At 46.1% G+C, this 71,193-nt stretch overlaps 3 protein-coding genes and 1 long non-coding RNA gene across 11 annotated transcripts in view; 1 reads left to right on the top strand and 3 right to left on the bottom strand.

The window, feature by feature from the left end:
• Positions 1–1,259: 1,259 nt before the first annotated feature.
• uchl5 (ubiquitin carboxyl-terminal hydrolase L5) lies at positions 1,260–5,090 on the bottom strand. The gene is made up of 11 exons (XM_049718031.2): positions 4,835–5,090; positions 4,402–4,465; positions 4,237–4,342; positions 3,574–3,699; positions 3,411–3,472; positions 3,162–3,292; positions 2,961–3,024; positions 2,685–2,787; positions 2,027–2,140; positions 1,754–1,852; positions 1,260–1,607 (listed from the first exon to the last, which is right to left on the bottom strand). The coding sequence occupies exons 1-11, from the start codon at positions 4,908–4,910 to the stop codon at positions 1,563–1,565; spliced, it is 990 nt and encodes a 329-aa protein (XP_049573988.1). The 5' UTR covers positions 4,911–5,090; the 3' UTR covers positions 1,260–1,562.
• A 155-nt stretch (positions 5,091–5,245) lies between these two features.
• On the bottom strand, positions 5,246–6,984 carry glrx2 (glutaredoxin 2). 3 transcript variants are annotated; one of them, XM_049718065.1, is made up of 4 exons: positions 6,894–6,984; positions 6,157–6,223; positions 5,691–5,867; positions 5,246–5,580 (listed from the first exon to the last, which is right to left on the bottom strand). In XM_049718065.1, exons 2-4 carry the CDS (start codon positions 6,220–6,222, stop codon positions 5,419–5,421), a joined length of 405 nt encoding a protein of 134 aa, XP_049574022.1. In that variant the 5' UTR covers position 6,223; positions 6,894–6,984; the 3' UTR covers positions 5,246–5,418. The 3 variants fall into 3 exon arrangements, with proteins under 3 accessions (XP_049574022.1, XP_049574015.1, XP_049574005.1); XM_049718058.1 differs by lacking the exon at positions 6,894–6,984 and adding an exon at positions 6,712–6,887; XM_049718048.2 differs by lacking the exon at positions 6,894–6,984 and adding an exon at positions 6,298–6,533.
• Positions 6,985–14,466: 7,482 nt separating this feature from the next.
• On the bottom strand, positions 14,467–30,690 carry b3galt2 (UDP-Gal:betaGlcNAc beta 1,3-galactosyltransferase, polypeptide 2). 6 transcript variants are annotated; one of them, XM_049717970.2, is made up of 3 exons: positions 30,014–30,690; positions 29,852–29,939; positions 14,467–16,467 (listed from the first exon to the last, which is right to left on the bottom strand). In XM_049717970.2, the coding sequence occupies exon 3, from the start codon at positions 16,213–16,215 to the stop codon at positions 14,884–14,886; it is 1,332 nt and encodes a 443-aa protein (XP_049573927.1). In that variant the 5' UTR covers positions 16,216–16,467; positions 29,852–29,939; positions 30,014–30,690; the 3' UTR covers positions 14,467–14,883. The 6 variants fall into 6 exon arrangements, with proteins under 6 accessions (XP_049573927.1, XP_049573937.1, XP_068508240.1 ...); XM_049717980.2 differs by having other exon boundaries at positions 30,035–30,690; XM_068652139.1 differs by having other exon boundaries at positions 29,852–30,690.
• Positions 30,691–71,145: 40,455 nt separating this feature from the next.
• LOC137840673 (uncharacterized) overlaps positions 71,146–71,193 on the top strand; it is a 15,337-nt gene continuing 15,289 nt past the window's right edge. Inside the window, exon 1 of the long non-coding RNA XR_011087555.1 lies at positions 71,146–71,193. This exon is cut by the window's right edge and continues 3,023 nt beyond it. This is a non-coding gene — a long non-coding RNA (uncharacterized lncRNA).

Below are 71,193 nucleotides of genomic sequence, written 5' to 3'. Positions count from 1 at the left end.
CGGATGACCGAGCTTCTCACCCTATCTCTAAGGGAGAGCCCGGACATCCTGCGGAAAAACTCATTTCGGCCGCTTGTGTCCGGGATCTCGTTCTTTCGGTCACGACCCATAGCTCGTGACCATAGGTGAGGGTAGGAGCGTAGATTGACCGGTAAATTGAGAGCTTTGCCTTTTGGCTCAGCTCTCTCTTCGCCACGACGGACCGGTACAGGGTCCACATCACTGCCAACGCTGCACCGATCCGCCTGTCGATCTCGCGCTCCATCCTCCCCTCACTCGTGAACAAGACTCCAAGATATTTGAACTCCTCCACTTGGGGCAGGATCTCATCCCCATCCGAAAAAACAGAATAAATGACTCTTAATTCTTGATAGTCAAACCTACTTTTTAAATGTTATCAGGCTTCTATAAATTCTAGGTACCGCGAAATAGAGACAATAACAGAACTCTATACTTCACTTGTAGATATTTGTATTCCACATCGCAGATATTTACAACTGAATTGAAGTTATCTGTAAAGGACAAACATTTGACATGAAAATTATGGATAAGAAGGCAAAATACACTAAAGTGAAGTGAATTAGGTATCTAAAACACGTATCCAGTCTCGATTTAAATCAATAAAGGCTTTCCATATGGATGCATTTAATATAAGTAAGATGACCAGAGGCGGCTCAGTGGGGCACTGGTTAGCACGTCCGCCTCACAGTTAGGAGGGTGCGGGCTCGATTCCACCTCAGGCTCTCCCTGTGTGGAGTATGCATGTTCTCCCGCGCCCACGTGCTTTTTCTCCGGGCACGCCGGTTTCCTCCCACATTCCAAAAACACGCTTGGTAGGCTGATTAAGCACTCCAAATTGCCCCTAGGTGTGAGTGTGGATGGTTGTTTGTCACTGTGTCACTCTGCAATTGGTTGGCAACCAGTTCAGAGTGTCCCCCGCCTACTGCCCGATGACTGCTGGGATGGGCTCCAGCACGCCCGCGACCCTCGTGGGGATAAAGCGGTACAGAAAATGGATGGATGGATGAGGACCAGCTGATAACACAAAGGAGAGTCAGAGCAAGAAAATTGATTGTTGTAATTCCTCTTCTTTGCCAGTAGGAGGTAGTCAGGGACCAGTTGCGTGACTTTCGAAAAAATTACACCGTACTAATCATCTTTATCTATCTATCTACATCCATCCATCCATCCATCCATCCATCCATCCATCCATCCATCCATCCATCCATCCATCCATCCATCCATCCACACACACACAGTTTACAAACGTGACACTTTTATTATGAAAATAAGACAATTTGAGCATGTTTTCCTTCAATCATGCACATCATCTGAAGAACACACAAAGAGTGTCGTCTGCTACAACTGCAATGCATTTCACAAGTCTGGATGCACACAAAGAGCAGGAAGGACGTGCTTGCATGACATCCGACGGCCATGGACGTGAATCTGGCAGATGTGCACAATCTGGATGTGGCTCACAGGTAAAATCAGGACTGTGTGTGTGTGTGCGTGTGCGTGCGTGAGTGTGTGTGGCTTCTCAAGTGTGACGATGACTACAATTACTTGGCTTCCTGGGCTTTTTTGGCACTCTGTTTCTCCTTTGCCTGGCGAAAGAGATAAAACAGAGAAGTCAAAAGGAAGTCTCATCAAGAAAACACAAGACTATCAGTACTTGTTTATTTGGATCTACCCCATCTGATTTGAGAAGCACATTTGGAAGCCTAAAAATAAAAAATGCAAGTCATCTCACCTTCTCCACCAAAGTGATTAACTGCTGGTGCTCAGCCAACGTCTTCAATAACTCCATAATGAAGGGAAGATAGTTGTGCTTCCGTCGAATGTTTTCAACCTGTGTCAATTAACACAATCCAAAAGAGAGGAAGTGAGTGACTAAAAAAAAAAAAAAAGACTGCAACAATGATTTAAAAAAAATGAAACAAAAATAAACAGTAAACACACACTTGCATGGCAACATAAAAAAAGCCAGCGTCAAGTGCAAAAGGACAGCTGAAGAGACACCGACCTTATATCTTTTAAGTTTCTGATTTTCTTCCTCGATAAGTAGGTGGTACTTTGCAATCTCCGACTGAATGGAGCTCAGAAATGTGCCGCTCTGGTCCGTATCCATCGGCTCATCCTAGAAACGAGCACCGGCAAAGACTGAGATGAAGGCCTTTCCGTCACTTGTCTTCTTATCAAAATGAAATGGAATCGCTCATCTGCATATTTGCTAAAATCAGCCACTCTTTCATTGAACGCACGGTAAAGAAACATCAACAGTATTTTGGCTGACCTTCTGTCACCCTGCGCATTTTGTCAGAATGACTTTGCAAGATGACACTCGTAATGGAAGAATGGAGGTATTTCGGGAAAATTCTCATTGTGCTACTGGCATTTCGTAACCTGAGTAAGCAAAGGTTACAGGGCAACAGAAAGTGAGCAACAATCTTGTTCAAGATGTATTGGTGGAGTTGTTTCTTAGTGTGTCACCTTATTTTGTAACGCAGCGTGCCTGACTCTTTTTCAACGCATTTTTTTTTTTTTTTTAGGTTGCAATTGGTTGTATTTGTTGCTATGTGACGCAAAAGGATTGAAAGCGAACCAACGTCCACTGAAGCGGGAAAAGAGGATCTCAAATAGGGTGAAATGTTCCCATCCGGAGATGTTCTGTTCTTTCTCACCTCAGTCAGCTGAGTCTGAAGCTCGGCGATCTTCCGCTCGTATATCATTTTTCGGTCGGACACGATGGCCATTAGATTGAAACGAATTTCTCCCTCGCTGTACCTGGGGGGAATGCGATTATGTCACGTAGAGGCAAAACAATACACTCAATGGAGCAAACTACAATGCCAATTATGTAGAATTAAAATTATGAGAGTATGTTTTTGTCTGTGTGAGCATACGTGACAGAATTTTTTTTTTTTTTTTGTGTGTGTGCTTTTGGTGGAGATACTCACTTTTGTATTCTTTTCTCAATGACCGGACGGACCGCGCTGATCCAGTCATCCTGGTTGCAGGCACCTGGTGAAAAGCAAATGTAAACCAAAAGAATTTTATTGCTTGGCTCCTTGGATTTTTTTGGTTCTGGATGCGTGTGATTTTTTTTTTTTTTCTTTATATAATGCCGCGATCAAGATGTGGCTTTGTTGCGTGCATACCGAGGTCAATTGGTCCTTCTCGAAGTCCATCCAGCTCGTAAAGTCGACCGTTTACGGGAACATAACTCACAAAGTGAAAGGCGTCTTCATCTTTTGCGGACGACTTTGCATCAAACTCAAACATTTGCTGCCTGCAAATTGCAATCAAGACTCACGATTAAGATGGACACCAACCATTTAAATTGAGCTGGTACATTACACAAATTAAAAATCACGACAATCAAAAAGAATCTTCCAGACTGAGGTTACCTGGCAAAGCCGTTGTGAACTTGTCGGATAACTTCCGAGTTGCTCAGAGCCAAACCTTTCATCTGTGGACCAAAACAGGACATCCACTTTTCATTTGCAAAGTACTGTTCCAAGAGTAGTTGTAAAAATACAATTGTGAAACGGCAAATATGAAGAAACATACTGCAGCATCAAAGCTGTGTGAAAACTCTCTGAACTCGGTTAGCGTGTCTCCAAGCAGCATGTCGGAATGGGAGCAGTTGAGCAGAACGCTGACGATGGCCTGGGTGGCGCAAGCGTTGTTGATGACCTGAAATCAGCAAGCTTACATGTGGACTACGGAAATGCTCTTCCCATTTGCGATAGGGCATAAAGACAGGCCGAGTAGTATGAATGCAGTTTTCTAAATGATAATGAAGAGGGGGCCAGGGAGTCAAACCTATTGCGCACATGTTTTTGCTTGTGGCTCTAATAACTGGTTTGGCCACCTTTAGTTGATGATCCAACTTTGGCGTAGCTGTCAAGGAACTCGGCCCACTCTTCTTTTCAGAATTGCCTTAACTCAGTCACACTGGAAGATTAACAAGTGTGAGCTTCCTGTAATATGGCAATGTTCAACCACTACAATAAATGTGCACTGCAGGTTTGGGTAATCCAGTTTTTTGCCAATAATTTTTTCTGATCCTCAACAGTCATTGCAGATCATGAAAAATTAAGTGAGGTGGTCGATTATCTTTGTTGCGTTTTGCCCTTTAATAGACTAACATAAAATGAGATCACTGGCAACAGGAAGGTAGAGGTTAGGACTACTCCATACAGATGCCATGTTGACAAAAAAAACCCACACCTGTTTGGCAAAGAAGATATGGTCGAGTCTTGAATCCTGTACAATGGATCCTGCTGGCTCTTCACCCGCTTGCCACTTGAAGAGGAAGATCAATCCATGGACAGGCCTGCAAGAGAGCTTGTAAATGACAATGCATGTCCTTGTAAGCGCCACGATTTTACATACTTCAAGTTGTCAAAGTTCTCTGGATCCATACTCCATATCTCTTCGACCTGTGCACCTTTGCAACCTGAAATGACACAAAGGCGCGGGATGTCATTATTAGAATGTTGAAAATTCCAACAGATTTGAAAAGTGGAGTCGTTCAAAACCAAGGGATGGTTTTCACGCGCCGTAGTTTTTGAACGCTGAGTAATGCTAACCAATTAGCTCATTTGATTATTGTTGCGCAAAAACGTGAACGATTCATGCAAAATGTGCTACATGCCAGCATGACTGCTTCGCTATTGAGTGGGGCATCTTTCATTTAGCCTACGCAGTCGTTTTGCAAACGCACAGCTCATTGTGCACTTGCCTTGAGCTGTGCAGCAAGCTACAAGAGTTAGCCTCATAAATCAGCAGCAGTGCATTCGCATTCTAGTCAGTTCAAATCACTCACCGAACCCCTTGATCAGCTCCGTGAACACCCCGGGGTCACTCTCCATGAGACACCACTCACCCGCACTTCCAGCCATGACGAACAATGTTGTCAATGCGGTCGAGATACAGGGCACATTTACCGCATGCAAAGCCCGAGCTAGCTTGTTCCAAGGGTGCTTCTTTCAGTAGTCGAGCTAACGTCAGTGCTGCCTGCACTCAGGATGGAGACCGTGGCCGGGCAATGTGTGCTAAAACTGGGTGGGCTCGTTTTGCCGCACAGCGTACATACGGTGGCGGGCGGTGGCAGCAATTGAAGATAAATAAATTAAAAAAAACAAATACAGTTCCCCTAAATGCGTCTCCATTGGCATCCACACAGTCATTGCATTTTTTCAAGAATGTTTGAGGCCCATAAAATATACTTAGCGGATGGGAGAGGCATTGTTTTGTTTTTATTGTTCAGAGATCGTCTCTTGAAAAAAAATGTATGGAAATAAAACTTTGATAAATAAGACAACAGTCTTCAGCAATATACAGGTGGGAGCGCACAATTTAGTAAACATTTATAAATACATAATTGAAAGACATCCAAAGAACGGTTAGTCATTGTGCAGCTTCAAAGCGTCCGCTCCCCGAGCCTTCCGAGTTGCGATCATGGCAGGGAGCACACTGATTGATCAGGGGCACCAACTTGCCCTGCTGATGGAGCTGCTTGGTATCCGAGCCGCCGCCGATGCAGTTACCGTTAATGAAGACTCTCGGCACCTGAATGCAAACATTTCGTGTTTGTCATATTGCATGACTAAGTTGAGCAGATTGATTTTTTAATACAAACATTCAAAACACAAATCCCAGAAGCATTGTAAGATTCTCACTGTTCTGGCACCGGTCATCTGAGCTAAGGCCTCTTGTAGTCTTCTCCCGTCATCATGTTCATCAAGTTCGATGACTTTGTAAGAGGCACCTATTTCGTTGAACACATTTTTGGCCATTTTGCAGTATGGACATGTGGTCTTGGAAAATATCACAACGCAGTTCTGGGACACCAATTCCTGAAAGGTTTCAAAATATCAGATTTTTTTTTTGTCATAGACAAATAAAAAATAATCTTTTATGTCAGGCGTATCACTGGCCTGCTATCCCAGGCATGTTCACAACATAAAAATTGACACCCAAGACTCACTGTTCATGTCAATTTGCAGTTGTAATTGTGAGCCTGACATGATCAAACATGTAATAATTTCATTGTATTTACATTTTCATTGCTTTTGTTTGGATTGGAACAAGACATGATCAACTATACCTTTCTAATTATTAATATTAATTCAGGGCTCTACTTACATGAACAAATTTCACACATGCTGCACTGGTTGATCCTCCCGTTGTGGAGGATGCAAAATTCCCCATTCTGAAACGAGATGAAATGCACTTACTTAAGAATCCACAACATTGATGACTATCATAGAAAGCGCTTCTCATGACCTTGAAAATGGCACTACATCGCAAGAACTGGTCAAAGTAAGGATGAAGTAAAAGTACAGAGTTGCCGGTGTTAACTTCTGCAGATCCATGACTGGTGGTTCTGCAGCTCACGGGTTTGGAAGCTGCGTTGTTACACTCTTTTTCATGTCGTAACCAATTGATTTGCACAGGCGTGGTGCGTGTGGTTAATCCTGGATTAGAAACCAAATTGGCTGACGTAGTGAACACCTTCAAAACTGGCCACTTGGCCACTGTCTCACGATGGGGCACAGTCCCACTCTTCAGAGGAGCTAATCTTTGCAAAATGGATTGATCGCCACTGTTTTGCTCAGACCCTAGTATCCATAGAGGTAAAATGCTGTGTGTGTATTGATTTGTTGAGATAGCAAATGACTGCATTGTGCACATAATGACCTTCGACAACGGTTCCACACCACTCGAGAAAAAAATCCAGCTCGGGAAAACATCGACAAAAAAAATGTAATAACCACCAGATGAAATATGCAGTCAATCTAAAAGGATACTCGTAACACTATTGCAACTAATGATTGTCATCTCATGTTTGTTTACTACGTCCTTGTTGGCTTGACGCTTACCTTACATCGACACCGGAAGTACTACACAACCCTCGTCGCAGCTAACTGACGTCACACATGTGATGGTGATGGTGATGGGAGGCGTGTCGAATGCAGTTGCAAAGCTTTTATAATGGACAGTTTGTTCTTTTTCTTGTTTAAAAAAATCATGCATACAGCATATAGCAAAGCTTTTGTGATGGAGAGGGACACACATTTTTTTTGTTCCTTTATACATATATGCATGATTTTTTTAAAACAAGAATAAAACAAAAAAATGTCTATCTATCTATCTATCTATCTATCTATCTATCTATCTATCTATCTATCTATCTATCTATCTATCTATCTATCTATCTATCTATCTATCTATCTATCTATCTATCTATCTATCTATCTATCTATCTATCCATCTATCTATCTATCTATCTATCTATCTATACACATAATTATTGAATGAATAATTATTGAATGGATAATTTGGGTTCACCGCAATGTTGAAAAAGAAGCATAAAGAAAAGTCAACATAAAGGAGCACTGTGTTTTGATTGGGATACACATTTTTTGTCCCTTTTCTTGTTTAAAAAATCATGCATATATATATATATATATATATATATATATATATATATATATATATATATATATATATATATATATATATATATATATATATATATATATATATGATTTATATATATATATATATATATATATGATTTATATATATATATATATATATATATATATATATATATATATATATATGATTTATATATATATATATATATATAGAGAGAGAGAGAGAGAGAGAGAGAGAGAGAGAGAGAGAGAGAGAGAGAGAGAGAGAGAGAGAGAGGTAGGTAGGTAGGTAGGTAGGTAGGTAGGTAGGTAGATAGATAGATAGATAGATAGATAGATAGATAGATAGATAGATAGATAGATAGATAGATAGATAGATAGATAGATAGATAGATAGATAGATAGATAGATAGATAGATAGATATAGATTATATATGCAATTATTGAATGAATAATTATTGAATGAATAATTTGGGGTCACCGCAATGTTGATAAAGAAGCTTAAAGAAAAGTCAATATATAGGAGCACTGTGTTTTGATTGGTAATAGTCCTGTGGTTGACTGAGCAGAAGTATTGTTTTGTGCTGTGACTCACTTTATTGACTCAATTCTTCACCGCAGCCAACGTTTTGCTGCTAATAAACTGATTTGGATCTTGTGTGACTGCAGCCCTGCTGGGGCTGTCCTGCTTGACAACAAAGACCACTGAGTGAAGATGCTTCAATCAAGCAAACGCGGGCAGCAGCGCAGACATTTCAAATGGGCACTTTTGTTTGTTTTTTGTTTTGAAATGAATCGCCAACTCCCACATGCTTCTCTTTGCCATGAGTCAGCTTTAGTTTCTGCGCATCTCATTTGATAGATTGGACGCAGTGGCTTGGGTCGGCCGAGCAAGCCATTGCTGTTGGCGCTGACATTTGTTTCAGGGAAGGTTAGTATAATGTGTCAAGTTAGTTTCTCCTTCCTGTTGTCACCACCAATTGCTGCTTTGGCTGGAGGGACTTGTGGGGGGGTTGCAGGTGCCACAAACTGGATTGGTGGCACGTCAGGTTAACTTTGAGACATGCACATGCACGTGCGCGCTTGTCGCCGTGACGGTTTGGGGTCGGCCTTCTTTGAATTCAGGGTGCACGCTATCCAGCATGTGTTTTCTTTGATAGGAGAAGTGGATGGCACTTGTTTCAGAGGCTCAAGGTGTCAAAGGACATTTCACGGCTTCTTGAGCACAGTAATCCTTGAGATCTTGATACAGGCCGGCAAATAAAACGGCCTCGAGGAAGAGGCTGAAACGCTTTGTGGACTCCACTTCCACGGATATGTGTTAATTGTCTGGTGGCCAATGAATAAGGTCAACCGCACTGTGATAGATGGAGGTGTCTTGATTGGCCAAATATATATATTTTTTAATCACACGTGGGTCCTGGCACCTCATTAATTAAAAAGGGAAGTCATACAATGGACATGGTGAAAGGCTCACTTGGGCGTCATTTCAGTTTTTAAATTTTCACATTAATGAATCATTTTTATCATGTCTCTGAATTAGCTAATAGCATGAATTTGAGCATGAAATTTTATTCGTCGGTATGTGCTCGAGTCTAATAATGCACGAACCCTAATAATGAGAAGAGTAAAGCAAATTGAATTTAAAACAATTTAAAAATAAAACGAACTGCGGCTCGGTGGCGCACTGGGTAGCACGTCCGCCTCACAGTTAGGAGGGTGCGGGTTCGATTCCACCTCCGGCCCTCCCTGTGTGGAGTTTGCATGTTCTCCCCGGGCCCGCGTGGGTTTTCTCCGGGCGCTCCGGTTTCCTCCCACATTCCAAAAACATGCTTGGTAGGCCGATTGAAGACTCCAAATTGTCCCTAGGTGTGAGTGTGAGTGCGAATGGTTGTCTGTCTCTGTGTGCCCTGCGATTGGCTGGCAACCGGTTCAGGGTGTCCCCCGCCTACTGCCCGATGACGGCTGGGATAGGCTCCAGCACGCCCGCGACCCCCGTGGGGACTAAGCGGTTCAGAAAATGGATGGATGGATGGACGAACCAGACCCTCCAAAATTGTGTTTCGATTTGCCCTGTCTCGACCTTTGAGAGGGCCAACTGAATTTCTCCACTTGCAGGTTCCCTTCAACAGTAGTCAGTCAAATTGTTATGATATGTGCTATTTCTGTTTTATACACAAGAGGGCACAGTTGCTTCGTTGTGCTATTTCCTATTAAAGATGCAGCCATAGCATATCATATAATAACAATAATAACAATTATAACATTATTGTTAATAGTAATAATAATAATAATCGGCAGCACGGTGCCGCACTCACAGTTCAGAGGGTGCGGGTTCGATTCTACTCCAAATTACCCGCAGGTGTGAGTGCGAGTGCGGATGGTTGTTCGTCTCCGTTTGCCCTGCGAATGGCTGGCAACCGGTTCAGGGTGTCCCCCGCCTACTGCCAGATGACAGATGGGATAGGCTCCAGCACGCCCGCGACCCCCATGAGGACAAGCAATGTCAGAAAATGGATGGATGGATGGACGGACGGACGGATAATAATAATAATGTGTAAGTCAGTTATCTCCAGTGTATTAGTTGTACTTGGTTTTTTGCACACTGCTTTTATTAAATTCAGCGATCAAATGTGCCAATCAGTCTGAAATTGCATTTAGAAAAGAAAAAAAACATGGCTTGTGTCGTGAGCAGCTGTGCCCGATGCCGCCTTTATCGCTAATAATCCTCAGCCCCCAGCGCTGTGGGCGGCGGTAGATAAGTAAAGTGTTGCCCTGCTGGCTGTGCAAGTTGGCCATCCATCTTGCAACTCTTCTCTGCTTCCCTTGTATTTACTTTAAAATCTTTTCCCCCGGTGTCGTTTTTATCAGCTGCCTTTGGAGGCCCCAGAGCAAACTGCCAGTGTTCAATGGGATTTTTTTTTTTTAACTACAGCGAGAACCTGTGCTACAATAAACATTTTATCAGCGGGCCAATAATCTGTTTGAGATAGCACAGAGGCAGACAAGAAGCGGTTGGTTGAGGACGCAGTGAGTGTTACTTTGTTTTTGGACAAAAGTCAGATAGTGATCTCAGAATATTGATCCCGGAGAGATATATGCACTCTTAATTGTAACGATTGGTTGTGTACATAACTGCAACCTGGCTCCCAAGTTATTTTGCTACGTTTTAATGAGGATATACAATGTCCACCCCTATTTGGTGTTATTTTGTACAGTCATGAAGTAATATATTTAGCGTGTTGTTGCTTGGTTGTCATTTCCTTTCTCATGTGAGTTTGCAAAAGCAGCTGGGACAATATGAACTCTGGGTTCACGTAATAAGCACACACTCCCAAATAGATGAGGGGAGCAGCAATTCCAAACCAGCCATGAAACCTATAGTGTCACCGATAAGGCATCCAAATAAAAATAATTGTGCATGCTCTTTTCTTTCTTCCATCCTTCCATATTTGTCCGCCGGCGGGGTGTGTTTGCATTTGTGCATTTGCCGCGTGGCCCCAACTGTGTCATCACTTGCCATCCTCTAGTGTTGCCTCTCCGTCATTAATATTGTTTCTCTCGCCGCATAACTCAAGGGATCAATCACCGGTTGCCACGGAAACAAAATCAGCCATGCAGGTACTGTATTGTGCGTTGCTACGGCTTTTGCCTGTGCAAACGCTGCACACCGCTTCAAATACCGCAAAAGATATTTAGTGCGAGCGGTCCTCTTGAAATGCTGCAACCTGCCACACTTTGCACGGTTCAATTGGAACTGTGCATCAGGGGCGCGGCCAGCTTGTTCCTTTGCCTCCAAATAACCAGTACGCTCAGGTGCATTTTCATTCCACTGATGCTTCATATTTCTCTACAGTCTCATTGGAATCCACCGTGTGGTAAATTCATTTGACTGGACCTGATTTGGAAAGGTCACCTTTGACAGCACAAGACCAAGCAGGAAGTCAGTGTGTCAACTTCCAATACGGGATTGTTTTGTGGCATTGAAGCACAGGGTCACCAGGACTCTTAAGAATGAAACCAACGTGGAGAACGTGTTAGTGCCGGACACTATGCAAGAGCTCCGGCGTTCCTCTGTGGAAAGAGAAGAACACTGCGGGTATTTAGCGTATCATTTGGGGGAGAAAGAATCGTGTTCCATTTGGGACGTAACAATAAATTGTGAACCGCGACGAATGGTTTTCTATGGCTGCTCTTCCAGCTGACAGAGCCTTTCCCGCACGATTGGCTTTATTTGCACTGCAGGATGGCAATGGTGGACTGTAGCTAATGTTGTACATCACAGGCAAGAGCTCGGCAACCTTGCGAGGGAACCCTTTCTTTGCATAACAATGAGAGAACGAGGCGACTGCCAGAGACGGACTGCCTCAAATTTACAAGCTCCCGCATGCATTAAATAAACAGAGCACGCAAATCCGAGAAGATGAATCGGGGGAAAATAGTGGCATGCTGCAACAGATGAAAACAGCAACATTGACGAACCGAATAGTCATCTGACTTAATTGGAGGAAATAAAAGCGGCCAAGCATCTTGGCAAGGCTTCATTAAAGTATGATTAGGAAGATTAGCCAGCCTGTTAAAATATGAGCAGAACATCTGGCCTCTATGTGGGCCGCTTGTGTTCACCTCACTTTCTGTTTTGGTAACATTTCAGCATTTAGATTGGAGTGAAACTTTCCAAAGGTCCTGCAGCAATACAAGATAACAACAAGTGCAAAGTTGGAGCAGATAAACTCAAATTCAAGCCTTTGTGACATTACGGTTGTTAAAGCACAAGTGGCTGCCGGCTGTCTTGCTCAATCTTCTGCAAGCCTGGCAAACACTGCCGTCGTCCTGTGGAAATCAACTCTTCTTTGCTTGCCACCTCGGTAGACAAAAGATGGGGCAAAAAGTACTGAAGAAGAATTTGATGCAAAACCCTTTCTTTCAGAGACGCTCCAATGGCTGCGGTGAAACCTTTTCTATTTCACCTCAAACTTCCATGAAGGTTCATCATTCATCCTTGAGAAGAGCTATTTGTCAGGCCACAAGCCTGGCTTTTACGGAAAGGTCAGGAGATTTGTTTGATCCTGAAGTGAATGTTTCTCAGTGTGATTTCTGAAGAACAGTGAGCTGCATGCCTTGTTGGACTTTGATCAGCTCCTCCACTCCATCATGACGGACATCTCAATCCATTCCCCCTGTTGGCCCCTATTGCACATTTACAGCAGCACAATACAGATCAGTCACTGCCCCTTTGCCATTCATTCATCACCCCCCTCCCTCTTTTTCATCTGACCTCCTCATCCTGTGTTTTTCAGTCTATCTGCTGAACTTGTCTCTCAGCCGACTCAGTGCAATCTTGATTTCCCCCCTATGCGAACAAAGAGCCTACTTTGGGCGCTTGGGTTCTTCCTGCTCCCTCTCCTCTTTCTTATTCACTTTTTGGCCTCGCCCTTTTTGATTATTTGTCGACGGCAGCCGGATACGAGTAATCTAGCAGTCTTATTGCATCGGACATGCATGAATAATACCTCGCCTTGTTCCCAATATCTCCTCACGTTAATCATGACTAATGGCGGCGGGTGATGAAAACCGGGGTGCAGTACTCCATAATTGCACCGTGCAGAATCAAATAAGCTTCAAGAAAGGCATTTGGATTGTCCTTGACAATTGGTTTGTCATTTGGAAGGCTACTGAGTATTTTAGGAAACACTCAGAATCCGCACAGTGTAGGAGTTAAAGACTGAAGTTATGGTTCTACATCACCTTGCAAGCTGGACTCCAGGTCAGGTCATGTCAGATTTATTTATATAGCCTGCCATCACACATGGCGTTTGAAATTAGCTAGCTAGCTAGCTCGCTAGCTAGCAAGAACACTCGGAATCCACACGGTGTAGCCAGTTATGACTGTAAGCGGTTAAAGACTGAAGTTCTGGTTCTACATCACCTTGCAAGCTTGACTCCATATTACGTCAAGTCAGATTTATTTATATAGCCTGCCATCACACATGTTTGGAGTTAGCTAGCTAGCTAGCAAGATAGTCTCTGGAGGAGATGGGTCATTCTACTGGACTGTCACTGCTTGCATTATTTTCTGTCTATGAAAAGCTCTTCCAAAGCAAGATAAAAGCCAATTTGATCCATTGCCTTTCTTTTATTTTCTTGCTGAAGCAACGCTAACAGCCTTTCATACTTTAATTAAAATCCAAATGTATGGGGGGTTTTTTCAGCACAATATTGTATGCACCCTGGAGACGATGACCTTAATGTTTAATTCATTGCTCATTACTCAGCCTTGAGATTGTATCCTCACATTATGCATACTTGATCGGAACGGCAAATGTTTTGAATTGTTTTTATTACACATCCAATACAACTTTTTTTTATCATTTATTATCGAAGATTGTTCATCATCTAAAAAAAAAAAAAAAATTGAAACTAGGGGATAGAATCTAGAGGGGATCGATAGTATGCATATATGTATGTATACACGTATTTTATTCATAAATAACATTTGAGGTCATTTTCATGCAAGAGAGTGCTAGAAAAAAAAATTTGTCCTTGATACAGGTGACTATGATCCAAATTAGCTTGTGCTGCAAAGACAAAGAGATGGCTGGTATTTATATGGCTCAATTAAACTGCATTAAAGGAAAGCATCTGATGATGCAATTGAGTGATCAAAAAGAACCTTATTTATCTCACTTAGTTTTTGAACCATCAAAACGAAGCTGCTGAAATGCGATCATAGAAATGACGTTCAGACTAGCTGCAAAAGTCGATGCTGGTGAAAGGTGAATGCGACTCACACTGCGCCAGCGTCAATATGAAGGCTCGTCTGTCTGTCTGCGCCATGTGACCATCAAGAGTGTAGCCTGCCTTTCACCCAAAATCGTCCGGGATGGGCTCCTCCTCCCCGTGGCTCAGCACGAGTAAGCCAGACTACGAGTGGATGGATGGATGAATTCAGTTCATTTAATCACCAGCTGCTCAAGTGAACTTCTTAATGAAAAAAACAAGATCGGCCATCTTTTGTGTGCTTTCATGTTTATTTTTGTAGATAAAATACAGGATATGGCAGATAAACTTTTAGAATTTGTGGCATTTGATGCAACTGGAACGTAAACACTGACAGAAAGAGGTCAGAAGGAGTGGACAATGTCAAAGATATTTTCATTCATGTTTAGGTAGTATGACCTGCAACCAAAGACGTGTACATTTCCCTTTGTCTGTGTAAACACATTGGCGACATCTTTTGAAGCTTATCTGTGTGGAATACTTTTTCTCCGCCACACTGAGCCCGTGCGCCATAACACAGATGCGTCTGTCATTGCACCATATATACAATACTTGAAATTTCTCTCAAAATAATAAAAAAAAAATTAAAATCGACTGTACACGATAGCAAAACCAATGTGCTTTTCCTACGCCGAGGTCAACATTGTCATCAAGGAGGCCGCTCTCCGTGGAAGCGCCGTTGCCTGTACCTGCCGTTCTTTTCCTTGGCCGTGTTAACGCAGGCGTTGTGCTTGTTGCTCTGCAAGTGGTTCCAGTACTTGACCAGTTCGTTTGGGTGGAACTGATGCGAGGTGATGAGGTGGCTGTACTTACAACTGGAGTAAGACACCCTCCAGTGGTTGAAGAGAAATTCATTGGGAGGCGGAGTCGGGTCGATGCGCAACTTGGCGAGGCAGATCCCCACGTAGACATCCTCCAGGTGGAGCCTGCGGATGCCCAGCGAGGCCTGGTAGATGAGTTCCGCCATGTCCCCCGAGAAGACGTAGCCCGTGCCGGAGCAGAAGGTTGGGTAGCGCTCGCTTGGGTACAGCTCGGGCGGCATGTACCACTTGCTGTCCTTGTTTCTGTTGGGCGCGTACCCTCTCATCAGGTAGCCTGTGAAGTACCTGCGCCTGGGAGGCAGCTCGGGCTTCAGCAGCTTCTGAATGAGATACTCTGTGTTGACAAACATGTCGCTGTCTGTCTTCATCACGTACGAGGCGTGTGCGCAATACGTGGCCACCCAGTTCATGGCCATCAAGGTTTTGATGGTCAGGTTGTAGTAGGTATCTCGATATTCTTGCTGGATGATGTCTCGGTAAAGGCGACTCTCCTCCTCGATGCTACTCTGAAGCGAGGCGTCCGAGCTCTCGCCCACACCCAACAGGAAGAGTCGCACAAAGCCCAGGCCCATGGCCACGCTGTCGTTGCCCCAAGTCTGGCGGATGGCCTTGCGGGCATCGGCCTGGCCCGGCTCGGCGGCCACCAGCAGGACGAGGAAGGGGGTGCTGTCGCTGCACTTGAAAGGCTGGTTGAGGATGTAACGGTAGGGCTGAGCGCTCAGCTTCCCTCCCACGTCCATCTCCTTCTGTAAACTGTTGTTGGTGCTCATGGAGTCTCCCAGTCCCATGACGGCCACGCGAGCTGCCCCGCCTCCACCGAGTCCTCCTCCCGCCTCCCCGGCCAACCCTTCTGCGGGCTGAGAACTGAGATTGAGCGGAGGGGGCTTGGGCGCGACGACACCCGCCTCCCGCCAAAGGCTTTTGAGGGAGCTGCTCTGGTTGGCCTCCCCCCTGGCGTTGCGGAAACCCCTGACGGTGTAGGCCAACGGGTTTTCCCGTGGCCCGCTACGGCCGGGCAGCCAGTCCTGGCGACTGAAAAAGGAGAAGAGGGTGAAGAGCAGCGCCAGTGAGAGGAGGCCCGCCACATGAGTCCGGAATAGCGAGCGCTTGGCCGTCCACGTCATCTTGAGGGGACAGCAATGTCGCCGTCGCCACTGCATGGTGAAGGTCGGCCTTGCAGGAACGGGCAGAGGCGCTCACATTGAGTCGCCTCAAACATGTGGTTGGTTGCCCAAAAAGTCAAAGTTGCTTGAGCTGGCAGATGACGTGGTTGGAGTCTTTGGAAGGTCGCGTCGCTGAGGTCAAGTGTGGCACTAAGAAGGCAACTGGAGACTTGAGCAGTTTCTCTTTGGAGATAAGCGAGTTCTATGTCTTGCTCCCTTCAGGATATGAGAGGGCTCCCTTCCTCTAATCTGAAACAAAAACAACAATAAAAATCAAATGGGGAGCACTTCATTTTCACTCGTGCCGAATTGCATGTCACTTGTCCAATTTTGCTTGTGGAGCGAATTAGATTTTTTTTCCCTTCTTACTTTGACACTCCTCTTGCAATTCTCAGTCTAATTTCATTCCCATAAAACACCAAATTGCGGGCTATTATTGCAAACGGCTCTCTGGGATAATACAATTAAACATTTTAAAAGGGAGAAAAGGCAGTGTTGTAACAGCTTTGATTGGACCGGGGCGGAGATCACAACAAGACTCGTAGGAAGTGGCTCAGTGAGGAGAGAGAACAGGACAATTGCAAAATACTGTTGGGAGAATTGCCGTTGCGTTTGCCCCACATGACGATGATACGATTATCCGTGCACGTCATTAAATCTCGATGCCGTAATTTTCTGACTAAAAGTCGCTTCGGGATATAGGTCGCATTACCCATAAAATGCACAATAACGTGAAAAAAAACCATATAAGTCGCTCCAGAGTATAAGTCGCATTGGGGGGGGGATTTATTCGACAAAATCCAACACCAAGAACAGACATGAACGAGCAATAACAGGTCGGCAACCCATGGCTCAGGAGCCACATGTGGCTCTTTCATCCTTCTGTTGTGGCTCCCTGTGACTTTGGAATATGATGAGTATTTTATAAAAATTAAATTTTATTTTAGTTTGTTCATTTTAAAATATTATTCTGAATTTGAAGATTATGGTAAACTTGTAACATTAAAATTAAACGTTTTTAATATTTTTACCGCCCAAAATATGCGCCAAATCCGCCGATGTGCGACATTCGAATTCCTGCCGTCCCTCACGCGTGTGTGCGTGCATACGTGTGTGCATGCGTGTATGTGAAATATAAAAGTGACATCAATACATAACTATATATTGAGTGAAGTAGTCCTTTTTTTTTTTTTATTCAGGAGGACAACTGGCTGCACACTCCAGTACACGCGATGGGACAGAAGCAGATTGCGCATTTTTTTCGTTTGCATTGTTCGTTCAGTGCTGGTGGATAATATTTGGATAAGTTTGGATTTTTATCTCATAAATGGGAGGTGACTGCAGGCTGTTTGCATTTTTCTTTTAGTGGGTTGGGTAAGTTTGGATTTGTATTTCTTAAATACGAGGACTCAAATAGACACTGGGTATTTTATATGAAATTAAGCATCAACCAAGTGTAAAATGCTTTTTGTTACATGGAGAAATAAAATTCTGTGTTCTCTGCAGCAGTTCGTTGATTTCATTTTCATAAATGCAATAGTTTTTTGTACATAGCATAATATATGCAAGCATAATATATATAATGATGTCAAAATGGGTTGTGGCTCCGGGTGCTTTCTTTTCATTGGGGGTCGGTCCCAAATGGCTCTTTGAGTAAAAAAGGTTGCCGACCCCTGGGCTAAACGATAGGTATGCTAACGTGACATAAACACAAATGAAGAGCTGAGAACGGGCCTGACGTAACATTCAGAGTTATTAAAAAATATATATTACATAAATAACACGTTTATAAAACCATCTGCACGGATCTTCAATCGTTCCCTGGAGCTGTGTGAGGTGCCCTCATGCTTCAAGAGCTCCACCATCGTTCCAGTGGCCAAGAAGCCCGCCATCACAGGTTTGAATGACTATAGTGACTATATGACTATAATGAGTGACCTGTCGCACTGACATCTGTGGTCATGAAATCTTTCGAGAGGTTAGTGCTGAACCACCTGAAGGATGTCACGGGCCCCCTGCTTGACCCCCTCCAGTTTGCCTATCGGGCAAACAGGTCGGTGGATGATGCGGTCAACATGGGACTGCACTACATCATGCAACACCTGGACACCCCAGGAACGTACGCCAGGATCCTGTTTGTGGACTTCAGCTCGGCGTTCAACACCATCGCTCCTGACATCCTCCAACAGAAGCTCATCCAGCTCGCGGTGCCTGCCTCCACTTGTCAGTGGATCACCAGCTTCCTGACCAGCAGGAGACAGCGTGTGAGGCTGGGGAGCATCACATCTGACACCCGGACCACCAATACTGGAGCCCCTCAGGGGTGCGTACTCTCCCCACTGCACTTCTCTCTCTACATCAACAATTTCTCCGCAGGTGACTCTCCTGTGAAGCTCCTGAAGTATGCAGACGACATCACTCTCATTGGACTGATCCAGAACGGTGATGAGACTGCGTACAGACGGCTGGTCCACTGGTGCAGCCAAAACCACCTGGAGCTGAACCCGCTCAAGACCGTGGAGATGACAGTGGACTTCAGGCGAGGTCCTTCACCACTTTCACCCCTCACTATCCGCAGTAATACTATTCTCTCCACAAACACCTTCAAGTTCCTGGGAACCACAATCTCTCGGGACCTAAAATGGACCGGCCACATAGACTCTGTCCGGAAGAAGGCCCAGCAGAGGCTGTACTTCCTGAGACAGCTCAAGAAGTTCAACCTGCCGCGGGAGCTGCTGAAGACCTTCTAAACTGCCATCATCCAGTCTGTCCTCTGCACCGCCATCACTGTCTGGTCCAAACAAGACAAACACAGACTGCAACGGACAATAAGGACTGCAGAAAAGATCATTGGAATCAACCTCCCATCTATCCAAGACTTGTACCTGTCCAGGACCAGGAAACGTGCAAGTAACATCTCTACAGACCCTTCTCATCCAGGTTGCAGTCTGTTTGAACTACTCCCCTCCGGACGGCGTTATAGAGCTCTGTACACTAAAACCAGCAGACACAGAGACAGCTTCTTCCCCCAGGCTGTCGCTCTGATGAACTCACACCACTCTTAGAGTCTCAGAGTCATTACTGTGCAATAACATCCTGCTCTCCACACCTTTTTTGAACACTGTTTGTACTATGTGTCCTCTCTGCATCCATTGCAGCCAGTCTAGGATGCTAGAAGAGGGACCCTCCCATCTGTGGTCTCTTCTCAAGGTTTCTCATTTCCCCTAGCTGGAGTTTTGAGTTTTTCCTTGCCCTCTTGGGAGTTTAAGATCAGGGGATGTTTGAGAATATCCGCCATTTTTCACATGTCCTGAGTGTTGTTGTTAGTCACCTAAATGTTGAACAGAGGCTGTGATTTACCGAAGTCAAATTCCTTGTTTGGCACGCTCAAACATGGCGAATAAAAACTCTTGAATCTTGAATCGTGAATCTGTGTCACTCCAATTCATTAAATCCATCGATCCCGTCCTTTGTCAACAATGGGTGCGCGCCGCTGACGGCGCTTGCACTTCAAAATATTCCACAGGCCCATATAACGATATATAAATTAGATATCAAATAACGATTATATAAGCAATAATATTATCAAACCATCTGTGCACTCTAAATCATTAAATCTATCGATCAAATTCCTCGTCCTTTGTCAACAATGCAGCGCGTGCGCCCTGACATCAGCCTCGTCTTTATTCCACAGATCTAGTATATAACTATATTGTAGCGTTAACAAAGTACAAGGAAAGACGTGGGGTTGGTAAACGGCTCTTTATTTAACAAAACATACTTCCAGGCGTTTGGCGGCATGGACTTCCAGCCACGGAGGTGGAAGAGAGATCCATAGAATATGACCGGGCGTGGGTAAAAGCCATGACCGAGCTCCATCCACCATCCCCGGACAGCCACCCGGCCGAGCGCCGGCCCCCGATTTCTATCCACGGAGGTGAAAGAGAGCTCCGTAGAGTAGGAACGGGCGTGCGTAAAAGCCATAATAGTTTTTCAAACGTTCTGTGTCACTCTAAATCCTTAAATACTTCAAACTCTTCGTCCTCCGTGTCACTTAGAAACAAAGCCGCTAATGATGCCAGTCGTACGTGGGGCCCTTGTCATCTTCGTCATCCTGTGATCAATCTTTGTCCTTTTTGTAAACAACCGCTGCGCCACGCCGCACTGCTGACGTCACTTGAAATTCAAATTACAGTAATCCCTTGCTACATCGTGGTTCGTTTATCACGGTTTCACTTTTTTTTTTTTTTACTTTTGAAAAAATTCACATATAAGTCGCTCCTCATTATAAGTCGCCCACCCACCCAAACTATGAAAAAAAAAAATAACGCGACTTATAGTCCGAAAATTACGGTACGTATAAATCACAGCTTTGCTCAATATGACACAGACTAATGCTCCAGGGAGGAAGGCACTCGGGCCAACCAATGTCATTAGCTCCGTGTCGAGTCGCGACTTCCGCGGAGGAAATCCATCCGTCGAAACGAGTTTTCAGGGTCCGGCGGGCGGTGGAGCCAAAGCCTGCGGCAGCCTGCGGCAGTCTGTGTGGCGATTATGATCTTTTCCTGCCAGTCACCTTAAGCTTATCAACACTGCCTACCTGTCAAAATGAGGCCACCCGGGATGTGCAACTATGAGCAGAAATCTAAATTTCACCGTTCTTTTGGGGGATTTGATCAACTCAAGGACTACCGTATTTTCCAGACTATAAGCCGCTCCGGAGTATAAGTCGCACCAGCCATAAAATGCCCCAAAAAGTGAAAAAAACATATAAGTCGCTCCGGAGTATAAGTCGCATTTTGGGGGGCAATTTATTCGACAAAATCCCACACCAAAAACAGTCATGAACAAGCAACAACAGGCTAAACGATAGCAACAACAAGCTAAACGATAGGTATGCTAACGTGACAAACACAAACAAAGAGCTGAGAACGGGCCTGACGTAACATATAGAGTGATTAAGGACAACTATTACATGAATAACACGTTTATAAAACCATCGGTGTCACTCCAATTCATTAAATAGCAACAACAGGCTAATAGAGCGCGAGTGCGCCATTTCCGTACTACTGAGTACGTACACGCACTTGTAAGTGTGCACCGAGCTTTCTGACACGGCTTCCGGTAGTAAATGGACAGGCGAGTGGTTCCCCATCTACTGGGGAGACGCAGTCATTGCAGGCAAAATTACAGAGAAAAAAAAAGTTTAATAATACAATTTATTTAGGGTTGGCGGGCCGGATTAAACGGTCCCGTGGGCCGGATGTGGCCCGCGGGGTGTAGTTTGCCCATACCTGGACTAAACGATAGGTATGCTAACGTGACAAACACAACAAAGAGCTGAGAACGGGCCTGACGTAACATAAAGACTGATTAAGGACAACTATTACGTGAATAACATGTTTATAAAACCATCGGTGTCACTCCAATTCATTAAATAGCAACAACAGGCTAAACCAGGTATGGGCAAACTACGGCCCGCGGGTCACATCCGGCCCACGGGACCGTTTAATCCGGCCCGCCAACCCTAAATAAATTGTATTATTAAACTTTTTTTTTTTCTCTGTAATTTTGCCTGCAATGACTGCGTCTCCCCAGTAGATGGGGAACCACTCGCCTGCGCATTTACTACCGGAAGCCGTGTCAGAAAGCTCGGTGCACACTTACAAGTGCGTGTACGTACTCAGTAGTACGGAAATGGCGCACTCGCGCTCTATTTGTATCAGTACCGAATTTAGAGCGTGGGCTGTGACGACAGCATTCTTGTAATTTGCGCGCCGAGCTTTCGGATACAATTTTACGCTAAAGCCACCCACAAACCTTCCCCTGGAATCCTTCCATTAAAATGAGTCGCCCAAGGAAAAGCAAGGTGGACACTGAGTGCCGAGTGTTTAAAAAGTGGCCAATTTGGCTCGACGTACGCGACGTGACGTTCAGCCACATGAACATCAACATCAACCCGTCACAGATCTAGGTAAACGGACCAACACCTCGGATCTCTCCTAAGAATTGCCACAACAAATTTTACTCCAGACTATGACACACTAGCAAAAAAAGGGAGACCAACAACACTGTTCCCACTGAAAATGAAGGGGAGGCTTTCAAGTTTGTTGTAAAAAAATGCATTTTGAATATGATCTGTACAAATAGCAAGGATTGAAACTAGCGACCATTCTCATTTTCAAACAATGCAGGATTTTCAAGGACATTGATGCAGCACCTGTTTGTGACTAATCTTAACCTGTAAAGTTCTTAAGGCTTACTTTAAGGAAGTGTTTCCCGTTTCCTCACCTCTGTTACCAGGTGTTTGTGAGTTAAAACACTGATTTTCGGATACCCCTCACCGTGTTGCCGTTTTGATTACTTTATTTGGATGTATGCTTTCACCGATTCTTCAAGATGATATATTTGGTCAGAATGTTTGCCGTTTGATGTGATCTTATAAGATAAACATCTTTCATTAATCTGACCTGCAGGCACTGAAGTGATGGAGACTGTTATTCATAATAACAGTGTCGTATTTTATGAGAATCACTGATAGCAGTTTTTTAGGGATGTTTTTTTTTTTTTTAATGCTGTTAATAAATGCATTTGTTTTCAAAAAACCATTTTTGAATATCCATGCGTTACTACCTACTAAAGGCCAAAACCTTTTATGCAATGACCTTTACAGGTCGTTTATATTACTTCACACAAACACTACATCCATCTGCTCCTGGTTCGGCCCCCCGGTCAAAATTTAGAACCCAATTCGGCCCGCAAGTCAAAACGTTTGCCCACCCCTGGGCTAAACGATATATGCTAACGTGACAAACACAACAAAGAGCTGAGAACGGGCCTGATGTAACATATTCTGATGGCGCCGCGGATGGCTGCCACGGTGAGTCGCTCTCTGTTTCTTTGTCTTATTTTGTGTGTTTTCTGTGTCTTCTGCTGTCCATCCCGGATCACTTTTACTAGAGAAGCACTGTTAAACATCGGTCAGTCTTCTTCTGGTATTTTCTCTCCTGTTCTCTCTGACTCAGACTGTTTGTCGGAGATTTTAGCCGGAGCGGCGGTGCTATACAAGCTAGCGCGACGGCGGCGACGCGGAAAACGAGCGGGAGCCCTCGTAAATCTGAGGCAGAGAGGGTTCCGTTCTGCCCTACCGTCAATTCATCTGGCGAATGTCCGCTCCCTGGCGAACAAGATGGACGAACTGCTGCTCCTCACTTCAAGGAACACGGACTTGTGTTTTGTTGAGACGTGGCTTAGCGAACGAACCCCCCACCACGCCATGGAGTTAGCTGGGTTTCGGCTAACGCGTGCAGATCGCAGCGCGGAGCTCTCCGGAAAATCAAAGGGAGGTGGTCTCTGTTTCTACATTAATGAACGTTGGTGTACCGACGTCATGGTGTTGAAAGAGTTTTGCAGCCCTCTCCTAGAAACACTTTTCATAAACTGCCGGCCGTTCTATTCACCACGGGAGTTCTCCTCGATCGTCATGGCGGCTGTTTACATCCCACCACACGCACGTGCGAGTGAAGCCACGCAGATGCTGGCTGACCAGGTGACAGACATGGAGAAACTTCTACCAAATTCACTAATCATTGTTCTGGGTGATCTTAACAGGGCGAACCTCGCACACGAACTCCCCAGATACAGACAGCACATAACGTGTCCCACCAGAGGGGCACAGACACTGGACCACTGCTACACCGTAATTAAGGATGCATACCACTCTGTGGCTCGTGCAGCTTTAGGACTCTCGGACCACTGTCTAGTTCATCTGATCCCTGCCTACAGACAGAAACTAAAAACTTCTAAGCCTGTGGTGAGGACTGTCAGGAAGTGGACAGTGGAGTCAAGGCAGGACCTCCAAGCCTGCTTTGACTGCACCGATTGGAGTGTTTTTGAAGCTGCAAATTCAGACTTGCATGAACTCACTGACACTGTCACATCATACATTAGTTTTTGTGAGGATCTGTGTGTGCAGACTAAGACTTTCTGCACGTACAACAACGACAAACCTTGGTTTACACCGAACCTTAGGAGGCTGCGCAAAGTCAAGGAGGAGGCCTACAGGAGCGGCGACCGGGACCTGTTCAAGCAGACCAGAAACACACTGAACCGAGAGGTCAGGAAAGCCAGGAGGTGTTACGGGGAGAGCCTGGAGAGACACCTCTCTGCCAATCCTGATCCCTCAACAGTGTGGAAAGGCCTGCAGAGCATCACGGGCTTCAAGAAACGAACCCCCCGTCCTGTGGAGAGCCCAAGGCTCGCTGACCAGCTAAACAGGTTCTACTGCAGGTTTGATCGGTCCTCCCACACAACGGGACCTCCTGCAGCACAATCCACACAATCCACATACTCACCTCCCCCCACAACTGCTCTGTCCACACCTCCATCACCGTGGTCACCGACTCTCTCTCTTGCAGAGGCCGCGCCCGCACTCCAGATTCGCGAGGAGGAAGTGCGCCAGATGTTCCGGAGACAAAAGATCAGGAAGGCACCGGGCCCAGACGGCGTGTCACCTTCCTGCTTGAAAGTCTGCGCTGAGCAGCTGGCGCCCACCTTTGCACGGATCTTCAACCGTTCCCTGGAGCTGTGTGAGGTGCCCTCGTGCTTCAAGAGCTCCACCATCGTTCCAGTGGCCAAGAAGCCCGCCATCACAGGTATGAATGACTATAGACCTGTTGCACTAACATCTGTGGTCATGAAATCTTTCGAGAGGTTAGTACTGAACCACCTGAAGGATGTCACGGGCCCCCTGCTGGACCCCCTCCAGTTTGCCTCCCGGGCAAACAGGTCGGTGGATGATGCGGTCAACATGGGACTGCACTACATCCTGCAACACCTGGACACCCCAGGAAAGTACGCCAGGATCCTGTTTGTGGACTTCAGCTCGGCGTTCAACACCATCGCTCCTGACATCCTCCAACAGAAGCTCATCCAGCTTGCGGTGCCTGCCTCCACCTGTCAGTGGATCACCAGCTTCCTGACCAACAGGAGACAGCGTGTGAGGCTGGGGAGCATCACATCTGACACCCTGACCACCAACACTGGAGCCCCTCAGGGATGCGTCCTCTCCCCACTGCTCTTCTCCCTCTACACCAACGATTTCTCCGCAAGTGACTCTTCCGTGAAGCTCCTGAAGTATGCAGACGACACCACTCTCATCGGACTGATCCAGAACGGTGATGAGACTGCGTACAGACAGGAGGTGGAGCGGCTGGTCCACTGGTGCAGCCAAAACCACCTGGACCTGAACCCGCTCAAGACCGTGGCGATGACAGTGGACTTCAGGCGAGGCCCTTCACCACTTTCACCCCTCACTATCCGCAGTAATACTATTCTCTCATCAGACACCTTCAAGTTCCTTGGAACCACAATCTCTCGGGACCTGAAATTGACCGGCCACATAGACTCTGTCCGGAAGAAGGCCCAGCAGAGGCTGTACTTCCTGAGACAGCTCAAGAAGTTCAACCTGCCACGGGAGCTGCTGAAGACCTTCTACACTGCCATCATCCAGTCTGTCCTCTGCACCTCCATCACTGTCTGGTTTGGATCGGCCTCCAAACAAGACAAGCACAGACTGCAACGGACAATAAGGACTGCAGAAAAGGTAATTGGAATCAACCTCCCATCTATCCAAGACTTGTACCTGTCCAGGACCAGGAAACGTGCAAGTAACATCTCAACAGACCCTTCGCACCCAGGTTGCAGCCTGTTTGAACTACTCCCCTCCGGACGCCGTTATAGAGCTCTGTACACTAAAACCAGCAGACACAGAGACAGCTTCTTCCCCCAGGCTGTCGCTCTGATGAACTCACACCACTCTTAGAGTCTCAGAGTCATTACTGTGCAATAACATCCCGCTTGCCACACCTTTTTTGTCTACACTGTTTGTACTATGTGTCCTCTCTGCATCCATTGCAGCCTGGTCATCCTAGAAGAGGGACCCTCCCATCTGTGGTCTCTTCTCAAGGTTTCTCATTTCCCCTAGCTGGAGTTTTGAGTTTTTCCTTGCCCTCTTGGGAGTTTAAGATCAGGGGGTGTTTGAGAATATCTTTCGTTCTTCACATGTCCTGAGTGTTGTTGTTAGTCACCTAAATGTTGAACAGAGGCTGTGATTTACCGAAGTCAAATTCCTTGTTTGGCACGCTCAAACATGGCGAATAAAAAACTCTTGAATCTTGAATATAGAGTGATTAAGGACAACTATTACATGAATAATAACATGTTTATAAAACCATCGGTGTCACTCCAATTCATTAAATCGATCGATCGTTCTTTGTCAACAATGGGTGCGCGCGGCTGAGGGCGCTTGCACTTCAAAATATTCCACAGGCTCATTTATCGATAAACTATATTTCAAATAACTATAATATAAGCCAATAATATTATCAAACCATCCGTGCACTTTAAATCTATTAAATCCATCGATCAAATTCCTCGTCCTTTGTCAACATCGCCGTGCGTGCGCCCTGACGTCAGCCTCGTCTTTATTCCACAGATCTAGTATATAACTATATTGTAGCGTTAACAAAGTACAAGGATAGACGTGGGTTTGGTAAACGGCTCTTCATTAAACAAAACAAACTTACAAGCGTATGGCGGCGTGGACTTCCAGACACGAGAGCTCCATGGCATAGGACCGGGCGTGCGTAATGGCCATGTCCGAGCCCCATGCACCGTTCACGGACAGCCACTCGGCTGAGCGCCGGCCCCCGACTCAGTAGAGTAGGACCGGGCGTGCGTAAAAGCCATAATAGTTTTTCAAACCTTCTATGTCACTCCAAATCCTTAATTCCTTCCAACTCTTTGTCCTCCGTGTCACTTAAAAATGATCACCGCTAATGATGCCGGTAGTCCTTACGTGGGTACTTTTGTCCTTTATGTAACGCCACTGACGTCACTTGAAATAGTAATCCATTGGTACATCACGGTTCTCCAAACTTTATTTCTGCTGCTCGATTACTGTTTTCAGCTGCATATTTTACAACTTGAAGTTTGTGACCTGCAAAATATGAGTTTCTTTTTGGTGCCATTTTTCTTAAGCCCACCCAGTTGATGAGTCACGGCCAACAGTGAAATTTAGAGCGCCCTCATCCAGTTTCGTCTGAAAATATAATTTTTTTCAGATGTAGTTTTTTGTTTTGTTTATTTGGTTGTTTTATCAAAGTCAAAGTCTGCTTTATTGTTGATTTTTTTTTTTCATATACCAAGACACACAAGATTGAAATTACGTTCCCACTATCCCTTGGTGAGATAGTACACATATGCATACAAGCAACACAAAAAAACCCAAGAAGGCACAAACAATGAATAAATAAGAGTGTTGAATAAATGATAAATAAACAAATAATAATAAATAATAATAAATATAAGAGGAGCAAAAATGGAGCAAGTGTACATACAGCAGACAGTGGACTTGGATATGGTGCTTTAAAGTGTTAATTGCTTTATTTGATGTTTTCTCTATTTTTTATGTTTTGAATATGATCAAGATAAAGATATAAAAGCATGTGAAGTGATCAACTATACTAAAAATAACATGGGAAGTGGTCAACTATACTTGTAATTAAGTGATGTCTTAATGATCAAGTAAAAATTTGTGGAAAAAAAACATAAGTCGCTCCTGAGTATAAGTCGCCCCCCCACCCAAACTATGGAAAAAAACGCGACTTATAGTCCGCAAATTACGGTATAAACGAAAGCAATTCATCAATGCCTTAAAATGTTACTAGCAATGTTTGCTTTTAATTTGAAAACGTCTCTCTCACAGTGGAGTTGCCTTCACCTCACTCTGAGTGTTGGGGAGCCTGAGGACTAAAGGGGGTTGGCTCGTAGGGTTATGCTCTTTTCGCCCCCGGGTGTCGGTCAGAACACAGGAGGGAAGACGTGGTTCAGTTTTGGTTGCAAAGTGTAATCATTGTCAAAGACGCACACGGTCACAGCAACACGCCCACGGTCAATATCAGCAGCGTCCAACTCCCATCTGTAACTTACCGCTGTGCAACAAACTGCATACAATCGCGATAATCGGAGGTAATTCACGAGAGACGTAAGGCGCGGTGATTAGCTCTCAGTACAGCCTCGGCCTACTGTAGTTACACATTAAATTCTAGTTTAGACAATGTCCAAAGGTGACCATTCCTGCACTATCCAAGCAACATCTACTCGGACCACCGCTTCGATGGCTTGGAGGTCGAATACGCAGACAGCTGAGCTGAAGACCTGCGCCACCGCCTCAGTGGCCAGCATCCCTCTTGAGGGCTCTGAGGAGTAACTCACTCCTGCCATTCGTTACAAATGCAAAGTGGCGCACCCTCTGCTGGCTCTGCTGCGTCATTGCCCCACTTATCCCCAGTTTAACAGAAAAAGGTCAAAATAATTTCCTCTTGTTGATTTGATTGTTTTTCTCGGCTTGTGTCTCACAGTTTCTAAGCTCAGTGACAAGTTGTCCGTACTTCGAGCTTTCTTCCAAGTCGAATGTGCAGTTTTCTTCCGTATCCAACCCTGCTCTCTGTCACTATCACGTATCCGCTCCTCGCCGTTTCCTCATCTGTGCACTCGCCCCTCCCCGCCTGTCTACTCATAATCATTGTAATCGCTGTCATTTGCTCATCGTTACCTGTCTTGTATTTAAGTCCTGTCTGCGTGTCACTCCCTGTCAGATCATCCTGTTAGTCCTTCCCTGTTTGTTCCTCTTTCCCCGTTTATTCCTCTTTTCCTGTTAGTTCCTCTTTACCTGCTTGTTCCTGCCTGTTTGCCTCCCTGTTAGTCCTGCCGTGTTCTCCTACCTGTTTGTTCCCCTCATCCTCTCCTCCACCACCCTTTTCATTTCAATAAACCCTGGTCCAAGTTGCATTTGGTCGCCCTGCTCCATTCCGCACATGACAGTCATGTTCCGTTTACTTTTCAACTTTTGTGTCATGTCTGCATCTCGGTCCAAATCTGGCTCCTCGTGTTGAACTAAACTGACCTTACACCCGTTTGTAGACCCCGTGGAGGCTTTTTGTGTGTTTTGGGGTGTTCTTCTAGGTACTGAGTGGGGCTGTTTGGCGGACCTCGGGATCATTCACATCATGTACAATATTTAGGCTTCTCACCAGCTGGTCTGCTGTTCTTTTTTGTTATTATCATTGTTTTGTTTTTGCAATTCGAGCCTGTAACCTCAAAATGTCTCATGTTGGCCGCATCCTAAATGAGGCCCCCCTTTCTGTAAATGAGTTTGATTGTAATGTCACCATGAGGCCAAAATCTATGCAGATTGACTCCTGCCGGATTGTCTGACGTGACTCATAACTACACAAATTTACTCTTGATGGGCAGATGGGTGTTGAAAAGGCCCAACTTCGTGCATGAAATCAATTGAAGTCAGTTTTTACTTCCTTTTTATGATCCACCTCAGCTGTTGGCAGCCATTCGCATACACCATTCCTTGCCAAGTGCCTCAGACTGCATCGGAAACTCCCTGGCCTTTCCTCTTGGCAGGTCCAAGAACGTTTTTTCTGAGCTTGATCATTTGCAAATTAATACAGAATACATTTGAAGATGGTGATGGAACTGCCAAGAACTGGCTTCCCGCTCTCCTTGAATTCAAACAACTGACACGCTTGCCTGGGTTAAGAAAATGCAAAGCGCTCACCTGGTCCTGCCTGGGCTACTTTTGGGATGCACGTAGAATGGCTTGATGGGCAGAGCGCCCGTGCAGGCTCAGGGATGATGCAGGCAGGCTGAGTGTGACAGTCAGCGGGAAGAGAAGTGGGTGGGGACGGCTAAATAAATGATGAGGAAGTGGAGGACTCACGAGATGTGCAGCGCTGCGTACCTCCTCTTCCTCATGTTGCAGTCGGCTAGCAGCGGAGTCGTCGCCCGCTGATTTTAGTCCACATCACCGGACTGAATGAAATCAAGGCCTTCTGTAGTCCGCTAATTGCACCGACACATTGCTCGCGTTCCGTCCTCGCTCACAGCCATCTCCACAGTCTCCAAGCCTGCGTTTTTTTTTCCCCCGAGCTCCCCCTTGCTACAACTCCTCCTCTCCTCTCTCCCCGGTAAACACCGCAGCTTCCCTTCCCGATCCTCACCGCCGTCGAGCGCTCTCATCCAAGTTGCTCTTTCTCAAAAACATCGCAGCAGCTTGCACACGAGTCGGAGGCTGGCCGTGCAGCGAGAAGAAGGCGCGGGCGCGGTGGGCGATTCTCGCCTGGCTGCTGCTGCACGCACGCACGCACGCACGCACGCAGATAGAGACAGAGGAAAGCTGCGCGCTTTGCGCTCACAATGCAATCCAACGAGTCTTGTCGCGGTTGTGGGAAAACAAAATGTTCTCCCTCAAGCCCGCGCGGAGTGTTTCGTTCATCGTCCGCATCCTAGCTTGTCTCTCTTGGAGCGACCACAGTCGAGCAGCGGATGTCCCGGGTGGGAGCGATGTCAGACGCCGCCACACTGACGGAACTCTCACACGTCACTGCATTTTTTAGCTCAGCAACTCACGTGACCCACTTAGACGTTCCTGCTATGTTCACTGAATGTAGGGGGCAGTGTGTGTGTGTGGGGGGGGGGGGGGCGGGGGGGCGATAATAATAACTGTCTTCTTTGCACGCCCGACATCTGTCTAAATGGTGACATTCAAGTTGTCAATTTCATTTGTAATTTCAATTGTATAATTGCATGCTGACATTTTTTCTGTTTTGATGGCCGTTCACAAAGAAAGGCTGTCATAAATGGCATACTTTTCTCCCCAGATTTTTTATTAAATTCAATATTGCATATATTCGAAATGTGTCCATTATTAATTTTTCATAGCACATTTTCTAATTATTTAGCCTCCATTTCACAAATTCATTGATGTGCACGGAAATTATTTCATCAGATCGTTTTCTTTCTTTTTTTTTTTTTTTTGCAGTTTAACTATTCAGCAAATTTAGCCTACTAAAAAAAAACATAAACGTGTTGGGGTAAAAATTGGAACAATTTGACCCAACTTTGGGTTGTTTTTTGCAAAACAACCCAAGACTGCACATCATTCGTATGACTTATTATTGAGGAATCTTCCCATTCCAACAGTGGAAGCTGTTTAATTTGTTTTTTTATTGGCACTCACAATTTCCACTTTTTTCCCTGAATGCATTAAATGCATCACATTTCCTTCCTCTTTCCCTCCTCGCTATTTCCTCCCAAGCCACTCACTCGCCTCCCCTCTGTGCAGATTGAAAAAGGGGATTTAAGTCTTGTGAAAGCCTGGTGGCTGCAGGCCAGCTGTTGTCTGGTAACAGCCGGATTAACCGCCACCGTGCTCTTTGTTCCACACCGCAGAGACAACTGTACAATTAAAAATGGATAAATGTGCAATGTAGGTTCTTGCTTCAGTGACGATGCAATGGTGGTAGCAAGGAAGTTCACACACTGATGAAACCGTGCCTGGCTCCTTTCTAAATGTAACCGTTGTCATGCATAATCGAAACATTCAAGTCTTCCTGCAGAAATATCGCACGCAAAGCCTCTCATAAGGTGAGACCGCTCGGGCCTTTTGCGGCACGTCCTGAGAATATCATCGTCAGAGTGCACATGACTAAATAATTAATAGCAACTGTATCTTTGTCAGGTATATGTTGGAGGCCATTAGGCCGATTTGTCAGAAGAAAGTCATGTCCGGTGGTGATTGATTTCCCGTGTCTGCCAGGTTGGAAGCATCAATATCATGTGGCATCTATTAGAAAGGTGACTTCCTCATCTTGTCACACCTGGTCCGCCCGGATGTCAGAATTGGAATTGTCATCATTAATTGTCCGTGCTCTGGGAGTCTCTTTTGACTTATACTGAATCTCTGATGACCTTAATGGTAATGTTGTTTGAATGTAGAATTATTATTGTTGTTATTAGGGTTATTCAGACTACCGTTATTTTAATGCTTTCGACAAATTTTTATTTTCTATTCTTATGCTTTTGATCAAAATGTGGCATTGCAACCAGTTGTGTTGGAATCATTTGACAGTAGTTTTTATTTTTTTCATTCTAAGGCTAATGCAGTTCTGTGCGGTTAGCCACTTGGAGGGGGGGCGGGGGGGCATGAGTTATCTTTAGTGCTACGCCTTTTAAGGATTTAGTCACAGATGAAACATGAGCTGTTATTGCATCGCTTAAAAAAGCAGGCCACACGCGCTCACACACACACACGTGTGCACATACGCACATGCACACACACATGCACGCACACACATGCACGCACACACACACGCACACGCACACGCACACACACACACACACACACACACACACACACACACACACACACACACACGGTCCCATGGCAGAGCCGCAAGAACAGGAAGGCATGTCACTGTGAATGTCTTTGCCTTCACTCACACTCAGGCCGCCTGCTCACCAAAGTCAGGCTCAAGTCTTGGTGGCGGTGCACCAGACATCTCACAAAGAGACACTCCTTTATTCTGGAAAGAGGATTTTATGTTGAGGGAAAAATAAAATACATTTTGGCAACCTGACAGACAACATACGAGAGAAGCAGGTAGCCCCATTTGGGTGCAACAAAAGTAGGCAAACACATGAAGGCAATGTCCTCAACCAAGCAGTTGCGCGCGCGACCTTATTTTGATCTTTGCAAAACAAGATGCTGCTTCTTGCCACGGGGCCATAAAAGTGGCGCTTTGCCGTCTCGCCTTTGCTGAAAACTGCAATACATCCGGCACGCATGACCGCTGTAGCCTGTGCTCCTTCCGTTGTTATGGCAACTAACTTGTGAACCAGACAGTTGACGTCACACACAGTCCCATTTAACTCGCTTGCAAGCTCTTGCTCTTTTTTTGTATCACTAGTTGGGTAAAAATAAAAACTGTGTTGTCCTCATAGCAGTGTAACAACTGACGCTATCCAACAAGTTAAACTCTAATGCAATAACCAGGAGTCTGTGCTGTAGTTAAAATTTCACTGTCCTTTACTGAAGATTCCTGTACGCTGTAAAAAATGTAACCGTGCTCTACTTATTTTAATCTGTGTAACAATTTGCACTCAAAAATATTGAGCAGACCTGAAAACTATTAAATCATTTATATTAGTATCATGAACTAAGTAAATGTAACTGAAAAAATGAAGTAGATGCTACGTAACTACATTGAGTACCATGAAATATAAAATGGAGTTGATTTACTTAAAATTTTAAATCAATGCAATAGTAAACCCAAGTTCAAACCATTAAAAAAAATTAACATACTAGACTATCGCATATCGAAATAAATTGTGCGCCTTATATATGGACCAAATACCGGCCCGCGGGCCAAATGCGGCTCGCGTCTAAATTTAAACTGGCCCCAAGCATTGTGTCATAAAATTAATCATAAGTGGCCCGCCGAAGACTATGAATCATGAATCAAAAAGACTATGGATCATTATTTTGTGATTATAAAGTAATTTGTTGAGTCTGAAGTTGAAATAAAAATGATAAAATGGAGAATGATTTGATTTGAATGAAAAATCTAACATGATGCAACCTGGCCTGTTTACTGCAGTCACAAACACTATCCTGCCCTCTAAATATGTTGAATATCCGAAGACAGTAAGCTCAACCACTTTCACTCATCAAGTGTCATGGATCGGGTGGAAATGGAGCAGGACGACCAAGTGCAGCTTGGACCAGGGTTTATTGAAGAACGCAAAATAACAGACTCGGCAACTGACATGACGTAACAAAACCTAACAACGAGACTGACCAAAAAGACATGAAACAAAAAGACAGGGTGACATTACCAATGACAGGAACAGGAACCAAAAAGACATCATGACATGAACACACAACAATGATTCGACCAGGAGTGAGGGGCAGACAGGACTTATAAAAACGACAGGTAACAAGAGGCAGGTGAGAATAATCAAACTCATCATGGGCACACAGGAAGGGAGGGGCGAGCACACAGACAGAAACCAAGAAACCAACACTTAGTGGAACAGCTGGGGCTAAGGCGTGACAGAACCCTCCCGCACAAGGGACGGCTCCCGACGTCCCAAAAAAAACATAACCCCCACATGGCGAAAGGGGGGCGGGTGGGAGCGCCACGATCCAAGCGACCTCACTGGCAATGGTAAAGTCCTAACCGCGGTCTTCGCCACTTGGGGACATAAACTACAATTGGTGGCACACACTGGGAACCTACACCGCAATCGGCGGCACACACTGGGGTCCTAAACCGCACTCGGGCGGGTACTTGGGGAACCTGAACCGCACTCGGGCGGGTACTTGGGGAACCTGAACCGCACTCGGGCGGGTACTTGGGGAACCTGAACCGCACTCGGGCGGGTACTTGGGGAACCTGAACCGCACTCGGGCGGGTACTTGAGGAACCTGAACCGCACTCGGGCGGGTACTTGAGGAACCTGAACCGCACTCGGGCGGGTACTTTGGGAACTTGAACCGCACTCGGGCAGGTACTTGGGGAAACTGAACCGCACTCGGGCAGGTACTTGGGGAACCTGAACCGCACTCGGGCGGGTACTTGAGGAACCTGAACCGCACTCGGGCGGGTACTTGGGGAACCTTAACCGCACTCGGGCAGGTACTTGGGGAACCTGAACCGCACTCGGGCAGGTACTTGGGGAACCTGAACCACACTCGAACGGCAACCCGGGGAACCTGAACCGCACTCGAGCGGCAACCCGAACATGAACCGCACTCGGGCGGTAACCCCAACATGAACCGCACTCGGGCGGCAACCCTAACATGAACTGCACTCGGGCGGCAACCCTAACATGCGCCGCAATCGGCGGCACCTCTGACATAAACGCAATCTGCGGCAACTCTAACATGAACCGCAATCTGCGGCAACTCTGGAAGTCTGTACCGCAATCGGCGGCAACTCTGGAAGTTCGTACCGCAATCGGCGGCATTCGGAAGGCGGGGCTGTGCGCAGCGGCAAGAGCCATCACGCGCCGCAGCAGTGGGAATGGAGCCAGGGACGATCGCGGGTCCGACGCAGCTGGCTTGGATGTCTGCTGACGTTCGCGGGTCCTGCGACGCTGGGGTGGAGCCCGATGGCGGCCGTGAGTCTGATGACGCCGGGAGGCACTCCAATGGCAGCCGTGGGTCCGGCGTCGCGGCAGCAGAGTCCAATCGCGGCCGCAAAGCCGCTGGCGCCAGAAGCACCCCGATGGCGGCCGACACTTAGTGGAACAGCTGGGGCTAAGGCGTGACATCAAGACTCTGAAGGCCAGGTTGAAGGTTGACTCCAGGTATAATAACAAAGGAAAGGGCGAAACTGGGAGAATACAAACCACATTGTATAATCAGTCATACGAACTAAATGAATTAAATCGATATGAAATCTCAATCATGCTTTTATCCTATCGTCAAACACAGGGGTCACCAACACGTTGTCCGCGGGCACCAGGTTGCCCGTGAGGACCGCATGAGTCGCCCGCAGGACTGTTCTAAAATTAGCTCAAATAGCGGTACTTATCAGTGAGCTGCATCTATTTATTATACAGTCAAACCTCGGGTTTCGAACGTCCTGGTTCTCGAACAAATTCTAACAAAAAATTCGAGATTTTTTTGCTTCGATTGTCGAACAAAATTCGGAGGTCGAACCTCACGAGATGAGCCGGGAGGACCCGAGAAAACCCGACCGCGTGGCCCGGATGCCGACTGACTCCGTTGTTATTGTATCTTCGTTACTTTGAGGATTGTATTAACCCCTAATCATTCCTCCAAAGAAAGCAAGTGGGAGCAGTAAAGCCATCCTGAAATACAAAGACGCTCTTAAAGCAATGCGACAGTGAGCGTCCGGCGCCCTGCGGTTGCGCGATTGGACCAAATGAAGCTTCCTGCGCTCTGAGGTCCACTTAAATTTTGGAAATTACATCAGGACTTTAAAAATATTTTCTAAATTTTAGCTACAGCTCTGTCACAATAATGCGACCAGCGAGGTGCAGTTGCGTGGTGGGCGACACGTTACGGTTGTGCGTTCGGCGGTGCGCTGCAGCTGCGCGATCGGACAAATATGTGCAAATGAAAAATTGCTTTTAAAAGGCGTTTTTTTTTTTGTTTTTTGTCTTGAAACGGATTTAAAAAATTTCCTTTATTTGTAATGGGAAAATAGATTCGGAGTTCGACCGATTCGCTTCTCGAACCGCCTTCTGGAACGGATTGGGGTCAAAAACTGTATTTTTGCTATTCTTGTTAAAATCACACTTACATGTGAACTGGAAATGACAATAATGACACATAATGAAAGCCAAATTGAACAAATTGGCTATTTCAGAAGTCTGTGTCAAACTGGTAGCCCTTTGCCTTAATCTGTACCCAGGAAGTAGCTCTTTTAAGAAAGGTTGGTGATCCCTGGTCTACAGGATGCTCCTGTTGGATCTGCCAATGTTGAAGTGGAGTTGGCAGGGGAGGTCATGAAAATTTACACGCTGCAAAACAAAGATGGGGGTCAGTCGATGTTGGTATTGTGATTGAAGGCATCATTGTTTTGGAGATCTTAGCAGAGCCTGCTGCTATCTGTTGGGACTGACCTACGCATTTGATCTGCGCTACTCAAACAACTGAAGCAAAAAAATCTCGAATTTTTTGTTAGAATTCCGATTTGTTCAAGAACCAGGACGTTCGAAACCCGAGGTTTGACTGTAAAATAAATAGATGCAGCTCACTGATAAGTGCCGCCCGCTATTTGAGCTAATTTTAGAACAGTCCTGCGGGCGACTCATGCGGTCCTCACGGGCTACCTGGTGCCCGCGGGCATCGTGTTGTTGACCCCTGCAGTAGAACGATAGAGTCCCCAGAAGGAGCACTCTCCAGCACTTCTTCTAAGGACCCCAAAAAGGGTGGGTACTCTGAGTTGCTGTTCAGTGCATAGGCACAAACAACAGTCAGGAGTTGTCCCCCCCACCCGAAGGCGGAGGGAAGCTACCCTCTCGTTCACCGGGGTGAACCCCAATGTGCAGGCGCCCAGCCGGGGGGCAATAAGTATGTCCACACCTGCTCAACACCTCTCACCGTGGGCAACTCCAGAGTGGAAGAGAGTCCAGCCCTTCTCCAGAGGAATTGTACCAGAGCCCAAACTATGTGTGGAGGCAAGTCCGACTATGTCTAGTCGGAACTTTTCTGCCTCACACACCAGCTCGGGCTCCTTTCCAATCAGAGAGGTGACATTCCATGTCCCAAGAGCCAGCTTCTGCAGCCGGGGATCGGACCGCCAAGGTCCCCGCCTTTGGCCGCCGCCCAGCTCACTTTATATACGACCCCTTTGACCCTCCTACAGGTGGTGAGCCCATGGGAAGGGGGACCCACGTTTTCTTTTTGGGCTGTGCCCAGCCGGGCCCTATGGGCGAAGGCCGGGCCACCAGGCGCTCGCCTTCGAGCCCCACCTCCAGGCCTGGCCCCAGAGGGGGACCCCAGTGACCCGCGTCCAGGCGAGGGAAAACGAGGTCCATATATTTTATTCATCATAAGGGGTCTTCTGAGCCGTGCTTTGTCGTGTTTTGCCATGGGTGACCCTACCAGGGGCATAAAGCCCCAGACAACATGGCTCCTAGGATCATAGGGGCACGCAAACCCCTCCACCACGATAAGGTGACGACTCACTCATTCCAACATTAAACCCAACTTAATCTAACAATTATTCAATTTAAGAACAAAATTTACTTTTAACTTTGCTTCTAGCATCCCTCAGTCAGAAATTAGTTTGTTGAAACTCTTTTTGAACAGATAGAAAACGGGCAGGACGTACCTGACAACAAAGCAGGAAGCGGTAGGTAAATTACGGGAAATGATCTTTAAAAAAAAAAAAAAAAAAAAAAAAAAAGAATGCATCTCCATACTGCCTTTATGATAGGAAATAATATAAAAATAAAAGCATCTACATACTTTCTTTATGGCGAAACAAAAACATTGTATCTGAGCTTTTATGGCGAAACAAAAACATTGTATCTGAGCTTTGAGTTTTGTTTAGAGATTTTTTTTTACGTCATCGCTGCAACTGGTGTGTGTGTGTGTGAGTGTGTGTGTGTGTGTGTGTGTGTGTGTGTGTGCGTGTGTGTGTGCGCGCGCGTGTGTGCGCACATGTGTGTGCCTTTGTGTGTGCGTGCGTGTGTGAGTGTGTGTGTGTGTGTGTGTGTGTGTGTGTGTGTGTGTGTGTGTGTGTGTGTGTGTGTGTGTGTGTGTGTGTGTGTGTGACGAGTCCGCCTTTTCTATGTAGGAGAAAAAAGCAAGAAACTGCTGGCTCCTGGTAAAGTCCGCACCCCGCCACGTGCGCACAATAAGTGGAAGACGCAACTTTGGGGATTTCCTGAAACTCCGGCAAAAATATCACACAGCTTTTTTTTCAGTGGGGCTTGGGACCAAAGTTAAGACATCTCAAGCACCATCTCGATATTATCTGCTACTTTGTGTCAAGAACAACAGCTTGAGTTTGATTTTTTCAGTGTGTATTCAAAAGCCTATGCCTAATAATGATACTAAACATCTTTTGAGATATGAAAAGTCTTTCAGTGCGTCCTGACCCGCTAAGGGAAAAAAAAAAATCAAGGTCAGCATTTACGACACTTCCTTGTTTCCACTTTCCAAAACACAAAAGTTCTGCATGCTGCACTTTGTGTTGCCAACTTTACAAATGTTATTTCATTTAATGACTAAACGTGATTTTACTTTAGTCAGAGAAAATTTACGAGATGGTTTGTTGGGTCTTAAGCATATGCATGAGCTTGCCTCGTGCTGAGGTTGTGTCAGCAGTTCGGAGGGCCTTCCTGTTTAGACGGGCCTCACAACACAAGCCAGCACAGCAAATAAGTCAAACTTTATTCATCTTCAATTTGACATCTTATACATGACTCAGAAAATGAAAGGATTTTAGGTTCTGTTTATCCTTCTCGTGGCAGAATATCCATGTATTTTCAAATATTTCATTTTTTTTACTTTTTTCTTCTTCGAGTAGCAGTGAGACAGCATACTAGCGCCCTCTGTTGAGCAGCCGCCACTGGCGATTTTTGCATGCACTACGTGCATAAACGGTTCTCACCATCTTTGCAGCAGTATTTGTTTGCTACATGTCACGATTTCTCATCAGAAAAATATACATGCTCGCTGTGCTTTGCAAAACCCCTCAGCACTCTCAGAGGAGACTCAATTATTATTATTTTTTTCCAGTTTGGTCTAACTCAAAAGAAGCAGCGCGGAGCGGCATCAACAAGTGTTTGTCTGTGCAGAGCAGACAGGAATAAATCCTTTTTTTTTCTTTTTGCTATGCAATCCTGCCAAACTAGCCTGTAGGCAGGCTTTGTGTTTGAAATGTACAATTAGTCATCCCTGTTTACTTTGAATACAACATTTTTGGAAACATCCAGCCTGAGGCCTCCCCGAGGATGACGGCACAGGGTGTTGGACCTGCTTGTTATTTGCTCTTTGTCCTGCTCCTTTCTAATGTTCTGTTATTTCCTCAGAAGGGGGAGGGAGGGAACAGTTCTGCTTGCAGACTTGATATTTTTTTCCTCTCATGACTCAGAACACCTTCTTTGTGTTGCCCAGCTTCAGTTGAGGAATTAAACAGAGCTTCAACAAATGCGATGCTACGCGCACGCTCAGCAGCGGCGGTGTCGGCCGGCGGTACGAGAAGGTCATCATCTGCGCCAACGAGCCGTTTGACCCTTGGCATGCCCGCTTCCTGCTCGGCGCCATGTTTCTTCCGCATGACGCCTGTTGTCGAGGCCTCTCTCATCTTGCCAAGTGTTCTCCTGAAGAATGAGAAACTTTGTGAGGGATAAATAAGCGTTTGAACATGCTTAAGAGTCATCTTGGCCTTGTCATCCACCATTTTGAATGACTTTCCATTCGTCGCTCGCCTTGAGCTGATGCGAGGGAACGCGAAACTGCAAAGTATATAATAGCGTCATAATTTGCCTCGACAAGCTCCCCACAGCTCACAGACACACGCCTGCTCACCTATTAAACAGCCTCTGATGTTTTCCCCAAAGTAGGTATGAAATTTCACTCGTAAATGCAACGACGCCATTTTTTCAATACGCAGTAAAAGAGTAAATGGAGCCGCGCGTGAATAAAAGAATTGGGCAATGGCCACCTTTTCGCGCACATTTCCTAGAGGATGCTTCATGTTTTCATGGCCCTTAATCCTGATGGAAAGTGACTGAGAAAAAGTTGACTTCTTTCTTATCGTCGGGCGACAATGCGTCAAATCAACGAGTGAATCCTAAACGGTTCCCCTTTTATAAGCAGTCAGGCTCTTGGGCTCCAATTCAAATGCGTATTACTGACAATGCAAGAAATATTAAGTGTAAAGGCATAGTCCATCTTTCCTTGGACTGCTGGCTTGTGAAAATTGATACAGCTGACAAAAGCCGGAATTTAAATGGGCAGGCCGGGCTTTCAAAGCTTTCAAATCTCTGGAGTCAAACGTATCCAGCTTTATCAGGTCACTGAAGCAGACAGAACGAGGCTTGAATTGAAATCCAAACATCACCCAAGCCTGGCATGAAAAACTGGAACCGGTCGTTCATAAAACACATTGCTTGGCAAAATACAGACGACATTTAATCAGCTGCATAATATTTACCTCAGAGCAACATCTAGGTTTGTTGTTTGTTTGTCTGTTTTTGGGCACCAACACATACGGACGTACGCAAAAAAAAAATCACACCCACCAAAATGCTTTTTTTTTTGCAGCTTATCATTTCGATTGAAGTTTTCAAGCTTTTGCAAAATTCCCTCATCACCATTGAGCGTTTTTTTAGGAATCTTTAACTTGTCTGCATGAAGTCAAACGGGAAGCTTGGTGAAGAACCGTCCGACTCACGCCGAGTCGTAAAAATGATTCAGGGTCAGGCCACGCTGAAATCAGTGCAATGAGATTGGACTACAGAGAAGCTATTTGTTGTTGCACTTGGATCAGTTGTTTAAATGAGCTGTCATTTCTTTTAGTGGCCCGTTGAGGACGCGAGCTGCACCCGAGCACTTAAGATGATGGCGCGGAAGCCGGCCGGGCCGTCGGCGCTCAGCTGATAGATGGAGCAGATGCTTTCTCACTGCCTTTGCCTCCTTGCCGGCTCTAATGTGCAAGACATTTTAGGGCTCTCTGGCTGCAAATGGATCTCTCGGCATCTGTTTCAAAATGGATGTGGCTTGCTCTTGAAGGCTTTTGCCACTAACTGAACAGACTTAATGCATGAAAAATGCAAATACAGAAGTGTCTCTCGGGATGTGTTTGAAATCGGATGTCCTCATAATGGAATCAGAAGTTATTTTAAATTACAATTCAAGAGTGGCGAATGTTTTTTCCATGCCCCATCCTGCTAACATATTGATCTATGAGAACGATTCAGCCGTATCTTTGGTTCGCTAGGTGTTCTGTAACCAAGGCAACCTGAGGCTCGTCTAAAAGCCGCTTGTACATTTTCCATCCATGGGGCGGGCCTCCCCAAAGTAAGGAGACCCGACGCCACCTTTGTGAAATTGCACAAGCAACAGCAATTGGCACTAATTAGTGACGACCTCAAATCAAACATGTTTCGTGCTTTTCCAATTGAGGGTGGTGAGTTCCCGGTTAGGTACTTATTTGATGATGTTGATTTTCCAAATAGACTGGCGGGAGGGGAAAAAAAGGTTTTCTATTTGTTAATCAGCAGCGCTGGCTTTTTTCAGTGGAATTGCTGTTTTGAGTCCATTCATTGTAATTGCGTGTCAAGATGAATGAAACAGCAGAGCGAGGGGAACAGTCAATGATTGCGCCTTTGCACAACATCAACTTCATGCAACGTGACACAACAACTCTATTTTCGCTTATTGCCGAGTGTAATTAAAGCATCTCACTTAGCAAATGCACCGTGGGAATACTCAGGCTTTCCAGGATTCATTTGCTCCTGACACATAAAAAGGAGTACACGCTGATTTCATCTGTGATGTATCAGCAAACTGAACTGAAAAGTGAAAGCTCGAATATGAACGTTGTATCACTTGTGGTTATTTTTGGATCTATCAATTTGTGTCTGACAAAATCATAAGGTCATGTGGAGGAATTATTTGCCTACCAGACAGTTTATGTCGTGTTGTAGAGCAGGGATTGTCAATCAGTGGTCCGCGGCCTTCTAGTGGTCAGTGGCGGTGTTGCAGGTGGTCCGTGAAATTGGAAATGGAAAATAATTGTAACATTTTCAAAACTAAAACTGATTTATTATTTAGACTTGATTTTGTTTTCCAGCTAATTTTGTGAATCATTTACCCATCAAAATTACGTTAAATGTAGCTGAGATTCCCAAAATAGGCATACAGATGCAAATAAATAGCCTGTATAGGACTATCCTCTTTCAGTGCAAAATAAAATAATATTCCGCCAAAGCAGAGGTCCTCGAGTTGCTTCTTGGTTATAATGGTGGTCCCTTGGACAAAACCATTTGAAAACCCCTGTTGTAGAGACAAAAACACACATCACCCACCTCCCTCCCTCACTACCCGCCGCGCTCATACTAATCCAAATCCACTGCAGTTCTCACACCATTTCATCAAGGAACAATAGTGCGCCTGGCAAAAGTCCAAAAGAGCATAATTTAATCACTCCCCAACATGATTTAATGACATGAAAGTTTTTTGTGTTGATTTAATGCACTGCCTTGAAATCTACTAATACTTGCACTTTGCTGGTGCCACTCAACCGTTTGTGTCACTTTGAGATTGAAAAAAAAAAAAAAAGTATGACGGGAGACACCTCGCTAATGCATTTGACTTTACTTCCTTTTTTTTTTTTCAATCTTTGCCATCATGTTCTGAGAACTCGGACGTGCACGCCATTACAAATGTGCTATTTTCCCACAGTCACTCCTACATAAAAGGTCAGGCCGAATCAGCCGGGCCTCAAAACAACCTCGGATGACACAAATTCCATCCTAATACAAAGACATAAACGGCTCAATTGTGTACCCGAGTCCCAAATTTGTCCCGGGTCATTTTTTTAGACGAGGGCTGGCTGGTGGAAAAGCATGCCGCCATCCTTGGGAAGAGATAACGGGATGCCTCCAATGGAGTTGAAAGGCCAAAAATGGCAGCGAGCACAAGATGGAGGACTTTTCTAATAGCGTTCATTCAAAATTAAATCTGTGCTATACCAGGAAGGGAAATTAGGCTTATTGTGGGGGAGATGAGAGGTCGTAATTACATTCAAGCAGATAACTAATTATACGGTAAACTCCCTTTCCACTGCAACATAATGGTACTCCTTGCAGATAATTACGAGGGCAGATGTGAATTGCCTCATGATTGAAGGGTTCATTAGCTCACGTTTCTCGTATGAATGGCATGTTTTTCCCCCTCACACTCAAACGCGCTTAAAGTGAAGAATAAATATGCTTAATGGGATTTCAAATTTAATTTGAAAATGTTTCACACAGAAGCAAAAGGCCAAATTAGTTTGGCTGAGTGTGCAAAAAGCACTTAATGCTGTCAATGGCCGCCATCCTTTTGTCAAAGCGGAAAGGGGAGACAAACCTTCATTCCAATACAACTATAGATATGAGAAAATACATTTTGGTGAAGAATGTCTGGTGGTGATTTAAGATGAATAAACATTGTGTACACATTCATAATGCAGTGAGGCCATTAACTTTAACACAGTTAAATTGCATATATTTTTTTATGTGATGGCGTTGATCAGGGGTCACCAACACGGTGCCCGCGGGCACCAGGTCGCCCGTGAGGACCGCATGAGTCGCCCGCAGGACTGTTCTAAAATTAGCTCAAATAGCGGCACTTGTCAGTGAGCTGCATCTATTTATTTTACAGTCAAACCTCGGTTTTAGAACGTCCTGGTTCTCGAACAAATCGGGATTTGAACAAAAAATTCGGAGGTCGAACCTCGCGAGATGAGCAGGGAGGACCCGAGAAAATCCGACCGCGCGGCCCGGATGCCGACTGACTCCGTTGTTATTGTATTTTCGTTACTTTGAGAATTGTATTAATCATGCCTCCAAAGAAAGCAAGTGGGAGCAGTAAAGCCATCCTAAAACCCAAAGACGCTCTTAAAGCAATGCGACAGTGAGCGCCCGGCGCGCTGCGGTTGCGCGATCGGACCAAATTAAGCTCCCTGCGCACTGAGATCCACTTAAAATTTGGAAAGTACATCAGGACTTGAAAAATATTTTCTAAATTTTAGCAACGGCTCTTTCACAATAACGCGACCAGCACGGTGCAGTTGCGCGTTTGGCAGTGCGCTGCAGTTGCGCGATCGGACAAAATTAAGCTCCCTGCGCACTTAGGTCCACTTAAAGTGTGGAAAGTACATCAGGACTTTAAAATTATTTTCTAAATTTCAGCGACGGCTCTGTCACAATAATGCGACCAGCCTGGTGCAGTTGCGCGGTGGGCGACGCGCTACGGTTGCGCGTTCGGCGGTGCGCTGCAGTTGCACGATCGGACAAATATGCGCAAATGAAAAAATGCTTTAAAAAGACGGGGTTTTTTTTGTCTTGAAACGGATTAATTTTTTTCCATTATTTGTAATGGGAAAAATAGATTCGGAATTCAACCGATTTGCTTCTCGAACCGCCTTCTGGAACGGATTGTGGTCAAAAACCAAGGTTTGACTATATTTGAACTGTTCTTGTTAAAATCACACTTACATGTGAACTGGAAATGACAATAATAACACATAGTGAAAACCAAATTGAGCAAATTGGCATTTCAGAAGTGTGTGTCAGACTAGTAGCCCTTTGCCTTAATCAGTACCCAGGAAGTAGCTCTCGGTTTAAGAAAGGTTGGTGACCCCTGGCGTTGATGGACTATTTACATTTCACTGAATTTAATTTTCCTCCGTGAGTCGTCACCTTATCGTGGGGGAGGGGTTTGCGTGCCCCTATGATCCTAGGAGCCATGTTGTCGGGGGCTTCATGCCCCTGGTAGGGTCACCCATGGCAAACGGGTCCTCGGTGAGGGGTCAGACAAAGCACGGCTCACCCAAGCCCCTTATGACAAAAAACACAAATGCACTTTGTTTTCCCTCGCCCGGACGCGGGTCACCGGGGCCTCCCTCTGGAGCCAGGCCTGGAGGCGGGGCTCGAAGGCGAGCGTCTGGTGGCCGGGCCTTCGCCCATGGGGCCCGGCCGGGCATAGCCCGAAATGGAAACGTGGGTCCCCCTTCCCATGGGCTCACCACCTGTGGGAGGGGCCGAAGGGGTCGGGTGCAATGTGAGCTGGGCGGCAGCCAAAGGCAGGGACCTTGGCGGTCTGATCCCCGGCTGCAGAAGCTGGCTCTTGGGACATGGAATGTCACCTCTCTGGCTGGAAAGGAGACCGAGCTGGTGTGCGAGGCAGAAAAATTCCGACTAGATATAGTCGGCTAGCCTCCACGCACAGTTTGGGTTACGGTACAAGCCCTCTCGAGAGGGGCTGGACTCTCTTCCACTCTGGAGTTGCCCACGGTGAGAGGCGTCGAGCAGGTGTGGGTATACTTATTGCCCCCCGGCTGGGTTCCTGTGTCTATGCACCAAACGGCAGCTCAGAGTACCCACCCTTCTTGGGGTCCCTGGAGGAAGTGCTGGAGAGCGCTCCTTCTGGGGACTCCATCGTTCTACTGGGTGACTTCAATGCTCACGTGGGCAATGACAGTGAGACCTGGAAGGGCGTGATTGGGAGGAACGGCCCCCCCGTCTGAACCCGAGCGGTGTTCTATTGTTGAACTTCTGTGCTCGACACGGATTTTCAATAATGAACACCATGTTCAAGCATAAGGGTGTCCATGTGTGCACTTGGCACCAGGACACCCTAGGCCGCAGTTCGATGATTGACTTTGTAGTCGTGTCGTCGGATTTGCGGCCGCATGTTTTGGACACTCGGGTGAAGAGAGGGGCGGAGCTGTCAACTGATAACCACCTGGTGGTGGGTTGGCTCCGATGGTGGGGGAAGATGCCGGTCCGACCTGGCAGACCCAAACGCTCTGTGAGGGTCTGCTGGGAACGTCTGGCAGAATCTCCTGTCAGGAAGAGTTTCAACTCCCACCTCCGGCAGAGCTTTTCCTACGTCCCGGGGGAGGCGGGGGACATTGAGTCTGAGTGGACCATGTTCCGCGCCTCCATTGTTGAGGCGGCCGACCGGAGCTGTGGCCGTAAGGTCGTTGGTGCCTGTCGTGGCGGCAATCCCCGAACCCGCTGGTGGACACCGGCGGTAAGGGATGCCGTCAAGCTGAAGAAGGAGTCCTATCGGGCCGTTTTGGCCTGCGGGACTCCGGAGGCAGCTGACAGGTACCGGATGGCCAAGCGGAACGCGGCTTCGGCGGTTGCTGAGGCAAAAACCCGGGCGTGGGAGGAGTTTGGTGAGGCCATGGAGAATGACTTTCGGACGGCTTCGAGGAAATTCTGGTCCACCATCCGGCGTCTCAGGAGGGGGAAGCAGTGCAACGTCAACACTGTTTACAGTGGGGATGGCGTGCTGCTGACCTCGACTCGGGACGTCGTGAGTCGGTGGGGAGAATACTTCAAAGACCTCCTCAATTCCACCTACACGCCTTCCATTGAGGAAGCAGGGCCTGGAGACTCTGAGGCGGATTCTCCAATCTCTGGGGTCGAAGTCACTGACGTAGTTAAAAAACTTCTTGTGGCAAGGCCCCGGCGGTGGATGAGATCCGCCTGGAGTTCTTAAAGGCTCTGGATGCTGTGGGGTTGTCATGGCTGACACGCCTCTACAACGTTGCGTGGACATCGGGGACAGTGCCTCTGGATTGGCAGACTGGGGTGGTGGTTCCCCTCTTTAAGAAGGGGGACCGGAGGGTGTGTTCCAATTACAGGGGAATCACACTCCTCAGCCTCCCTGGTAAGGTCTATTCAGGGGTGCTGGAGAGGAGGGTCCGTCGGGAGGTCGAACCTCGGATTCAGGAGGAGCAGTGCGGCTTTCGTCCTGGCCGTGGAACAGTGGACCAGCTCTACACCCTCGGCAGGATCCTCGAGGGTGCATGGGAGTTCGCCCAACCCGTCCACATGTGTTTTGTGGACTTGGAGAAGGCGTTCGACCGTGTCCCTCGGGAGGTTCTGTGGAGGGTGCTTCGGGAGTACGGGGTGCCAAGCCAACTGATAAGGGCGGTTCGGTCCCTGTATCACCGATGCCAGAGTCTGGTCCGCATTTCCGGCAGTAAGTCGGATTCGTTCCCAGTGAGGGTTGGACTCCGCCAAGGCTGCCCTTTGTCACCGATTCTGTTCATAATTTTTATGGACAGAATTTCTAGGCGCAGCCGAGGCGTTGAGGGGGTCCAGTTTGGGGACCTCAGCATCGCGTCTCTGCTTTTTGCAGATGACGTGGTGCTGTTGGCTTCTTCAGGCCGTGATCTCCAGCTCTCGCTGGAATGGTTCGCAGCCGAGTGTGAAGCGGTCGGGATGAGGGTCAGCACCTCCAAATCCGAGTCCATGGCCCTTGATCGGAAAAGGGTGGAATGCCCTCTCCGGATCGGGGATGAGATCCTGCCCCAAGTGGAGGAGTTCAAGTATCTTGGAGTCTTATTCACGAGTGAGGGGAGGATGGAGCGTGAGATCGACAGGCCGATCGGTGCAGCGTCGGCAGTAATGCGGACCCTGTACCGGTCCGTTGTGGTGAAGAGAGAGCTGAGCCAAAAGGCAAAGCTCTCAATTTACCGGTCGATTTACGCTCCTACCCTCACCTATGGTCACGAGCTATGGGTCGTGACCGAAAGAACGAGATCTCGGATACAAGCGGCCGAAATGAGTTTTCTCCGCAGGATGTCCGGGCTCTCCCTTAGAGATAGGGTGAGAAGCTCGGTCATCCGGGAGAGACTCGGAGTAGAGTCGCTACTCCTCCACGTTGAGAGGAGCCAAATGAGGTGGCTCGGGCATCTTATCAGGATGCCTCCTGGACGCCTCCCTGGGGAGGTGTTCCGGGCATGTCCCACCGGTAGGAGACCCCGGGGACGACCCAGGACGCGCTGGAGAGACTATGTCTCTCAGCTGGCCTGGGAACGCCTTGGGATCCCCCGGGATGAGCTGGACGAAGTGGCTGGGGAGAGGGAAGTCTGGGAGTCCCTCCTAAAGCTGCTGCCCCCGCGACCCGACCCCGGATAAGTGGAAGAAGATGGATGGATGAATGAATTTTTCTCCATGTCCAGATTCTTATTTCTGCTGTCTTTCAAATAATCACAATGAAGGCACATGGCAGTAAAACAAGAGTTTGCTATTTTGCTGTTCAATATCTTTTTCAAAACAGTTTGTGCTGAGAAAATGATTTTTTTCTTGTCATGATTATGTGTGACCCAAAAGCAGAGAAGCAGCGCAAGACCACGCTCAAAAATGGGAAATTAAGCTCAAGAGAAAAAAAAAAAAAAGTAAACAAGGCACATGGAATCAAAGTTGTCCAAAACACATCACACACATATAGAAATATAAACAGAGAAAATATATAATAAAATAAAAAAATTACATGCTGAATCCATAGTTCAAATTCAAAGGTTTTATTTCTTTTAATTTATGGAATTCAATTTAAAAGCATCCCGGCCGGCTTGCTTTTGAGTTTGAAGCTTTAGGCAGGGCAAATATTCCGGATTAGGATCCACACTCGTACGGCCGTTAAGAACGATTGCGTAGAGGAAAGGCGCTTTGCTTTATTGAACACGGGGATTTATCTGATCCTCTCAGGCAGCTCAAATGGTTTAATGCCGCCTGACTTTCCTCCAAATGAATTCATGCAACAGGATATGGCACGGCCCAACCTATCGACCCCAATAAAAGTGCAAAACAAACAGGTTTATGCCGGTGAAATTGTTTGTGTTGGATTTTGTTACGGCGCTGCACCAAGGGAAATGAAACCACCTTTTGTGTTTGCTATAATTTGAAATCATGGAAAATAAGTGCAACTGTATCTTGTTTGGTCTTGCTGTTTGAATTTGGGTAAGTCAGGCCCTTTGAAATTTTGGTGACAGCTGTGAATTTTCTTTCCTCGCCACGGCTGGGAACAATCTTATTGTCTTGCTTGCCTCGCGCGAATGCTGAGCTAACGCGGCAGCCGTAATCTATCAGCGCGGAGATTGCGCTTGTTCCAGCTCTGTTTTACAAGCTGTTGAGGGTGCAGGAAGATAAGCTTGACCCTGCCCTCACTTTCTGCGGGAGCCCTTGAAATTCATCTGTCAATAAGACGGAAACTGTGGCGAGCCAAGAACACGTCTCGCCGTGGCTCAGGATTTGAAGTTGGTGACTTTTTTGTTCGACAGACTTAGACTCAACTTTATTCATCCCTTGGTACTCCCTCAGGAAATTCCAGTTTCTGTAGCACAAACAGAAAAAGTAACAATGTTCACTTTAGTATTATTTGCTAGCCGTTCTCTCATTTGCGTCTATTCAGTTCTTATGGTTTGTCGCCATGGCTGGATCTGAACCACCCTGCGAGTGTATCGTTTCTCCGTAAGTACCGTTTCATAAGTTAGCTTCAAATGACTGAGCCAAATGATGGCAGCTGCTGAACGCGCGAGTGACACAGCACATCCTAAAATAATCGTTCTCTCGCATTCTCTTCTCTCCCTTGTCTCGCTTTCAATTTGGGACCAGTCCCTGTGCCTGTGATTCCCTCACGGGCATAAATGTTGACGGCTACAGCGTCGTCGCTATAAAGCGGGCCCGTCGCCCGCTGATGTTATTGCTTCCGGTGGCCGAGTGATATGAAGGAGCTGTCAGCCGATGGCGGCCCTTGCCATGTTTACGAGGCCGTGCAAATCAAAGCCGACTGTGAAAAACAAAGCCATATTCAACATCATGCGGGGAGACCAAGTTGGCCCCGACGCTTGTCGATGCTGAAATCCTTGTGGGTTGTAAAATTTCAATAATAACCAATCTAGCTGTATGCTCCCGCAAATGAATATTTAATTGGAGAAAGCGTGGTTGTCTCCGGTGATGAGCATGTTATCGCAGTTGAGCTCCATCGTGCGTCGCTGTACTCAGCAGGTGATTTAAGAGTTCCTGTCTGAATCACACACGCAAAAAAATTCTGCTTTTGTCACAATAATCAGTTTTCAAATGCGTCAGGGCTCATAATGGCCAGAAGTGGAGGGAAGCAAGTCTCATACTGTTTAGAAGTGACTTCATCTGGGCTCCTAAATCACTAAACTGGATTTGCAAAGATTTTTTTTATTTTTATGTCAGATCCAAAATCGCAGCCTGGCTCGGTTCCAAGTGGAGATCGTTGAAATCACATGTGTCAAACTCAAGGCCCGGGGACCAGATGTGGCCCGCCACATCATTTTATGTGGCCCGCAAAGACAAAATGTGCATCAAATTGTCTTCACCTTTACAACTCATCTTTTTAAAATGTTTGAACAGTTTATTAGTCTGATTTGAAAATGAGTTCTTTGTCAGTTTGTTTTGTACCTTACACTATTATATCATATGAGGAGTTCATAAATTTATTTAGGTTGGCAGTCATAATGGCCCTCCGAAAGAAACTATGACTACAATGTGGCCCGTGGGAAAAATGAGTTTGACACCCCTGGTTTAAATTTATCAATTTTATATTTGCAAAAACAGTTGCTCCTCAGGGAAAACCTTGCTATTGTTGTACTTGTGGGAATAATGCTTGACTTTGTCTGACTCTACTTTCTCCATGACTGATACTAATACAGCAACATAATCGGGGATTAGATATGGTCTGCTCGCACACTGCACAAATGACACAACAGGAACAAGGTCAACCTCCAGAATAGTTCAATGTCCAACACCTCCAATGTTCAAATTGCTTGAACATGATGTTGCAAAAGTTGAACATTTTCTTTGCTCCCATCGGGATTTCCCTCATCGTTTTCTCCACAATGTCACATTTCTCTTGCTGCCTATCATTTGCAATTCCCTTGTGACTTTCTTCTCGTCCAATTACTCTCAGAAAAGCACAAGACTAAAGCTGTCATATTCTGGAAAGCACAGGCACTGTTCCAGCAATTCCCAAACATCTCCATTTGCACTTTAGCAAATTAGATTCGCTTCGGCAGCGAGAATGTTTCATCTCCAATTCGTCAACCGTCGGCGCGGAAAGCTACGTTGGCACGTTAGCATCTGGCAAAGACGCTGTTCCAGCCAGAAAATTCTAATTTACCGCAAAGATATCATCCGGCCGCATCGATTCCCCACGAAACCATCGTCAACTCAACTCAAATCCTGCATACAGTTTTACAATACTCATACTCACAAGAGTAAGGATGCAGGACAAAGGCGGTTGCAAACAAAAAACCGAGTCGCAGCCTGTTTGAGTTGCTCGTGCAGAAAATGAAAAAGTAGAGAAAGGAGAGCTTCAACAAACCATCTGCTGGCACGCCGCTTGCGGGATTAAGTTTGATAATCGCGGACGGGGATGGATGCCTTATCTTCGAAAAAACAACATCCAAACAGACTTCAAATCTCCCAAATGCATTTTGGAAAATGTGTTATCGTCCAATGAAAGCAAAGTTTTGGTTATCATTCCCAAAACTATATTTGTTGGCAAACTTTAATAGAGCACAGTGAAGATTTGGGGAGGGGAGGCGGGAGGACTCAACAAAGACACGCACATTGATGCACAACATGAACATGTTTTTATTGGTATTGTTGGATTTTGTCCACAATTTAGGGAGCGCGTTATCTGCGTGCTCGTTTGATTTCTTCAGATTTAGGAAAATGCTAAGACACTGAAGCAGAAATTAAACTTACACAGGTTGGTTGAGTTCAATCACAATTGTTGTTCAAAAAGTTCTGTTTTCAGGAAAGTACAATACAGCGCTGGGCCCTTCAAGAGGGGAAAGTCTCCATTCAGAAAAGGCAACGTTCAAGGTTCTTTGGTTAGCTTATTTCAGCTGCACATGCCAGTGTGGGCCGAGTTTGATGGGTGATGAGTCTTTGGGGTGGGGCAAGTTCGCCATGGGAGTGGGTGCTGGTTATGGGCGATTCGGCGTGTGTGGGGGCTGTTGTCTTCCATCCCGTCTTTCAGCCTTGGCGATCATCTTTGGCCGAGTCCTTGGCTGGCTCCCTCTGGCACCTGCTGGTTTTATCTCCACGTGACCTTCCTGTGAACATTCTTCTCCAATCTTGGACATACACTGTCGTACCTCATTCTTTCAATTTTGTCATTTTGTACGAAATTATGTTAGCTTTTGGCTGTGACATCATTAATTTATTGCTGTTCCCTGACTATGTAAAGTTTGTTCTTTTGATATTTCATGTCTTTGCTTACGTCATTATATTCTTAGTTTAATCATGCTTCCAACTTCTATCTTTTCTTTGTTAGGCAAAATATTTCCCTCTGTGCAGAGCGTTCAGTAGTAATCAAAAACTGGCGTCTAGCATTAGTCAAAACATAAGATACAATCAAGTACTGAACGGTCAAGACGACTCTGGCCGTGTCCATGATTTAGAGAAAAAACATCAGGCATGCATTACACAGTTCCTTAAGGGTCATTTAGCTATTTAGGCAATATATCAAAAGTCATTTATTTTTATTTCAAAGTGCTCAGAAATATATATCAGATCATAAAGTTATAAAAACCTTTCTCATTACCATTTATCAAAAATGTCTAGTTATGTCTTCTTTATTGATTTAGTGTGTAGGTATAATTATAAGCTTAAAGTGTTTCTTTTATTTTGTTTCTACAGATTTAATATATGAATGTACTTTTCTGCTTATGAACTTTATTCAATGAGGTTTGAGCATATCTGTTCTTGTAGCTAGGTAGGACCTTTTGTATTTCGACCCCATTCCTTCAGTAAAAAAAAAAAAAAAGGACAGTTTCCTGCCGCCTAGTATGAGGCAGTCGGTGCACCTGACTGGAATTTTGTGTTTGTTTTTATGTCCAGTGCAGCTGGCTATGGCCAGAAAGGATGAGGAGAGGCTAACGGGGTGTGGACACCACCTGCCAAAACTTTGCTCAAATTTGCTAATTGCCTCTCCCGTTGTCTGCCCCATTTACACAACAGAAGCTGAATTTGATTCATAATCATTTTTTTTATGATGCATGTCTGTAATAAGGAATCAATTTGCAGTGCGTTTTGCCACGGAGACCTACCCACGTATGTTAGAGTGAAAAGAAACAAGGCACAAATGAAATGATCATTTACATTTGAAAAATATTTTGCTATTTGGGCTGTGGCGCTTATTCCGCTCACTTTGATTATGGCGCAAAGGTGCAATTTTCACAAAGCTCCTCCTGTTGTGCTGCGAGCACTCAGCAATTAGTTGATTGAGAGTGATTGACCCAGCAAGTGTTTGGAGGTTTTCATGATGAACAGGAAGGGTGGAGAGGAGGAGAGTCTTCTTTTGGCTTCTTTGTCCTCCCAATGGTGACGTAGTGACTTTTTTGGGAGGGGGGGCTGCATGAAAATTCTAAAAATTCATTGAAAAATTCTACTGTATTTTTAAATGTCACCTGGATAAAGATTTTCTGCTGATGCAGAAAATTGTTTTCCTCTGAAAAGAGCACAGAGCAATGCATTTCAAATCCTTTAATTTCTAAAACACAGCTAGCGATTTCACAGGCCAATTATCCAAATGCCAAAGTGAAACATTGCAAGACTTTCCTGGAAATGTTGGGTATCATTCTTTGGTAATAGGAAAAACCCCGGCACAAATGACTTTTTTTTTCTTCCCTCCTAGAGTTTGGAAATTGCTGAAGCCGCCACTGTCATTTATCTTTTATGCCCACTGATCTCCTGTTGTGAGGGGGGAATCATTTTCCAGCGACCACAGATTTTGTGGGCGGAAGGACAGAATAATGGGACTCTACCCCAAAAATGTAATACAGTGTAAAGTGGATTGAGGACATTTCTTGGGAACTTCTCAAAGTGTGAAATATGCGTGTGCATGAAATTTGCTTCTCCGTGCCTTTGTTTTTTCATTTCAATTGACTTTTGTAGTCGTTAATAATCGGGTTCAGACGATTTTTCTTATGATGCCTGCAGACGTGACTTGATCAAATCCATTTGCTGTTTCATTTTGTTGGTGGAGATGCAGGCACCAAGCAGGAACAACAACAACTACTGCAGGTGCAAGTACTGATTCTTGGCTGTGGTGTTGTTACAAATCAACTTCCGGCTGTCATTGTCTTTTCATATTTTGGCGTTTCTAGCCGAAGGCAGCGGGAAGGAGGCGACTCTCATCTAGCAGAGTCATTGAATGAGTTCGAGCAAGTCTGAAGACTGCCGAAAGCCGAGGTGCTCGCTGTCACTGCGACAAATGAACTAAAACGCATTTCCATTCAACAAATGCGTAGTGTAGCAGATGTTTAATCATATTGGATGACATTTCATTTTTGTCCAAAAATTGCAGCGCCCATGAAAAATCGATAGACGTCTCACGCACACACACACACACACACACACACACACACGCACACACACACACACACACACACACACACACACACACACGCACGCACACACACACACACACACACACACACACACACACACGCACACACGCACACGCGCACACACACACACACACACACACGCACGCACACACACACACACTCTCTCTCTGCCCCTGTTTATCTCCGCCGCTCACTTCTGCTCTTCCGTCAGTAATGAGCTCAGCAGTCGAATGTAAAGAGCTTCTTAGATAATGAGGAGCGATTCTCAGGGGAGTCAAGCTGTGCCTGCACATTTTTCATCTTGCAACTGCAAGTGATCAGAATCCAAGCAATAAGGAGTGAGATATAAGACTTTGATATATTCCGCAACGACATCTGCAGACTTGATGGTTCAACGCACACTGACACATCATTGTGAAGCGGAACCAAAAGGAGTTGTGCGTGTGTATTTATTTATTTATTTATTTATTTATTTATTTATTTATTTATTTATTTATTTATTTATTTATTTATTTAGTCATTTATTTATTTATTTAGTCATTTATTTATTTATTTTGTCATTTGATTTTTAAAGTGTTGCAAATGCATTAAATGGAGCTACAGTAAGGCCGTTTTGTTTTTGTCTGGTAGCAAATCGCACGCCAGATATGTCCACGAGTGGAGTGCGAACTTGCCAGCTTTTGGTGGAAGATGTCTTCCTAATAAGCTAATTATTCAACCGCGAGCCAGGCAGGGAGCAATAATGAGTCCCTCCGTTGCTGAGGATCACATTTTTTTTTTTTTTTTGCAAGAGGGGTGCAGTAAGAATGCTCTCTGATTTGAAGTTGCAGTGGATGAGCACCTCGAGACATTAGCCAAACAACGGCTCAACACAATGACATCATTCACTAGTTGTACTTCCCAGATGTGTTTCAGAAGCGCTTAATTATTCCTCTGTTTTATTCAAATGAATAAAGATCAAACAATAGACAGTGGAACCTTGTACAATTGACCCGGTTGGCAAACAATTTGTTTTTATTTATGAAAAATAAATAAAAACAAATTGTTTGTCTTTACACACTACGTTGGGTTCATGGGAAGATTTATTGAAAACAACACACCTGTTCCATATTGTTAGCGCTTAGCAGCTCATGAATGCAAGAATGAGAAACAGGGGGAAAAAAGTATGGTTTCTCGCATGCCGTTTGCTGATAATGAGCTCCTCTTGCAGCGTCAGCATCAACACACCTGCAGAGGTGCTGTTTCCACACCTCACTTTTCCTGATGTTGTCAACACTTTCAAGAACTGGATTACATGAAGGACATCAAGAGAGCAAGATGTTCAGTGTGATTTTAGCAGCTTTATATTTGCGTGGGTTTTAGGGGTGGGGGGCTATTTCTGGAGGTCACAGAAACTGAACATAATAACCGCAAGGGAGAACAGTCAGGACGTGAAGGAGCTGTGAAGACATGCAAGATTAACAAGGCGTAAAGAGCTGGAATGGCGCTCTTTTAATGAAGCTCGAGCACGGCCACGCTCCTTCAGCCTTTGCTGTCAGGACCATCTCCAATCTGGATGGCGCAGCAGTGACAGTTTTTTGCCGGCCGCCTTTCAAGTGCGTGGCTAACGACCTCAGCGCTCTCCTCCCATCGCTCCGCCCGCTTCCGTCGACCTCGGCCCGCTGAGACTGCTTAATGAGCAAACTTTTCTCAGCAACTTTCACCAAAGGGAAGGGCGAGTGCGTTGCTCTTTCATCTGTTGCCACACTTGATGCCGCTCAGTCAGGGTTAAGAGAGAGTCACTCATGAATGAAATCAACACACCGGATGAGGACGAGATTGATTGCAAAACCAACGTGGCGTTTTTAATTGACATGTCAACACATTTGAGTCTGCTATCTTGGCCCTTGTACCATTTGCCTCATTAAAGTCCAACCCTGAGATGAGACAAAGGAGCTCGAGCAAGGACGGTTGCTTCAAAGAACAGTTCCCGCTTCCTTAGCTCTCTCTCTCATGAGTCCTTCGGCCGAGTTTATTTTTAAACCATCAGGGAAGACGCTACAACACACACTTGCAATGCTCAATTTATTTCCTTCTGCTCGCATTTGTCTTTGTCATCATTTCCGCGCTCTGCTTTCATGACGTCTCGGCATTTCAAAGAGTGTGTGCCGGACTTGGGATCTCCTAAAATGGCCCAGTAGCGTCTCGACAGAAACCACAGAGGAGGATTCCTTATTTGGTTTCAGACCAAGAGGTTTCAGAGGGGCTGGGCTCCCTGCTCCGATTCGAATCGTATCTAGGCCAGCGCAAGCAAGATGCGGGAGACATTCCATGAATCTCCTTTTGCCTCCGTAAATGATGTTTTTGCTTCTCAGCACGTTCTCAGCACTTTTCCACATCCTGCAAAACTTCAAAAAGACAAAAGTTTGGTACTAGGAGGAGGAGCTAGCTAATGGGTCGCACCTAGCTGTAGTTCTTGGCTGCTACCAAGTTCGAATTGAGCGGATAAATGTTGCACAGATAGCACTCGTTGCCAAATATTTTGACTTCGAAAGACACTTTACAAGGTAGTTGTTAATAGCTGTTGGACCTGTAAGGAATTGTGACGGCATGTAGCAGATGGGTGGTGGGACCCAACACAGCACATCTGTTGTGTGGTTTGAACTAAATACTAATTAATTGCCAACTCTCTCATGTTGACATTGGTAACCGTACCTTTCTATCAATTAACAAGACTCTGTCACAGCTGCTCTCTTCTACCCTTTTTGCAGAATCAATTTGGTATCTCTGCTGAGTTAGAAACTTTCTTGAGGGAATCATTCTCGGTCGACCAGCAATTTGTTGGCCTTTCTGCGACGTTAGCAAATATTATTTTGGGCAGACAAAAGATGTCAGCTGTCATATTCTAACTCAAATGATAAACCGGCATCAACGTACTGTAAGTTATCAGGGACACACACAGTTTGGAAAAAAAACTGAGAAATGAATGTTTGGTACTTTGAACTGTTAAGCTGTGATTAATGTATTTTATGAAATCACTGTTTAATCCTTTCGCTGACGTCATCTCCGGACTGACACATGTGAGATCCGTAGCTGCATTTGGGCTCTTTTCCAAAGTAGATTTGCGCGCTCTGGACTTTTCATGTCATGCCAGCCAAGCAGCTGTGTGCCAGAGGCGCTTAGCCACTGATGAGGGCTGAAGATAACACAGAGCATCGTTCGGATCTCGCCAAGTTCGCATTTTTCTGCCCTCACAACCTGCTTTATTCGATTTGTAGTTTAGAATTGGTAGCATTTTGCTGTGGATGTTCTAAACGGTGTTGGGCGCACCACTTAAGTCCCCCCGTGGTAAAGCATGCAGACCTCACTGCAGAAATTGCAGATTTGAGCCGTTGGTGGGCTTGTTCAAAAGGTTAAATCCTCGCCGCGCTGAGCCAACAGGTCATTTGGCAAGCTGCGGAGGTGGAAAAGGTGAAACTGTCAATTGCTCCGGAAGGAAATACGCAGCGGTCGCCATCGCCTTCACAAGCTTGGTCAGAGACTCGCCCCCACGCGCTGGCACGGCACCCTTCCGCCAGCCGACGAATCAGCGGATCTGCAGCCTGTCAGCGGTGATGAATGGAGGCCGTCTGCAGCTGTGTCGGCCGCCGCCGCGGGCACAGATGGCCGCTCGCCGACACTTTCGAGTGCTTCCACTCTGCGCTGGGCCTGCAATGGACCTTGTTTTGTTTTCAGCTGACTCAACGCATTGACACCCAAGAGACAGCACGAATCTCAGTCGTGTTTTTTATTTGACAAGCAGTGAAGTCTGGTGAGTGATTATAAAGGGAAGAAAATAGGTGAGTCTGCATTTAAACATCTGGTTGGACCCCACTTTCTGAGAACCACCCACAGGTTCATGATACAGCACCATAAGAAGTAGAATTATAAAATGTTGCAATATCCTATTTCAAGTTTCTCTCAAATTGTAACGAACGATGCAATTAAGTGCGAACCTCACGCCACTAATGCTGTTCATAAGCGCAATGAAAACGGCAACAGAAGCAGCTGCTGCGGGAAAAGTGCAGATTTAGTAGCAAGCCTTAACATGATATGAAAATGAACAGATGGAGAGGTAAGGAGGGGGCGGGAAGATTTCGATGCATGGCGGGAAAACCCCCTGAGACTTTCTGCCACATGCATGCATATAGGAGGATTTACTGCGGCACAGTCAGGAGGTTGTCACATAAGCAGCAGCCGTCGTTATTGAAAGTTTCATTTGGGCTCGGCTGCGTCAGGTAGATGTCACATTATAGATTTAGCCGAAATATGACAAAAATGGCTGTGGGTAAAGAGACAGCAGGGTGCAAGCAGAAACGCTAACGCTGTCGAGATGTCAGGCTTCGCATTTGTTTCAGCGCTGACACAAGTGTTTGCTTTGCTTTGATGACAATTTCTTCAGCTGGTGTACGACAACAACAACAAAAAAATCACAGTCCTATTTTCACATTTTGTTTGGGAGACATATTGGCATATACTATGTGCGTTTGACAGGTAATTGGAAGCTATAGTGGAGATATTTCAGTTCAAGTCACAGCTCCCTTCCCCCAAGAAGTGAAATATGTTTTCCATTCGATATTGTGCCTTTATTGTGAAAATTCTTTGTCCCAAGTGTTCTGAGTACAATCGGACGCAGCGGCGTTTTATTTCCCATGAGCCACTGCTCAGCCTTGCCTTCAGTAATAAGCAATACATCGTCCGTTCTATCTGTTTAAGTCAGCAGCTAGGGAAACTGTCCATCGACAAAGTTCAAAATCTTCACCTTGCTTGACGAGACTAGCAGCTATTCTGTGGAAATCAGCTATTCTCAACCGGTGGGTCGGTCCCCCGAACCGGAAGTGCGTGGACCGACTCAATCGCAAAGTTGAAATAATTGTCAAGTCCCTCATATCAAACACCGCGACGAGTAGATTGCATGATTGTTTCACTGCAGATGATTGCGTAGTTAACACAGGTGTCAAACTCAAGGACCGCGGGCCAGATACGGCTCGCCACGTCATTTTATGCAGCCCGCCGACAAATTGCGCATCAAATTCATGTGTCATTACTAAAATTGCAAATTTTCATTTTTAAAAATCATCTTTTTAAAATATTTGAAAAAAAAATTTCCGTCTAAGGCGGCTCAGTGGCGCACTGATTAGCACGTCCGCCTCACAGTTAGGAGGATGCGGGTTCGAATCCACCTCCGGCCCTCCCTGTGCGGAGTTTGCATGTTCTTCCCGTGTACGCGTGGGTTTTCTCCGGGCACTCCGGTTTCCTCCCGCATCCCAAAAAACATGCTTGGTAGGCCGATTGAGCACTCCAAATTGCCGCTAGGTGTGAGTGCGAGTGAGGATGGTTGTTCATCTCTGTGTGTCCTGCGATTAGCTGGCAACCAGTTCAGGGCGTCCCCCACCTACTGCCGATGACAGCTGGGATAGACTCCAGCACGCCCGCGACCCCCGTGGGGACAAAGCGGTACAGAAAATGGATGGATGGATGGATTTACTCATCTAATTTGAAAATGAATTTTTTTGTCAGTTTGTTTCATAGCTTATACTGTATATAATATGAGGCGTTCATACGTTTATTTGGGATGACAGTCAAAATGGCCCACCGAAGGAAACTATGACTACGATGCAGCCCGCAACAAAAATTAGTTTGATACCCCTGGGCCATAGCAGGTGAAAGGTCCAATTTGTTTTATGCTTTTTCTGTATCTTCACAGTATTGTCTGCTAATTGCTGCATTTTTAAATGATATAGGAATAACGTTCCTAATGACGGTTGCGAAAGTAAGCCGTGTGATTCTACAGGAGCCTTCCTTTCAGGAGGGCTGCAGAGCCCCTGCTGGATGAGTGACAGCTGAGGCAATATTGATTCTTGTAGCAACCTTTTCATGCAGCGAGGCTTGATTTGACAGCTCACTTGTCAGAGAAGGCCGCTCCATTAAAGCCGCTCGCCCAAGACATCACTCTTATTGGATGGATGTTTTCGCAGGAAAATATGATTAGTGTGACACCGTACATTTCTTATTAGTACACAAAATTTAAGCCGTTATCAGTTGCGCTGTTACTGTATCACCAATTTTGTCATCTTACACAGAATACATTCAAACTGTGAACCACTTCATCTCAAGTATACTTTTCAGTATGATCAACCGTCTACTGTTCAGGCTGTCTTGTCCAGGACCTTTTTTATGACATTGTGTTCCATATAATATTTTTGTTCATATTCTTTGAGTTATTCTCATATTATCATTCTCATCTTCTGTTCTCAGTCTCGGAACTCACCTGTATTTTTCTTTTTGCAGGCATTTGGTAAACCTTTTGTCAAGAAAGGATTAGTTATAAAACCATAGCTCTAATTATCTGTATTGACAGAGGAGACTGCAGCAGACTGTGAGGAGAGCTCACAGATTGCCAGTTATGGGTGGACGAGGTATTGATATGACATATGGAGCATGAGAAAGCATTCTTCGGCAAGCTGTCGGCTTCAATAATTTACAGCTTGATAACATGTTGATTTGAGAGTTGTGGTCCAAATGGCCAACAGAGTTAAAAGAAAATAAAAATAGCCCATAATGTGATGTCAAGATTCTCGTCTGACTGATTGATTGAGCTTTGGCGAACCTGAAGTCTGTTTTCCCGAGGCTTCACCAGCATGTTACTTTTCCGACACATGGAGACAGCTTCCTGGACCTAGTCTACTCTGCGCAAAAGGGAGCTTTCAAAGCCACCCCCCTCCCCCATCTTGGGCTTTCTGACCATCTCACCGTTTTGCTTTTGCCCGCATACAGACAATTGGTGAAGGCATCCAGGCCGGTTCGGAGGCGGGTTCGGGTGTGGCCTGAGGGTGCCTCCGATGCACTTCGTGACTGCTTCGACACCACTGACTGGGACTTGTTTAAGCAGGCAGCCACCTACAACGATCGGACGGACATAGAGGAGTATACTGACTCTTTGTCATATACTATACTTTATACTAATATACTTTGTCATAAATACTTTGGCGTCTTACATCACGAAGTGCATCGATGACGTGACTTGCTCGAAATCCGTCATCACTCGCGCGAACTGGAAGCCGTGGCTGACAGGGGCTGTCCTCAGACTGCTGAGGGCCAGGGACAAGGCTTTCAGAGCGGGGGATGAGGCTGGCTTGAGGACAGCGAGGGCCGACCTGTCCCGAGGCATCAAAGAAGGGAAGAAGGCGTTCTCGTGCAAGGTCTCCACCCACTTCAAGGACAGCAAGGACGCACGTAGCCTTTGGCGGGGCATTCAGACCATCACGGACTACAAGCCCGCGCCGAGGAGCTGTGAGGGCGACGTCCGTCTGCTGAACGATCTGAACCGCTTCTTTGCTCGCTTCGACGCCCAGAACAGCACTTGCCCGCTGAAGAACACTCCCCCCCCCACACGGGCAGCCCCTGCGCCTCTCTGCCGACGGTGTGAGGAGGGCGCTTGCCGCTATTGACACCCGTAAGGCGGTGGGCCCTGACAACATCCCGGGTCGAGCGCTGAAGGACTGCGCTGGGGAGCTGTCGGATGTCTTCACGGACATCTTTAACGTTTCCCTGCAGCAGGCCATCGTCCCCTCGTGTTTCAAGGCTGACACCATCGTTCCTGTGCCGAAGAAACCTGCACCGTCCTGCTTCAATGACTACCGCCCCGTGGCACTGACGCCCATCATCATGAAGTGCTTTGAGCGGCTTGTCATGGAGCACATCAAATCCGTTCTCCCCCCCACCATTGACCCTTTCCAGTTCACGTACCGTGCCAAGCGGTCTTCTGAGGATGCCATCTGCTCTGCCCTCCACTCGGCCCTCACCCACCTGGAGAGAAAGGACTCATATGTGAGGTTGCTGTTTGTGGACTTCAGCTCTGCCTTCAACACCATTGTGCCGCAGCGACTCATCTGCAAACTCGACGAGCTGGGCCTCAGTACCTCCCTCTGCAACTGGCTACTGGACTTCCTCTGTCAGAGGCCTCAGGTGGTGCGTGTTGGCGACAAAATCTCCGCCGGCATCACGCTGAGCACGGGGGCCCCCCAGGGCTGCGTGCTCAGTCCATTGCTCTTCACCCTGCTAACGCATGATTGCACTGCGACCTACAGCGACAACCGCATAGTGAAGTTTGCTGACGACACGACTCTGGTGGGTCTCATCACGAAGGGCGACGAGACTCGGTACAGGTCGGAAGTTGACCTTCTGACCACGTGGTGCAGGGACAACAACCTCCTGCTGAACGTCAACAAGACCAAGGAAATCGTTGTTGACTTCCGGAAGGGTCACACAAAACACCTGCCGCTGATCATCGACGGTGCTGTGGTGGAGAGGGTGAGCTGCACCAAGTTCCTGGGGGTGCACATCAGTGAGGACCTCTCCTGGTCCGCAAACACCTCGTCACTGGCAAAGAAAGCTCAGCGCCGCCTGTACTTCCTGCGGAAGCTCAGGCGTGCATGTGCTCCTCAGGCAGTCCTGTCTACATTCTACCGTGGCACCGTTGAGAGCGTCCTCACCAGTTGCATTGCTGTCTGGGATGGTAACTGCACTGAACAGAACTTGAAGGCCCTGCAGCGCATAGTGAATACGGCTGGTAAGATTATTGGTGCTTCGCTCCCCTCCCTGAAGGACATTTACACCTCCCATCTCGCCCGCAAGGCAACCTCGATTGCGAGAGATGTGAGTCACCCGGCTCACTCTTTGTTTGACCTTCTGCCCTCTGGGAAGAGGTACGGGAGCCTGCGCTCCCGCACCACCAGACTCGCCAACAGCTTCTTTCTCCAGGCTGTTAGGACCCTGAACTCGCTACCCCCTTCTGCGTAGCGTGCGGCACTGTTGCGCTTTTTCTGGAATGTCTGCTGTACGCGCACTTGCTCCTTTTTTTGTTCCTCTTATTTATTTATTTATTTATTGTGTTATTTATTCATTATTTATTCAGCACGCTGTTGTTATACTTGTTTACGTGTTTGTCTGTTGTGGGCCATGTCTTGTCACCGTGGGATAGGGGGGAACGAAATTTCAGTCTTTGGCATGTGGAGAAATTGACAATAAAGCTGACTTTGACTTTGACTTTGATTTGCTCAACAAGTTTGCCTTAAATCTGTCTTTGGACATATTTGGTGATACATTTGATTGTTACATGTCATCCATTTTTTGGACTGTATTGACTGACGCGTGGTTATTTAGAGAGCTACTTAAATGGAATATTCGATCTCTGCACACTGCGCAACCGTTGGGTCACGGTCGATCACATCACGTGCATCACAGATTGCCGAAACGACTTCTTGCAAATAGCTCCGTTAGCCAAGTTGATTAATTAGCTTTTCCAATTCCAGATGATACCTCACGACCCCTGCCCCTGCTTTGAAAGCAGGGGCGGAGATCACTTGTTTTTTGATTAATGAATAGCGAGCCGAGGGTTCACGTTGGCGAGTTGCAAGCGGGCACTTGCTTGTTGAAGCCGCACACGCAGGTTCGCCGAGAAAGCTCCCGAGGATGCGAAAATGATGCAACAGTTAGCTGTTATGTCGGCAGTGACAGCCGTCCGAACGCCTGCGGCTGCATTAGAGGCGCGCGGTCGGTCCTCCCGCTTCAAGATGCAACTTTGATCCTCTGGTGCTTGACTCTGCTGAGTAAATAAGAGCTAATTTGGAATGCATGATGTACCTACACTCTGTTAGTTCTGATCCGAGTAAGCTACTAAGTCTAATGAATCATCTCTTTCATGTGTCACAACAAGGGAATTATATTTTGTTTGCTGGAAAACATAATCCAAAGAAGCAAAGCATCACCAAGGTCTCTGCTCAGAGGTTTAACACATAATAGAAATTATTTGTAGATATTGAAATGTAATTAGTCATCTGGCTTTTGTTGCGGGAGCCGTTCGTATGAGGACGAGGTCTGTCGCGGTCTGATAGCGGCCTGGTTATAAACAAGAGCACGGGCTCTCGTATATTGAACACTTTGACATATTGCGGCGTACCGCGCACACGTACGCATTTGTCCATTTCAAATGGCGTCATTCATCATTGTTATGATGATCATTTTACAGCAGTGGTCCCTAAGCACCCATCCACGGACTGGCATACAGAGATAGACAAAAAAATAACCATATCTCTTTGCAGCGTCTATGCGTTCATCAACCCCCGTACACTTTTGATTTCCCTGCAAAGGAGCTAATGAGTGCAGTGCGAAAATGTGACATGAGCAATACGTGCTCCATGGAAGCACGTCAGTGCTTTTCCTTGCATCTCTGACTCCAACCCACTTTCATTAAGCCCTCGATTCATTTTGACATACTGACAGCACACGCGCGCGTTCATAAAGTTGGGCAAGTTTTACTCCCATGAGGTTGGTTGCTCTTACATCAGATCAATGCAGTGAAACCCCCCATGGCAGAAAATTGGGGAAAAAAGGAAAGCTCACCAGCAGAGACATGATGTTAAAAGCCATACTTTTTTTCCGCCTTGTTTAAAGCTGCAGTGACGTACCCACGTGAAGGGAATGTTGCGCTCTTTGAAACAGAGTCAACTTTGGTGCATCGGGAGTGCAATCAGGTTGCCAAATTGAGGCTGCTCTTCTTATCTTTGATCACAAGACTAGGAAAATGTGCCATGGCTGTGCGTGGGTTGCAAAATGCACACCTATTGCAAACTGCTTTGACGCTGCAAGGCTTCATCAATCCATTCGGTTCAAAATATTGGGCTGAGTAACCGGGAGAAAAACTTCTTAGTTCTGGAGCGTCAGTCCAGTCCAGACTGACAGAGATATTTTCTGGCCCACAACAACCCCGCAAAGTCTTAATGAAGCAATAAAAATTTAATTGGACTGTTGCGCGGAGGAAGGTGAGCCATTTTGAGAAAGTTCCTGAGAAAAGCACGTGTCTCCTACACAATGTTTGTTTCCATGCTTACGTTTTTGGATAATATTTTGCAAACAGTGCGGCCACGTTCTCCTGTTTGTCTCTCGGTTCAATAAACAAGAGCGCAGGGCGAATACGATGGGCTGACAGCGGTTGCGAGTCTCGGGGGATTCATTTGGACCCAAGCAATCTTGAGTTACGCCACCCGCTGTCCAGGAGAAAGGCAAGAAACAAAGCAATTACTCCATGATGAGCCTTATCAACACAAAGCAGAAAAGGCGAACTGCAACGGGAGCAAAAACTCGAATGAATAAAGACATCTCGAAATAAAAGAATGCAACAAACTCAAACCATAAAATAAACAGTTCACCTGAGAAGATTAAAATGAGCAATTGGAGCGATACAAATGATTCACAATTAGAAAAGATGTGTCATGGCTCGCCCAACTAAAACAGGAGATCGTTAAAAAGATGAATGATCAGTACATCGGCAAACGTTCAGATACTGAGAACCGCAATATGAAGCAATAACTGTTTTTTATGACATTAATTTCTGCAACTATTACACCGAAGAATCGCACCCATGCATTAACAACGAGCCGGCGGGAGGGACATGCGAGCCAACTGTTTTGCCCTTCAAGGCGTCAGGTCCAGCTTTTCAACTCTTAAAGCCTTTTATGTGAGAAGCTCAAATAGATTCTTGTCAAATGTCAATGACTCTCCAAAAAGAAATACATGTGCACTAAAAAAACAGCTCTGACCTTTCGGAAATCGTACTTGACCAATCGCTGGTAATCTGAGAGGGAGATTGGAGTCAAATCCTCTCTGATGGCTAAGGAGATATAATTGAGATGAAGTAGGCTAATCCCAACTTGAAATTTGCCAGTTATGTCATCGTGCCATCGCCTACATAACGCAACATGTCACCGTTCGAGTCGAAACATCTGATTGGTGGATATAATGTGTTGCAAAAGCAACACCACTCAATAACTGAATGTCAGATGTTGGTCATGTTTTGGGGGCTTAGAACGATTTAGCGATCCGGTCGTTGTGAGGTGAATTCCGGCTCGTTTCAGAGTGACGTCTGTTGTAAACCAAAAATGAAAAAGACCAAAATGACAACAAAACATCGCAAAAACAAATCAGACACGGTGAGAGCCACAATGACCCGACGAAGGAACTTTATACAAGCCATGTGACGAAACAACAAGGAACACCTGGAAAAGACGCGAGCGGCTGAGGGAGTCGATTGGACGACACAAGTTACCATCTTGACCAGCACACGAGGAAACAAAGAGACTCAACAAACAAGACAGGACTGGAGAAAACCAGAATGAAAACCAAAAGAGAGTCTCGACAAACACAAATTGTGCCACTTCTTTATGTCTGTCTGGTTTCTTTATGTCTGTCTGGAAATGAGTCTTTTGGGAGCGATGGACGTTGCCGCGTCTCAGCAGAAAGTCGCAATTGACCCCAAGGCGCCCCGAGCCGCTACGTGGGGCAGATGCCGGCGTCTCGTGGGGCTGCTGGAAGGAAGTTCATTCATTCTAATCCGTTAACACACAAACAGGTCAGATTGTCAATATGGGGAAATGAATAGCACAGGGAATTGGATCATAGGATTGATCATAAAAGACATCAAAATATGGCTGTCAATTTATTACAGTTCAAGCTAGCACTGGCGTAATCATGCACACTTCTTGCTTTCAATTGGTGTGTTGATTAAAAATTTGACTTTTCGTGAACATCTGTCTCTTGGAATGCCGATACGATGTACACTTGTGCTTGCTGCCATGTGTACACATTATAGAGTATATGTCTGTTTTTATTTACTGTGTCTGAGCTCAGCGCTATGCCACACGGGTCAGTTAACAAAGGACACGCAATTCCGTCAAGGCTTAAGCGATACCTTAGTGACCAATAAAGGTGAGCTTAGACCGTAGGTGGCATTTTCTATCCTTCGAGTTCCGCCTGGATCAAGCAGTCTTAATTACACGCCGCGCTTGTTGCGTTTGTTTATCTTAGCCTCGTCGGGGGAGTAAATAGCAAGCGGAAGAATTGGCATGTTTGAACAAAGCTGATGTCGCAACACGCCAGTTGCAATCAGCGCCAACGGCACTCAGCCAGAGAAAGTCAATACCTCCTGCCGGCGGCGACACAAAGTCTGCGACCGTTCTTTCTTATCAAAGGGCAACACAAATGCATATTTAAGGTTCGAACGGTAAAGCACTTAAAGAATAGTTGTTGTGCAGAAATGGCTGGTGATACGAACAAGATCAAAGCAAGAATATTCAAATCTTCTTCACCGTGTTTCTTTCTGCATCAAAGACGCTCATGTTTCAATCATGGAAATATATTACCTTCTCTGTCCTGTTGATAATATCAACATGAACTCTTTGATTCTGTAATTTTGCCCTACGCCTGTAACATGAACAGTAGCATGCGGGCTCGAGTTTTAAAGAGGTAGCTTCCGGATTTGCGCAAAGTTCCTCGCTCACCCTCCGAGTAGATCAACAACTCTGCACCGGGAATTGACGTGTGCCTTCAAGCAGCTAAATTAGACCGCTGCCGAAGGTGAGCACGTTTTCCGAGGGGCGCAAACATCAGAAATGCGAGAGAGGCTACGCTCAAGAGTAATTAAGATGTGTACAGAAGGTCTTCTGGCGCTTATATGAAGCCAATTTTACTCGTCTGGATGCCAAATACGCTTTGACTAAGTGTCAGTGAGGAGGAACACGAGAGCAGCATCAGCGTGTGATGGATGGCCTCTATGTGCCTGTGTCAGCTTGCAAGCTTGCTCAAGAAAACTTTGTTTTGTTTTTTCCATCCTAACTAATGAATAAGAGAGGTGGAAATTTTCTGTAGCCAAGTGCTGCGGAGATGCGATCATCCACCCTGAACACATGGCACGTCTTTCCCGGAGTGTAATAATGCTTGCTAGATGGCCGCCATTACGACCTTTCCGCCGAACAGCGGAAGAGCGCGAGCCACACGAAATCAAATTACCGCTGCACAGGTGCTTGGCTCCTCTTTCCCTTTTCTCATTTTGCTCTTTGCTTTCTCCCCGCCACCCTTCCTCCTTCAATCTTTTCTCCCCCTTGAGTCTGAACAAGCAGGCAGGAAATTATAGGTGGGGAGGCCAAAAGAGAGCGCGGCGGCAAACATTTGGAGATGTCATCAATTCAAGATATTAATATCGGCCGGCCGAGGCAAAAGTGCTCGGGAGTGCATTTGCCCGGCGCATAAGTCACAACGTTGTCGCCGAGGCGACGGTGATGCATGAGGACAACGGTGCTCAGTTCATTGCGGGGCAGCTAGTCTTTGTCAGATAAGCAAAAGTTGAAATCCTTCTGCTGGCCTAATGCGTTTTTAATGCAGCCACATGACTTATGTTGCTGTCAGCGGGTCGGCCTCATAGGACGCCGGGATGCTTGTGGGCGGCGGGCAGGCGGGGCCGGGAGAGGCGGCCACGATTAATCTGCCGCTTGGCACAGCCGTCACACATTTTATCAGAGCTGTACTGACGCCGGGCCGCTGAGAGGAAGAAACAAAGGAGCAGAGAACACAGGAGCCAAAAACACGATAAATGGACTGGATTTGCATTGTAACATATGTGACATGCCTTTTTTTTCTTCTAATGTGTCTGGCACCAAGATGAGGCAAATCATTTTCTCAGAAACGAGTCGAAAACAAACTTCCAAATTAAAATGTTTGATTGAATACAAAATATTTCAAGTGGAATACCTTGCTGAAATTTTAAATGTTTACTCCAGCAGATATCGGAGGTCTTCTGGCAGATAATTGCATTTGCTGGGCCGATAAATTGTCCCTCTGTTCTGAAGAAGGCTGCCACCAAAAGGTCACACGTGCTTGTCGAGAGTGCCGCAAGGAGTCTCGTTTTATTCCTTTGGTACGGCTTCGTGACCCTTTGGTTTGAAGTCATGGCTTGGAAAAGGCCCACGTTTGTAAGCCGAGCTTGCAATTTATCAGTCAATTAAAAAACGCAATGTCAAGTTGTTCCAAGAAACATCCATTTTCATCCGGTTCTCTCCGATCTTGTTATTTTCTGCGGCTTATGAGGATTATTTTCCTGTCTTGCGCCCCAAAAATTGCTGCATTGCCATCAGTAAGAAATGCAAAGCGTCGTGCAGGTAGCAGCCTTCTAACGGATTTTCTCTCTTTTGTTCAGTCCTCAGCGCCACCAAAGCTACTTCTGCTATCAACGTTTTTGTTTTATCTCCAGGCTATTTGGAGTTTTGCTTACTTTAAGCAAAAACGCTCGTTTTGTCCGCGGTGGACGAGGCTAGCTTTAGCTTGGGGTGATTGTATAATGCTTGTGAGATTTTGCAGAATCAGCAAGTGAAAACCTCAACCATCATCCCAGTGCCGAAGAAGTCGGCCATCTCTAGCCTGAATGATTACCGGCCAGTGGCCCTCACTCCGGTGATCATGAAGTGCTTTGAGAGGCTGGTTCTTCAGCACATCAAGGATTATCTTCCCCCACACCTCGACCCCCACCAGTTTGCATACCGGACCAACAGATCCACAGAAGACGCCATCGCCGTAGCCCTCCATTGTGCGGTGAACCACCTGGAGCAGCAGCAGAGCTATGTCCGGATGCTCTTTGTGGATTACAGTTCGGCATTCAACACCATCCTCCCGGACAGACTCACCACAAAGCTGGACACTCTCGGACTCCCCTCTCTCACATGTGCCTGGATTAATGACTTTCTGACCAACCGACTCCAGGCTGTGAGAGTTGGCTCCCGCCTCTCCTCCACCCGTACGCTGAGCATCGGCTCCCCACAGGGCTGTGTGTTGAGCCCCCTCCTCTTCTGCCTCTACACTCATGATTGCAGACCGGCTCACAAACAAAACCGGATTGTCAAGTTCGCCGACGATACCACTGTGGTCGGTCTCATCTCCAATGGCGATGAGGTAGCCTACAGAGAGGAGGTCCTGGAGCTGGTCGACTGGTGCTCTGAGAACAATCTCGCTCTGAACACCAAGAAGACCAACGAGCTCATCATAGACTTCAGAAGACACAGCCCTGAGCCAACTCCCCTCTTCATCAACGGCGAGCAGGTGGAGAGGGTCCACAGCACCAAGTACCTGGGCGTCCACATCTCTGACCGGATCTCCTGGTCAGAGAACATCACCACCATCGTCAAGAAGGCTCAGCAGCGGTTACACTTCCTGAGAGTCCTCAGGAGGTACAACCTCAACACCGACCTGTTGCTGACCTTCTACCGATCTTCCATCGAGAGTCTACTGACCTACTGCATCGTAGTATGGTTCGGCAGCTCCACCGCCGCTGACAGGGAGAAGCTGCAGAGAGTGGTGAAGGCAGCCCAGAGGATCATCGGCCGCCCTCTCCCCTCCCTTACGGACATCTACACTACCCGCTGCCTCAGCAGGGCTAAGGCCATCTCAGCGGACAGCTCCCACCCTGGCTCCGCCCTGTTTGACCTGTTGCCCTCTGGAAGACGCTACAGGCAAATGAAGACCAGGACAAACAGACTCAGAAACAGTTTCTTTCCCCAAGCCATAGCCGCCCTCAACTCCAGCCGACACTGATGACACTTTCCTCCTGCACTATTACTGCACTTTGTCCGCACTACTGTTTCTGATTATTTCATCTACTTTTCTACTAGTCGATTACTTACCTACTTGTGTCTACCTCATGCACTGGATGGAGGTCTCCAATTTCATTGTACTATGTAGAATGACAATAAAGGTTTTCTGATTCTGATTCTGATTCTGAATCAGCATTACAATCATCTTTATGTGCTTTTTTTTGTACATTATTATTACA

The sequence above is a fragment of the Syngnathus scovelli genome, chromosome 10 (assembly GCF_024217435.2).
Source record: "Syngnathus scovelli strain Florida chromosome 10, RoL_Ssco_1.2, whole genome shotgun sequence".
NCBI classification, from domain to species: domain Eukaryota; kingdom Metazoa; phylum Chordata; class Actinopteri; order Syngnathiformes; family Syngnathidae; genus Syngnathus; species Syngnathus scovelli.
Note: the sequence above shows the minus strand (reverse complement) of the source record. Positions and strands in the feature narration are given on the sequence as shown.

Bases quoted from the DNA above. Each gene is read 5' to 3' on its own strand.
- uchl5 (XM_049718031.2), bottom strand. From the start codon at position 4,910: ATGGCTGGAAGTGCGGGTGAGTGGTGTCTCATGGAGAGTGACCCCGGG. The intron at 3,700-4,236 runs GTGTGGGTTTTT...TGCTGATTTCAG, and splicing joins ATATCTTCTTTGCCAAACAG to GTCATCAACAACGCTTGCGC. The intron at 3,473-3,573 runs GTATGTTTCTTC...TTTGGTCCACAG, and splicing joins CACACAGCTTTGATGCTGCA to ATGAAAGGTTTGGCTCTGAG.
- b3galt2 (XM_068652139.1), bottom strand. From the start codon at position 16,215: ATGCAGTGGCGACGGCGACATTGCTGTCCCCTCAAGATGACGTGGACG.
- glrx2 (XM_049718048.2), bottom strand. From the start codon at position 6,386: ATGGATCTGCAGAAGTTAACACCGGCAACTCTGTACTTTTACTTCATC. The intron at 6,224-6,297 runs GTCATGAGAAGC...ATCTCGTTTCAG, and splicing joins GATGTAGTGCCATTTTCAAG to AATGGGGAATTTTGCATCCT. The intron at 5,581-5,690 runs GTGAGAATCTTA...GTTTGCATTCAG, and splicing joins AGATGACCGGTGCCAGAACA to GTGCCGAGAGTCTTCATTAA.